Below are 72,089 nucleotides of genomic sequence, written 5' to 3'. Positions count from 1 at the left end.
CGCCGGCGCGAGCAGACGGAAACGCAAACCTTATTAAGGCGTTGGCTGACGCCATAACGAGCAAGGGGATTGATCCTCTACCTGAACGAAATTTGTGGCACAAAAAGTAAGGTTAATTTAAAAATGCGGTTGACTCTAAATATCTAACTGATGATAATAAACTGACCTACCTGAAAATTCTCGTAACTGTTAAAGCTAAAACAGCTATAGCTGAGTTCAACCACTGCGAGACAATGCACAATGACGCACTGAGAACTTTTGAACTTAATTTTGGCCAAAAGTGCCCCTTTGGACATTCTTAACTGCTTTCCACCATTTAAGATGCACAATAGCCATATTAATTTTTTTAATTCAAGGTTCAAGTTTAGTTGAATGTTTCGAATTTCTCTCGTATGATTCGGATCTAAGGAGTTCTGCAAATCTCAACACTGCCGTACAGAAGATACCACCCAATATGACGGAGTCATGGTGACTCTTCAGTGTCAAAAAGCATGGGTTGAAATTACTCTTCGGGATAATAACGACTGATTAAAGGAGAAAACCGAAGCGCATGACTTAAAGATCGATAATTCGAAATCCATTTCGTGTATTGGTAAGACATATACCGGTCAACAGCAACCAAGCAAAACAACCACTTTGTCTTCTGACACAGATGTTTGTGGCCACCGTCAGTTAATGGAGGTGAAGTTGACTAATTCTTCTGGCACTAACACTACTGCCTTGGTTTTATGCGATACGCGCGGAAAATTTGTGGGTGTCCGATAATCTTGCAATTAGAATCGGTTTGCAAGGTACCGTAATTAAAAAGAACGTCAAGGGTACAATTTAGGAAGAACTCACTGACTCAAAAATGATTCAATTGACTGTCACACCTGAGAAAGATCAGAATTTCGAGGCTTTCACTGTACGTCCCTATGTGAGGGAAAAGTAGGTTCCAACATCCTTGACTTTAAGTCCATGCAAGAGACCTGCCCATATCTCGTGGTCACAGATCAGATAAAACAAACATAGCTATGGAGATATTCAGATAATACTTGCACAGAATGTCTAGCATGCCATCTGTCCTTTAAAAATTTTTGCAGCTGACAAAAAAGTGATCACCATTCGCTGTTTTTTCCATAGGGTGGGTTCTAAGTGTCTACTTCCATCAAATTTCAGATTAGTCTCAACATGTTTCAAGGCCAATGTTGAACAAGAATACGTACTGGCTGGTCAGGTTAAGTCATTGTACGATACGGAATCGCACAGCGCGTACAAGCAGGTTGACCAAGGACTTGCAGCAGTTCCTCGCGCATGAAATACTTGAAACAACAGCTTTTATGGCCAAGGATACGTTGTCGTTAATTTGTGGGCTGATGACAACCTCCAGTTCCCAAACAACTACTATTTTTCACTAATACAGCTTGAAACTTTTGAAAAACGCGCGTCACATCTTTAAATAAAAATTTCGCCAAAACCATCAATGAGGAGCCTAAAAATTACCTTTTAACAGTTTCTGATGCTGGCATGGTTTAGCAGTGATCGAATGAAAAGTGGAACCCACCACATCATCCAGTAATCAATCCTAACCAACCGGTGAAAATGCGTAGAGTACTAAATGGGGCAGCAGTGATTCACTGTACTTCTTCGAACAACTCTTCACTCTTACCGGCCACGACTTGATTGAGAATTTACTCCATATACTCTTCAGGTTTCGTCAATATCAATTTGCCGTTCCCGTTGATATCGAAGGTATGTTCCTCCAATTTTGTTTCCCTGAGTGCGACCAGTTGGACCAATTTGCGTGGTTGGAGGACCCCACAGCAACGATTGTATTGTAACAATACACGCGCCGTATATTCGGGGCTAAAGACCCGCCCACTTGCGCTAACTATGCATTGCAACACATGATCCGAGAAAATACACGTCAAAACTCGGAAGCAACCAAAGCCGTCCTAAAAAAATTCTACATGGACATTTTTTTGATTTCGTCGGAGTCTGCTGAGAGATCTCGATAGATCGAAGGAAATGGAGCATCTTCTCCATTTAGGGGAGCTCAAGTTGAATTAGTTTGTAAGCAATCAACCAAATCTGGCTGACCTCAATAATGGGTAACCTCAGTCCAACAAACTAAAAGTAACAGCGTCATCTATGCAGAAGTCTTCGCTTGGGCTTGGATTGAAAGGGGTTCACAACAATGATGACCTAGTTGTGAGTCGAGGTACCTCCAGTACAGTAACTAAGTCTTTAACACAACGCTTGGTACTGAGCCTAGAGTCTCAGGTATTTGATCCCATCGGTCTAGTGGCACCGTTTACTGTTAATGCTCGATTGTTACAAAAGGACATCTGGCGTGTCCGCGGGCAGCATTAGGATGAAAAACTAACAAAAAACACGGTTGATAGGTTCCTCAAATCGAATGTAAAACTACGTGAGCTGGCCAAAATCATTATACCGAGGAGCTACTTTTCGGCAAATTTGGAACACCTGGAACTACATATGTTTAGCGGTAGTTCGTAAGAAGTGTTCAGTGCTGTTGCATTTCTCCTAGCTCAGTTAAATTTACGGTAGGCCTCAAACAGAGCTAGCTTTTTTCCTGGGTATGCTAGCATAGCACCAACAAAAGTGGTGACGGTTCTAAAGCTGGAATTGCAGGCAGCACTACTGGCCACTCGATTGCAACAAGAGCTCTGTCAAGCTCTCACAGTGAAGGTTAACAGGTTTTACACGGACAGCGCTATTGTCTTGCAATGGCCTAACTCTAAAACTAAGCACCCAATGCTTATTGCAAACCGTGCTAGAACACTTCGAAATTACCAGCATTGTCGAACGAAACCACGTTGCGCCATTTGATAGCCCAGCAGACGCTGGTACTCGTGGCATCTCTGCAGAGTTTTTGCAATCAAGTAGGTGGTTGAGGGGACAGGATTCCTAAAAACCAAGCGGTTCCTGTTTGAAACAAACACTGAAGTAGTTGACAACATCAAACTCGGTATAGCAACCAAAGAAAATGATAAAATTAACACACCATTGTCCATATCGGCAACTAAGTCAACTAATCAACCACCGCCCAATAAGACCATTTGATAAGTTCAGCTCGATAAGATCTAAAGTTCCTACGGATAACAACATACGTACTCCGGCTGTAACCTTCTCAAGAACGCTGTCGTAATGTCGATGGTAATTCAACAAATGCCACTCTGCTTGACGAAGCCGAGCGTCATCTTCAGTATACTATTCACGGAGAGTCTTTTAATTCGATGAGAGAAGATCTACTCTGAAAGAAACCCGTTTAATTTAATGGCCGGATTGCTGTTTTATCTCTTTGTCGGACCAAATAGTCTTATCCGAAATAACTTTTGGTCGAAGCAGATTTTAATTTTAAACATATTAACGCAAGATTTCACCATCAAGGCGTTGACTATCAGCGGGCTAAAGTACAGGATCTTTATGCTACCTTCAAGCTAAGATCGTCACTGCGTTCAATGAAATCTAACTGTGTTACATGCAGAATGTACCGCGCTACCACTATTCAACCCGTCATAGCTGACCTCACAGTAGAAAGACTTGTATGTTGATCTCCAAGCCTTGTATATGAAGCCGAGCGTCATCTGCAGTATCTTATTCAAGGAGAGTCTTTTAATTCCGTGATTGAAGATCTCTTCTGATAGAAACCCGTTTAATGGAACAGCAAGATTGCTGTTTTATTTCTTTGCCGGACCAAATAGTCTTATCCGAAGTAACTTTTGGTCGAAGCAGATTTTAATTTTAAACATATTAACGAAAGATTTCACCATCAAGGCGTTGACTATCAGCGGGCTAAAGTACAGGATCTTTATGCTACCTTCAAGCTAAGATCGTCACTGCGTTCAATGAAATCTAACTGTGTTACATGCAGAATGTATCGCGCTACCACTATTCAACCCGTCATAGTTGACCTCACAGTAGAAAGACTTGTAAGTTGATCTCCAAGCCTTGTATATGAAGCCGAGCGTCATCTGCAGTATCTTATTCAAGGAGAGTCTTTTAATTCCGTGATTGAAGATCTCTTCTGATAGAAATCCGTTTAATGGAACAGCAAGATTGCTGTTTTATTTCTTTGCCGGACCAAATAGTCTTATCCGAAGTAACTTTTGGTCGAAGCAGATTTTAATTTTAAACATATTAATGCAAGATTTCACCATCAAGGCGTTGACTATCAGCGGGCTAAAGTACAGGATCTTTATGATATCTTCAAGCTAAGATCGTCACTGCGTTCAATGAAATATAACTGTGTTACGTGCAGAGGGTACTGCGCTACCTCTATTCAACCCGTCAAGGCTGACCTCACGGAAGAAAGACTTGTATATCGATCCCCTCCCTTTACCAACACCTTGATCCACTACTTGGGCTCAGTTTGCGTTACCGTTTGTCGGACTATCAAGAAGAGGTGCTAGCCATGTGGAAATGTCCCGTCCAGAGACACTAAATTGCGTGTAATAGAAATTGAGCGGTATGCCTCTTGTTGAGGAACAATAGCATTATTTGGTCTGATAATGGTACCAACTTTAAAAGTGCGGAGAAAGAGCTCCGCGAGGGTAATGAAAAACGTCAATTTCGCCGCAAAAATGCCCACAAAAGGATTAAATGGACGTTCCTACCGCCCAGTGCGCCACATAAATTTAGCATCTGGGAGAAGCTACGTATTTTCACGCAAATGCTTTACACCGTGCTTGGTACTATCGCCTCACGGGCAAAAAAATAAACACTGCTTTTTTTTCCTGGAATACGCTCTTAGTTAACGCCCGTAAGCGCCGAATCATCCGACCTAGGCGCAATAACACTTGATCATTTTCTCTTTGCTAACCAAGCAACTGTAATTCTGTCTGTCATTGGCGTAGATGAGTTTGAGCACCATAAGCTGTATGCCCGCGCACAGTCATACGTTAACGCTGTTTGGTCAAATTGGATTAGAAGGTACGTCCCGGCAATGAACCAGTGTTCTAAATGGCAGACGCCTGCCGAGCAACACCTAAAGACCGGTGATTTGGTTTGGGTAGTTGAGGAAATCAACCGTAGGGGCTACTACCCTACCGCTGGGATCACTGAATTCCGTTACGGTCCCGATAGCGTCGCATGCTCCGCTGTATTGCGCAAATCTGCTGGATCACTCATCCGCCCGCCCGTATATTTAGTACACATTCTCGCAACATCTTTTTTTTGGACCGGAGGAATTTACCGACTAAAAAAGCGAATGATTATAAAGCGTATGATAATTATACAATCAGTTTCAAGTATTCAAATTGCGTGTAAAATTGCGTCTCATACACGTGGACTGATCAAAGAATGTTATTTCAAAAATACTTTAAGTAATCATAATCATAAAACCTATCAAATAAGACAAAATTAGGCTTTCGGGTTCTTGGATTCATTGGTAACAAATGGTGACCCGCATTGAATTGTTTTTTAATCAGACCAAATACCGGCCATATGAGCCTTAAAAATGAGCATTGCCTCTAAGAAATCACTCTTTGGTCCGATCGTCCATAATACGAATACGTTGCTGTAATTTTTCAATGTTAACTTGTGTTGTTTGATAAATTACATAGACGTTGCTTACAGTGAAAAATTGCGAATTTATGAATATTATCTTTGAAAGAGTGGTTTTACACTCTTATTAGAGATGCTGGTGCAAATCCATTACTGGTCCATTTTCACTGTAGTTGAACCTGCATATACACGTGAACCCTTAACATTCGAACCCCTAACATTCGATTATAAAATTGGTCAGATTTGGTGGTAAAATGCTCAACAAAGGCCATGCAAAAAATTAGTTTCTAATCCACCTTTTATGTCAGTTTGGAGCTCTTGTGCGATCAATCTAAGCAAGTGATCAACACGTTGAACAATAATGGTCACGTTCTTACGAGTTGCCTAACGATGCAAAGAGTACATTTGTATTGAGAAAACGTAGAAGTCAGGGACAAAATATCGTCACTTTTGTGCACGCCGTCAGTTTTTTCAACGGATACAGCACCTAATGTCCACGATAGTTAACAACTAGTCTATTAGACAGGCCGAACGGAATGAAACCCTAAAAGGCGGTTAATTGCAGAAAATTGCGTCACTATACTAATAGTTGATTAAGAAGACAACTGGTCGTTCTGCAACTATATATCTTAGGGCTAACAAGAATATTTAATCAAAGATTAAAAGAAATGCAGTTCCCTGTTTTCATGTGAAAAAAGTCCATGCAATTATCGCCACAGCTCTCCTCGGTTAACGTATCGGTTTTTCTCCGTAAATTTCATCGTCATAAAAAACAAGGGACGAAGTAGCTTCCTGTTGAGAGATGTTTGAAATTGAGTCTGTAAGTATGCCTGGAAAATACAACAGAACTAAGAGCAGCAATTTATTACCTGTTCAACTTCGTAGCAGTTGGTGGAAAACATGTATTCAAATTCAGATGTTTAAAAAACGCCTCAGTAATAAATTTTTGATGTTAGCTGAGCATTGTACAAAAGTCATTTTTATCTTGCAAAAATCTGTATGATCATAATTCGTGGCATGATCAGAAAATAAACAGCTGCAAACACCAAGCAAGTCGAGAGATATTATCTAATATTAGTTCTACTTAAGCAGAAGAGCGTGTTTTTTCTGTTTTCAGTCTCAGCGAAACAACTCACGCCTAAATTGAAACGTCACTGCTCTCAATGCAGCAGATGAGTGCTAATATAACTTTTTATGTTAAGAATATGAGTTTGATATTTTTTGTTTAATTTTGCTCATCTCAACAAAAGCGTTAATTGCTCATTGAATACAAGCAGACATTTCATGCAACTATTTACGGTTTAAAAAACCGATTTCACATAATTTTGACAAAAATATTTGTTTTTATTGACAGGACGAAGTTTGATGATTATTTATCTAACCCTTTATCCATTCGAAAATCTTTAAAAAATTTTAGGCAATCGAGATGCAACTGTCTTTGATTCAAGACTCATGCAACAAAACTTTCAGAAGAAAAGTACTTTACACAATCGGTTGATCAATTGAAAGTTATACCTGAAAAAAACCAAAAAAATAGGGTTCATAGCAACAAAAAATTACTGCTCGAACCTACTAGATTGATGCAGTAGCTATTTGCAGAAACTTTTGATCGTTATAGAATCAATGTGTGCTCCTATTTTTCAGGAGTTTATAAACCTTTGTTGAAAACAATTTTTGGGAAAAAGTAAATACTGAGCTCAAAATATAAGCAGTTCAAAAAAATGATTCGAATCATATAATTGGACTAACTGAATATCAAGTAATGCAATGATAATCTACAGTATAGCCAGTAATACAATTCACAGAAAATAACCGCTAAAAACGTAATATCCGGACATATTTCAAACCTTTTAAAGGAACTGGGCGGTGTAAAGTTTTTCTTGTCTTTGATAGGAGAGTAGCCGTTAGCTTCGGACTATCAACGTGGACAGTTGAAGGCAATTTGTTGTATAATCTGACGCAGAGAGTGCCATAAGCACCAACTAACAACAATCGAACAGTGAAATGTCAGCGAGGTTAATCGAAAATTGAAATTCTATTCAAAAATTGAACTGTAAACCCTGCTTAAAGCAAATTACATAATCAATCAGTACAACAACACGACATAATTAGAGTATCAACCAGCGCAAATCAGTTATGATAAGAAGCATCAAAATTTTGGAAGAGGTAATAACTAAGCAAATGCCTCGCTACAAAATAATCCAAGGTACAGATTAAATAATCAAAGTTTCATCTTAAAAGCTCTCTACCAACAGACAATTCACTTTCTAGAGGAGCAACATCCCAGGTATCTGCAGAGTCGACAGAAGTTTGTATCGTGCCCTTAAAAGTTTCAAGAAGAAAAGTTAATCAAGGGTGTGCATAGCGAATTTGGATATTCATTGGCTTGCATATATAAGCCAAGACACGCAATCATAAATGAATGCAAAAGAAGGCCAGTCGATTCGAACTAGTGAATGAAAACGAGAGTATCAACACAACTCAACGAATAACTTAGTTGCTCAAACGGTGCAAAATGGAGCAACAGCAAGTTGTCAGGATTCGGAAAAATCTTCTGCGAAACAGAGGCGTTAAGGACGGACGAAGAAGTACGATATCAAAATCGAAACAAAGTTGTTGCAACTGGAACAGGTTCGGTTTGAACAAAAAAGCTGGAGCTAGAAAAACAAATGAAAGAATTCGATTTACTGAAAGAAGAGCGCGTGTTAGAGCGCAAAATCAAAAGAAGAACTGCAATAGAAAATGTTGAGGTTCGTTCCCAGTCAACCAGTGCACCAGACAAATTAATCTGACCAACTATACCCGAAACAAGAGAGATGTCTCGGATTGGCCAATTAGAATCGGCAACTTTCTAACGCCAGATCAACCAAAAACTCACTTTGAAGAAACCCCGGATTGGAAAAGGCGGAGTTACTTCTCAAGACATCGAGTTTTATGAGGTTTTTTATCAAGCTTTGAAGATCGAGGCGTTTCCCCCACAATTATCTGTTGATGTAACATTGATTATTTAGGAAGCAGCAACTTACCTAAGCTGAAAATGAATACGTCGATGGAAACCCTCTCGAATGGGGTTTATTGTTACTGTGCATCAATGACCAATGTCAGGTTTGGAGAAAACAAGCCAATCTAAGACACTGACAGGCAAGTTGAAGTCAGCATTTTTATTGAATGGGGTATTTTGGACAGTTCTGTGGTGCTGCCTGGAGCAATCTGGAGAGGAAATTTTGAAGGCCTCTTGTAATCATTTATGCACAACTGAAATGTCTGCGAAAGCCAAGTCAATTGAAGCCTGACGACAAATCAGGTTGAATTAACTGCTCAGTTATTTTCTCTAATTATTTGAACGTGCTCAAAGACTACAAAGAAGTTGTTAATCTGGAATCAAAGTCAACATTGTATATGGTAGTTGAAAAAATGCATTATTTTCTAAAAGGGAAATGGCGGTTCTATATTTATGATAAAGATGAAAACTGGCCTGATATAGTTATGTTAAAAAATCAACCAGATTAACAAAGTTACGAGCTTTGCTCAGATAGTTGCTACCTCAATACAGCTTGGTGGCAACAAGCTGAAAACGTATGTTTTCCTCGATAGTGGATCAATGATTTCATTCAACAATCAAAGTCAGCAGGGGAAGGTGGAAACCCAAGGTACCGATGTTAAGCTCTACATAGCTTGAACAAATGGTATCAAAGATCTGGAGACAGAAAAAGTTGCTCTCAAAACCTAGAGTATACATTCAAAGATGCAATCAACCAAGCTTTTTGCAAACCCGTCAATCTCATTGTGAACAGCAAACTAAGACAATAATAAACTGAAGCAATTTTTCAATCACTTAAGAGTTCTCCCAGACAATGGCTTCAAATTGAAGGAAGTTGGCGTCATCCTTGGTCAGTCTAATTACGAGCTACAACGCCCATTACACTATCAAGTTGGAACAAGAATGAATTTTGGGCCGTTCTAGAAGAGCTGGGATGGGCAGTCAGTGGGCCGATGACGAGCAAAAGAGAACATATGTGTCATTCATAAGATGTAAAGCGGCCGAGATTATGCAAATTCTGACGGAAAGTAGAAACTTATGTTTTCAAAATGAACGTTTTCAGTCAGTCTGGAAAAGAAACTGCAGGCACTGAAGATAATGAAAAGTACGCCAAAAGTTATAGGAGCGGTACGAAGAGGGAATGCTGTGCAGGGATCCTGCGCCAAACCTTCTGAACTTCTATAGCTCAACCGTTGGTCAGATTTATTCATTGGACTAAAATTTCTACAAAAACCCAAACTTGTGAAATTTGTATCGACAGTCAATAGATAGAGAGGTAAAAAAGAGACTCGTAAACAAATCCAAAGTAATTTGAAGTAAAAGGCGCACTTGGGAAAGAATTGTTTTTGCCTCTCACCCAGTGCTGAACCCGCACAAGCCTGTCAGATATGAGATGTGTTAGTAAAGCTGCAGCAACGAATAAATAAGTATGCCTAAACGACAACCTCTCAGGCAAAACTGATCTATTGCATGGGTGGATCGGAACAAATTTCAGATTTTGTGAGGGACCCTAAGATATGACAGCGGACATTGATTTAATAACTCAGCAAGGAAGTGCAATTTTGCAGACAAGGCGGATCCTTTTTGAGGTTTTTATGGCGTCCAAGAACTAACGAAACTGTTCAATTCTACCAATATTGGTGTCATTTATTTGGAACAAAGACTTCTCCAAACAATCGTGAAAACTACTCCAATTATGCTCTCAAGCGAGTGGGACTCAATAACGAGGAAATGCATCCAACCGCAGCACAGACAAAAAACAATTTCCACGTGGACGATTTCATCGAAAAAAGATTAACCCGTGAAGAAGCAGCCGATGTCTTTAATCAGTTGCAGCCTCGTCTTCATAATTTAGGTTTGAACTTGGGTCCGGTCAACAACAATGCAGTTACCGAAGCAATTGCCGAGGAAATGAAACCAATAAGCAACACAACGCAAGTCGCAGTGGAACCTACAACAGAGGGCTCCTGTGTAATTTGACTGCAATGGACTCTTACTGATGATAGCCTTCAAGTTTGCAGAGGTACCAGCAAAAAAGTCAAGCACACATAACTCAGAGGACGATTTTGCTACTTTACTACAGTATTCGACCAGCTTGAATTGTTTACTTCGTTCATGGCTCCCATGAAACGAATTATAAAGGGCACTTGGACTAGCAATGGTCAACATTGGGACAACAAAGTGGAGCTTGTTGAAGCAGCAGAATTCTTGAGTTGGAAGTATTACCTTCCCTATGTAGCTGAAGAGAGCATCGATAGAAGATACCTAGACAAACTGTGTCAAAAAACTGAACTTCAAGTGTTTGCTGACGCATCTGAAGAAACGATTTGTACAGTGGCCTATCTTTGTTCACAGTTAAAAGATTTCTCAGCTGAAAAAGCATTCGTCATTAGAAAATGCAGAGTTGCTCCGATGAGAAATCTTTTCAATACCACCATTGGAATTGCATTCGGCAGTTATGACATGAAAGTTGAAGCAACACATAGTTGAGCAACAAGAAATGCAAAAACATTGTTGCAGTTATTGGTCAGATTCAAATACAGCATTGCCATATATACAATGCTGCCGTTGTCGTAAACAAAAAGTCTTTGTTACAATAGAGAGGCTCAAAAACTGGATAAAACTGATTTTTCAGATTAGAAAAGTCGAGAGGTTTCAGCAATCCACCTGACACTGGCTCTCTAGTGACCAATGTTGAGGAACTAGGGAGAAATTAGAAGACACTGGGCCAACCAGGATGAAAAGACTAGCAAGTAAATGGCCAGAACATGTGAAACTAACCGTTGCTTCAGATGAAGGGAATATAGAAGAAACCTTCATCACTCCTCATTGCAGAAGCTATAGAAAAGACAGCTGAAAGTTGTTATTCAGTGGGAATGACTCTGTAACTTTAACCGACTAGTGCATACATTGGAATATGTACAAGGAGCATTGATCAAACAAAAACCAAAGACTCCAATTGCTACGTTGGAACAATCGTGCAGTTGAATAACTCTTTCGAAACGAACATAAGAACAATCAGCACGAAGGCACTGAACATGTACGAAACAGTGTGCATTAAAAGATGTAAGTCCTGAGCATATGAAATGCTTTGAGATTATTCAACAACTAACAGCAAGTGTGTTACTTGGATAAAGTGGCAGTGCACAAACTATAACACCAGTATTGGTAGCCCTACCCGAGGAGTCGTTAGCTGCTTCAACCACTTCAACAATTGTTGGACTTGACCACTTTGATCCTTTTACTGTGAAGAATTGGCGGAGAAACGAAGAGCAATAGACTTTTCTTTTCATATGTCTAACTATGAGAGCAGTACATATGGAAGCGTTACCCAAATTGGACGCAAATAGTTGCCTCAATGCAGTTATGCAGATTTACTGCACGAAGACGCAATCCACGCATAATAATCATCGCAACAGCAGAGATTTTCTTGGAGCTGAACAAGAAATTGTAGAGTGCGTTGCGGCGTGAAAAAATGAAAGGATCGAAAAACATCTGACTCAACAATGAATCAGTCGAAAGTCCAATTCACCCGAAGCACTGCAATTTGGAGTACTATGAGCACGTTTGATCAGACTTTGCAGGAAAGGAAGGTTTGTAATGTTGGGGAACAGATGGGTCACAGAAGTCATTCAACAAGGATTAATCTTGCTGAGCAAACATTGAACACGAGACCGTTGACTCTAGTCAGTTCAGATGGTGAGAATGATTGTTTAACCTACACACCGTGCGCTAAAGAAGTTGACGATCAGCGAAATCTGTGTCGTCAAGCTCTCGCTTATGCTAATCCCATTGGAGAGATTTTTAGAAGAGTGACTGCCGACTTTGAATAATCTACAAAATGGTGATATACGGCGAGCGAAAACCGTTAATAGGGCAATCTCGTTTGGTTCATTGAAAACAGCAATGAGCAAGGATAATATAAATTGAGTAGTGTTTCTGAGGTCCTCGATGGGTTTGACGATGTGTTTCAGTCAGTGATAAATCGAACGAACGACGGAGTTTAGAAGAGACCAGCAGTGAAGCTCGCTCCTGTAAAAACAGACGGAAAGAGTGTTCATGATGAAAAAAGGGCCGGTGATGTTAAAGCTGAGCTTCAGAAATAAGTAACACAACTCAATGCTCAATCAGGCAGCGAAGATAGAATAGCATGTAGCATGACAATAAAAACTTAAGGCTACCATCGATCAGAGTCAAATTCATTTGTTCACCTTTTGAACGTTTATACATAGTAACTACAATTAGTACGTGATTATCATACGCGAATTGAAACTGAAACTCATGCTCTGACTACCTTGGATCTGATTCCCTACGGGATTGCGGCTCAACATGTTTTTGATACAGAATATAGTACAACATTTCCATATTGTTTAAAAACTTCCTAAGACATCAATTTCACGCTAAAAATTTGACAAAATCATATGAATACAACAGGCCTTAAAATCAGCCAAAACTCAATGTCTATAATTTTTTCTAAAAAAACTTACAATGCAGACAACAAATCAAATAAATGCAACGTGCTTTAATTACCACCATAACTCATTTCCATGTTTTTTCTTTTAAAAAAATACAGAATACAAGACGGACAACAAAATCAAACAAAGGCAACGGGCCTTAAATACAATCAAAACTCCTTGCCTTTTCTATTTTTTTAAAAAAAAATTAGTACTTAAATCAAATAGCATCAAATAAATGAAACCCAAAATATATAAATTGACTTGCAGTCAGGCAGAAATGAAATAGGACCTGGTCTTATTGGGAACAGTTAACATTTAAACAAAAAAAGTTAAGGAAAAGTGCCTCATAAATACCAAAAAGCAAATAGAAACACACAAACTAAAAGTGACCTTTTTGCAAATAAACAGAGTCGAATGATCTAAAATCATTATCAATTAAATAAAAATTTACAGAAATAGAAAAAAATCAAAGAGAAGAAAACCATTATTTATAGTGATAAAATTGCAATAATACTGCAATTTGGACTATAATTTAGCGTGGTATAACTGCAATGTAATAAAACTGCATTTTGTGTGAAAAAACGTTAATTTGGACTATAGTTTATCTACAATGGAGAAGAATGTGATCTCTCGGTTTGCTGGATAAAGCTACCAGGTGACAGAATGGACACAAAAAATGAAAATGTGAAAAACTAATAGTTTTTGAAAACATTTTATATATCATAATTAATAACCGCATGCTTTTAACTAAAATGAATAGGCCAACTTGCTGCTGCTTTTGGACAACAAATACTGAGGCTCATTCAAAATACTGCAAAACAACAAATAAAGTAACAACGCAAAATGTTACGCAAACACAGTTTTGAAGTCCAAAAAAAGTAACGTTTGGCTGAATTTTTTAAAGTATGTTTATTGTCCTTCAATGGTTTGTTCAACAACTTTCAGTTTGCCGATTATTGAGCTGTGATTTGATATTATTCTGGTCTTTAATCTACATAAAAAAGGCGAACATTTTTCTTCAGCGCTAAAAACAGCGCTACATTGCAAAATTTTTGAACTGCAAAATTCAACACTTAGACCAAAACTAGTGTTGCTATTGCTGCCCCTGCGTCAAAGCAGATAAAAGTTCCAAAACTTAACGAAATAGCTAACTTCTCAAAAATTTTTATTATATCAAATGTTGACTAATTTTCAATAATTATCGAGTTATAATAGCCAAAAAACCAATAGGTATCAACTTAAAGCTTTAAATGATTTTTTTGGTATCTCCCGAAATGACAAATAAGACCTTTGAATATTTAGACTCACTCATAAGAATACAAACAAACGACGAATGCTCTTAAAACTCCAGAATTCATTAAAAAATTTACGATCAGGCTTTTGGGAGCTTTATTTTGTCATAAGAACTAGAGGTAAAATATAGTTACCATCTGTGTAAATTATGATCGTGTCAGCGATTTTCATGTCTGCACTACCAGTAAGTTTGGAAAAAGAGGCATATTTGGTGCCATCTTTCATGAAATACAAAAACACTAAAAGTAGGCCAATTTTTCAAAATTTTTAGATGAAAAGGGTTGGTTCAAACAACTTAGCAACTCTCCTTTATGCTGATATTTCAAACGAACAAGACTATTGTTAAGATTTGTAACTTTTTTAGTAAAATACATATCAACTTTCAAGCAGATTAAGAAAAAAATGTGAAAAGTTATGAAAAATGTGAACAAAACAACGTGAGCCTAATGCTCACAATACTTTAAACCTCCAGGTAGAAAGGGAAAAACCAAAAAATCTTTCAATTTTATATGATCTTTCAATAATGATCCCACTCACAACTAGTATGTAGGATAAATATATTGATCGGAGAAAATTGACCGAAAAAAAACCAGTTGAGCATATAGTTCTTCCCCCCACTAAAGGGGGTCGGAACAATTAATCTATGACTGCAGACTTTTGCAACTTTGAGCAAGCAATTGTTTCAAATCGATCACTTTTTTCAGCAGTTTGCTTTGAAGGCGATATGAATAATTCTAAAACCTGACCGCTTCGCTTCAATAGTTTTTTTGCAGTGATGAATCATTTTATCTTTCCTGCACTTCTGCCTCTTCCTAGTTTTTGCTGCCAATTGGTTTCTGTCATTTTTATCAAAAAATTCAAATCCGACCATTAATTTTTTTTTATGAACTCACTTCCCTCAAACGTTACTCTGGAGGAAAAGATCCATTTTAAACCAGAAAAGAAATATCAAGTGCGTCAGCAGCAAGGTTTAGTCAACCTTTCTTTATATCACGTACCTTTTTAATCTCGATTACTCATATCATAAAAAAAATTAATTGGACAATTTTCTTGAGAAAAATAGACCAGAGTTAATTAATGGTTGAACTTTTGTTTTTTTAAGTCGTGAATAGTTAGCTTTTCTTGTTAAATGTTGGTTTATTGTAAGATTTGCGAAAGGTGAAACATCGCTACTTTCGATTGTCTTGAAGTTCGTACATAAATTGGTGTTCATTTGCGACTTGCTCTCCTCATAACATTTGAGTAAGTTTTGTGCTGATTTTACAGATAAATTTGACCATTTAATTATAAAACTATTTTAAGCAGAATCTATTTTATGGTAAAGATTAGTTCTTTTAACAGGAATTGCTGATAATTCCTAGCTCATCACACGCTCGGCGTCGCTGTAGCATGCCTAATTTTAATCTTTTATGATTTCTGTTCTTGTCTTTCCGTTACAACCTAAGAACTCATTCAATGCTAAACACATGCCCCCTATCTTGAAACTTTATTGTTCTCGAAATCTTGCTCGGACTATCGAAGTTAATTATACCAAAACTGACCTGCACCGTTGGCACGAAGACATAAATGCTGCCATACTATGTTTGTTCTTAATTCAAATTGCGGAATTAATCAAACACTTAACTGTTGACCTTTCGCTGTCCCGGCAGGATAGCTGGCCCCTTCAATCTATGTTTGCATTGCTCCTGGTCGCCAATTTGAGTGAACAAAAAGCCAACTTCAATGTGCGCCAACCCCCAAAGGTGTGATTAATAAGTTATGATAACTACAGTTAAAACAAACCTGCGCTATCATGTGAATAAAGGCCTGTGGGTTTACAACTACTTATCGGTTAATTGTAATAACAAGTTAAGTCGTTAAGTTGACATTGTTATTTGCTGACAAAACACTGATAACAAGTTTGAACTACCTCGTGCCTCCATTTATTTCCGCCCTCCCCGATATTTCGAGTTTCTTTCAAGTTTGAGAATAAATTTGAAGTTACCAGAATGTTCACCCGTTTTTTGGTAGTGGCCTTAGCGTGTGTTGTTGTGGCTGTGAGTGGAAAAGCCTCGAATAAAAACCACTGGAAGCAAATAGCCAAGGATGTCAAGTGCAAGGAAGGCTTGAACAACTTAGATTTGGTTAGTAATTGATTCGAAAAAAAAAACTAAATGGCTGGAAAGCGCCCGAAACTTACAGTTTAACGGAGTAAAAAAAGGTAAACTTATAGTTCGATGTTATGAACTTAAAGAAAAATTTACGTTGATTAATGTTTGGATTACATAATTTTTCGTCGCAAATTGATGAAACAGTAATGAGAATCGAAACTACTGTTTTTTTTTAAAATCAAAATTTTTCAGCCAGCAGTCATCCAAAACAGGTCTGCGTTGGTAAAAACAATGCGCGAATTGTTTCGCATTATATGTCTGCAATTTATTTTTTTGGAAAACTTCAGTAGTTTTGACGACAAAATAGAATTTAATACCGAAGCGAACAAAATTTCTACAGAAAAATGTAAAATAGAAATTTGAAACATCATCTCTGAAACGCAGCTTTGGCTGCACAAAAAGTTTTTAGAGAAAAACGAGAAAATTTAAATTAAAATTTTCCGCTCTTTGGAAACTAATGGAAGAAAAATTTGTTGCTTAACAAATGGGCGGATTTAATTTAAGTTTTCTGGTTTGTTTCTGAATACTTGTTTGTTAAGTCAAAGCTGACTTGATTAACATTTCCGGGCGGCTTTAATTCTTTTTTGTAATTAACATTTTCCCGCAAGGCTTTTATGCTTCCATTTTATATTCCATTTTGTCCTCAAGGGCGCAGAAGTTTTTGTTTTTACAATTCTTGTTGTTGCAAACAGAGACTTATTTTGGATGACAGCTAACTTTTCAAAAAACAGAAAATTTTGAAAAAAGAACGGTTTTTTGTTTTAACTTCTCATGCATCTTCTTACTTTGTGAAAACAAACCAGAACTCTACTGATCTGTGCGAGGTTGGGGCTTATTTTTACAGAATTTTTTAATGTGCTGAACTTTATTGTTACAACTGTCTGGGTCTATGGCAATGGACCCTTTTACTATGTTTTATTTCAGCAATAAAAATTATTGCTGTTGATCCGTTATTTTAGTTTAGCTCTATTGTTCGTTAATTCTTGAAGTATTCAAGCTTAAGTATTTGTATTTTTCTACTCTACTGTTTGCTTCTTACAATTTTATTTAAAAAATGTTAATTGAAAATAACCACTGGATGAACAATTACATCTTAGTTGATTATTTATCAAGGTTCAAATAGACTCGATTTTGCGACGCTGAAAAGCTGTCCTCTACATCACTGCAGTTTAAAAAGGGTATCAAAATTGTCCATATGAGCAAACAAAATCTTCTTTTTTAGTCGCTTTGATGATGAAAACTTTGAATTTGTCAATTTTCAACTAAATTTTGTAAACGCATACAAATTTTGAATTTCAAAAACGGATTGCCAAAGGATAGAAATTTGAGTGAACGAATCCAAAAATATTTGTTAATGGAGAAGAAAAAAGTGTTTCACTATAACTATAAAAGACCAAACTGAATATACATTTTGATATGTTTTCATCTTCGATTGTGTTGATTTATCATTCTCTTTAACACTCCTTTTTTCCTATAAAAATTCCTTATTTTTCAAAATAGGAAATATTCCAATTTTTGGGACAGCATTTAATTTAGAATAGTTACGATCGTAATCAGATAGATGCGCTTTTGTAATTTTTGCAAAGATGCAGTATTTTGTTGTATTTTTGTTGTATTTTTGTTGCGCAACTAGTTAGGCACTATTTGGTTTTTAAGCACCCTCAACCAAAATCGAACAGCTGTCTTGCAAAATATTGCAAGATTCTTGCAAGAAACTTGCAAGATAACCAATCGACTTGCAATATAACATTTTAGCATTAAAAAGTCCTACGTCCTAGTGACACAGTCTTAGACTGAAAAAACTCTTAAAAGGTTTTTAAACTCTTAAAAGGTTGCAATATTTGAGCGTATACATGATCTGGGCATCGACAAAATTAATAGGAATAACATCAGAAAATTATAATTATAAGGCATCCGACAGAAAAGGGTCCTACCAACTTTGATCTTTGTTTTTCTGAAGACTTTTTCTCTAATATTTTCCTGATTTTGCTGTCTTGACTTTTCTGTCTTGACTTTTCTGTCTAGACTTTTCTGTTTTGACTTTTCAGTCTTGACGTTTTCTCGATTTTCATTTCTTGAGTTTCTTTTCCTGTTGGTCAGATGTTGTTGAACATCTGACCAACATATATGGAGGTCTTTGTTCAACCATTCATCTTGTAAAATCTTGCAAAATAGCCATCGTCTTGCAAGATTCATCCAAGATCTTGCAAGATAGACATCCGGTTTAAACTGGGTACTCCAAGAATGTATTCTCAAAAAATTATCACTATCAAGTTAACAAACGTTTCATCTGAACTGTCGAGTTTCGCTGTATGAAAAAATACCAACTTGAAGCGCCTAGGTGAAATTTCGCTGAAGTTTTTTCTTTGGAAAACAATACTTGCCGAATGTTAAGAGTGTGAACAAACACGTTGAAGTAATTAAAATCATTGCTTGGTATTTGGAATTGATATTATTGGCTAAACATTCTTCAGATTTTACCAGTTGTACCACTTTTGTACATCTAGTGGCTTTAGAACGGTTTTTTCCCACTCTAAATGTACTAAATAAGTTTAATGCTGTAAAAATAAAAACAGCCATAGTTTGGAGTTTCTGACCACATGTTTTCATAGGAATTTACACTTATCACTTTCGTAATAATTGAAAAAATAATACCTATGTAATCTATGTAAGCTATGAGTTATCGCTGCCATGCCATTCTGGAGAAATGAATTCCTCGTGTATTTGGCTCAATTAATTCCTCGATTCTTTTTTTTCAGGCGCAATCTCTGCTGGATCTGTTGGACAGTAAGAAGTGTCCTATAATTGACATGCAGTGCATTGCTGCCTACCAGAACCCATTCATTGATCTGGCCTTGTTCCAAATGGAGACAGCCAAAGAGGAGGATGACACCTTCGTCATAGAGGTCAGTCAATCTTCAATCTCTACATAAGATACAGTCTTTGCGGCCCAAACTTGACAATTTTTTGTTTTGTTGTCTTATAGGATTCTGCTTAGCAAAATTTATTTTAATTTTAGTGGTTGCCTTTATTCTTATTTCTCTTATATGGCAATTACCGCTAAAATGATGCAAAGATAAAAGCGCGAGCGAAATCAGTTTTTAAAACGCTGTCATCCATCTATTAAGTTTATAAAACATAATTCACTCCATTTTTTCGCCTCTTAAATGTGCCATAACTTCATGGCAACAAACAACAATACCAATCCAAACCTCTCATTTATGATTTAGTTTTATTTTATAAAAATCGAGGTTGCACGACAATTTACACAATTATATTTTTATCCACTACCAATATATCCCTGCCATTATGCCCCCTGCTAAATTACCCAAAGCAATTTGATCTTCTTGTTCAATAGTTTGATTGCAAATTAGCAGTCGCTATTACAATGATGTTATAATTAGGCTGATAATTGTAATCCCATGTTCGGCTGTGATAGTTTTGGTCCTTAGAAATTTATAAGTTAATCATTAGTTCTGGTAAATTTAACACTAAGGTGAAAACGAAATTGGTTTTGGACAAGTGGCATTGGGAAAAATGGTAGAGTGGATGTAATGATATTGATAATAAGGTGTCAGGACAATTTACCAAATTCCATTTTCCCTAGGCCATTTTACCCAATGCCATTATAACCAACCTACTGTTTTAATCAATGATAGGAATTGATATGAAACTATCTCAACCCAAGATCGGATATTGTTTCGAACCACTGTCGTGAGGGGGGAGGAACTATAAATTCAAACGGATTTTTTTTGTTCAGTCAATTTTCGCCGACCTTTATATTCATCGTAGAGGGTCGTGAGTGGTAGCATTAGAAAGTCCGTCCAGCGTAGGTTAAATAACTAAAAAGTTTTTTTTATTTTTGTTTTTTATCGTGGTGTTATCGAGGTTTAAGCTTTTGTGAACAATTGGCTGATTTTCGCTGTTTCTGTTCTCATTTTCCGTATTTATATGCAATTTTTGCCGATTTTGCTTAAGAAAAATATGTTAAATTTGGTAACTTTTGTATTGTTGGTTTTGACTATAAAAAGACTGTTTTCAAACTGTTTGATCCCATTCTTAACAAAAGCGTTTGCTAAAGTTTTAAAATTTCAGTTTTTTCCATCAAAACTGGCACGCAATATGCTTCTGTAGTCCCCTTTATTTAATATTACCTCAACTAAAAAACACAACTAAAAACAGCTGATACAATCTTTGCTAAATCCAAAACAAGCTGGTTTTAATTGCGGCTCCTTTGGGAGTGTTTTTTAATTAAACGGTTGCCGGTATTTTTTCTAATTTATCTCAAAAATTATGCAAAATGCATCATTTATGTTTGATATATTGATATTTTTGTCAAATAATCCATGCCTCTAAGGATGGGAACAAAAGATTGTTTCCAATAGATGAGCGACAATACAAAAAACAGTTTGGATTTAATCGTTGTTTCTTTAAATCCAAAAAAAACGGATTGCAATCATTCGACGTTTTTTGAAAATAATTTCGCATTCTCTCGTCTTTTCGTTAGTTACAGAAAAGAACATTTATCAAAAAAAACGTTCTAATGACAGATGCAGTTGACTTTCGGTTTTCAGTTGAAAGCTTATTATCTTTTTGACATTAAAAAATACATATTTTGAAAAATAACAACGTGTTACTCAGATTTGCCGCTTTCTCTCTTTTTTTGGTCAACTTCTAGCTCAAGGTCAGCAAAAAATGTTCCCTTGGAGCTTCCAATAGATTGAAATCTAATTGTTTTGCGGGTCTTACGTTTTAAGTAACGGTTTCTCTACTACAAGCTTTTGTAAAAGTTTTTGGAAATTTTCTCATCACTGAGGTTCTTTTTAGGCTCTTGTCACATTACTGACAGGTTAGAAGTCAATTTATTGGCGATTAAAAGGAAAACACAATTCTACACATCAGCTTTTCTGTCAATAGAATATCTTTTTAACGGCTTCGACACCGTCTTCCAGAAGAATTTAATTGAATTTTTTATGTTTTTGTCGTTATTTGTTTTTTGTTGTCGTTTGACACAGTCTGAGTCTGGATAATTTCAGGTTTTAGCGTCTTTTTTATTGATGAACAAAGGAACGAGTGTACTAATTCCGGTTAATAGCTACAGTTTTTCATAACTTTGTAATCAAATGTTTTAAAAAGTACATAGATTTATATTTTTAAATTTACCATTCGCTGTTCTTTATTGTCTACCTGTTACTACCTCTCAATAAAAACAGGTTGGATATCTTTTTTATCTTTCTTGAAGAAAAGCACAATTGTTTGTATGGACAAATTCTGGTGCATCAATTATTGTTTTAACGGCCTTGTTACCGGTTTCTCTCAGAGTATATTGTGATTGCAAGTGATAGCTAAATTTCTTCCTGACTTAGGAATCAAATGTTTTAAAAAATATATGGGGATGTTTTTTTTAATTTGCACTGTTTTTTTGGTTACTTGTCCCTGGTATTATTAACCACAATTCGAATATTCAATTATTGTTGTTGAAAAGAGGCAAAATTTAACATATATAAAGTTTTTAGAGCGTTAATTATTGTTTTTACGCCTTCAATACCTGTTTTCTGCAAAACATGGTTTTAGTTTTTCATTTTGGTCTATTTACCGTTATTTTTGTAGGTTTATGGCATAATCTGTAGACTTAAAGAATGATCTCAATTGCGGCTTTTTTAAGATAATTCATTTGCTATCTGGTGTTTCGATGTCTTTGAAATTAATTGTTTTCGAAAAAAAACTATATGTATTTTTTTAATTTTTAAAACTTGTTACCTAGTCTGATTATTCAGCGGTCTAATGTTTCATTATTGGTTTTCAATGAAGGCGCAGTTGATGTCTAAATTTTTACTGATTAGATTATGTTTTTAATGGCTCAATGTCTTTATATTAAAGTAAGAATGAACATAAAACTATTTAGAGATTTCAATTGATATCTAATCGTTTTGATGGAAACTATTTGTTTTCGAGAAAACGTAAACGTTCCACTCAGTTTTTCAAATTGTTTTTTAAATGTATCAGATAATGAACCCTTAAAAATTTGGAGAATGGGGTACTACTTATGGTAATACGAATGTCATTGTGAGCTGATGATAACATCAATTATTATTATTAATTAATACCAAACAAATTAAAACGCCGCTAATAGCTTTCACTATTATCAACTAAACACTATACATGTTAACAGTGCAAAATTGTAAAAGAGTTTGAGCTACATTTCTGACATTTTAGATGTTAACGGCAAATTTTAATTCTGCCGGGCGCAAAAATCTCTTATTATTGGTTTCTCTAAAAAACTTTTAGTATGGTTCAATTGAGGAGCAAAACTCTGATATCTAAAAATATTCATTTGATATTTTGTTAAGTCGTCATGACCTCAAAAATCTACTCTGCGCGATGGTTAAACAATTGCCAATTAATTTTAACCATGTTCATTTTTGAGTAGCAGTTGAAGAACACCTGAGTGGTAACTTAATCAGGAATAGAGCTTTGTTTATCAAATCAAAAGTACCGAAAGTAAGAGTAATCAATTTAAGAGACAAACAAGTTAGCAATTGAACACCCAAATCTAGACTATAGTTAGATAATTTATATAAGAAACATTTAAAAAAATATATATTTTTTTCAAATTGACTCAAAGAAAATACAGAATGCGTATTTAGATTCAAAAAATTTTGAAAATATTCTATGTAAAACGTTTAAGAGTGTAAGTTATATAGCATTTTTGTTTGAAATTTAGAGATAAATAAAGAAAAATAAGCGATAATTGATTGTTCCATAAACTGTCCCCAACATAAGAAGATGCTTGTTTTAAACTGCTTTGAGCGCCTTATGTTCTTCATGAATTTTGAGCTATCACATAAAAGATTTGATATATGGGCTTTTCCTGAATTCATGTCTAATAACACTGTCGGAGAACAGGGACCTTAAGACAGCGCTGAATTTGTAAGACATGCACACACATTTTAATCAACATAAAGCAAGCCACCTATTTTTGCTTTATGTTGATTAGATGTGTGTGCTATTTAGAGTAAAATTGATAATACATACTTCTCATTATAATAAAACTATGCTACGCGTTTTAAAACAATGATATCAAATTTTCTTCGCATAATAGGAAAACTCTTTTATTGACGGAATGTTTTTTATTTATGAACTATATCGTGCATATGGTTTAATATATATATATATATATATATATATATATATATATATAAATATATATATATATATATATATATATACGCTATATATATGCTTTAAAAAATATTGCTTACACCAAATTATACAAGGAGGTTCGGTAATGTGCTATTGCTCATAAAGTTCCTATCCCGCTCATCCACATGAGAATAAAGAGAAAACTCCAAAAACTCAAGTATTTTTCAAAAAAATTGTATATAAACAAAAATATCGTCTCCAAATACTTCAGTGGAGTAAAAAATGCCGCATTAGAAAATGCCGCATTAGAAAATAGAAAAAAAAACAGCAAATTCGCTAATATTTTTTTTTTGAAAAATAATTTAATTTCAAAGTAAGGACAATCATTAGACATCAATTAAAATTATCCAAACGTGTTACTATCACCGATGCCTATATTGGAGGGCATTAGGACCTGTCGTTGTCCAGTTTTTCTTGCGGTTACAAAAAAAAACACAACAATCAGAATCTCAAATGTAATTTGAGAAGAAACGCTATCGAGGCCGTTAAACCATTTCCGCCCCTACAAATACGTTCGGTGGCGCCATCTTTGAATGCCAATAATGTGTTATGTGACCTCTCATTAATGACACTAGGTAAAAAAACGACAAAAAGCGAAAAAGAGGTGAAATTAAAAAAACTTTAATGTTTTTCGAAAACATTTCTTTCAATGTAATAAAAGCCACTAGCTACAAAATAAAATAATTAAGTAGGTTCTGATGAAATTCCTTGAGATTTTTATTTAATCAGAATAGTTCCTATGTTCACAAAACAACGTCAAAAAGACAAAAAAATTTAAAAGTCTTTTTCCAGAAACCAGCGTTGAAGCCAGTACTGTCATCACAAATTCTCTGAAAAAATCTTTGAGAATTGGTACACTCAAGCCTTCTCTCGACGCCAAAAATGTCATATTTGATCTCTAATTAACGAGAATAGTCATGAAAGCCATTGGCTGTTTACTCAAATGAGAAAATATAGGCTCATCTAATACTCCAGAAAAAACCTTTGAGACCTCTCATTCTCCAAGAAACTTCATATGACTAAACGACAAAAGTAAAATGACTATTGAAGACAAAAGCAAAAAAGAACTCAATTAAATTCTTCCAGAAAGTGGTGTCGAAGCCGTTGAAACCATAATCTGTACCTTTGAAAAGTTTAAATATTTCATTTGTGCTTTTGTGTACGCCGTTAATGTGTTATGCGAATTGTCAATAATGTCACAATGTGAAAAAACGAGAAAGGCGTGAATAAAGAGCAAACGCCTAAAAGTCACAAAAAATGTTGTTTAATCTGCTAATAACAAGGCCAAAAAATTTTAGCTTAACACGTAAAGCTGCAATGAAGGTTAGATTTTGATTCGGCAGAAAGAAGAAGCATTCTTTCTGTGCTGGCACTAAGATACTCATGGAGATAAGACAGCAAAAAACGGCCGAACGTTAATTCCAGATCAATCTTAAAGGAAGTGGAAGTACGACTAGTCCTTTGAGGTTTACAAAGACCTTGTAAGTGGTTTTTTGGTGTATATTTCTGGCAAATTTAATCAAAGTGGATCAAAGAAGCTTATTTTCTGCAATTTTTGATGAAAAGCGCCGAATTTTGAAAAAATTACCAAACTTAGCTATTGAAATAAACCAAAAAATTCAACAATACCTTTTTGTCGTTGAAAATCAAATTAACAACACAATTATTAACAATTTTAACCTACATTAAAAAAATTGACAACATTTTTGCGGTACAACTTCCGGAAAGTCTGAATAAAAATAACGCAAATCGATCTTAATGTTCTATATCGCCCTGGATGGAAACCGAAATTCTAAAGAATCTTTTTAATTCCATATTCTACGTTGAATGAGCTTTTTAATGATACCACTCACAAGTATCTACGATGAATATATCGGTCGGCAAAAATTGTCAGAACAAAAAACCCCCCAAAAACCCAATTGAGTTTATAGTTCCTTCCCCCCCAAGAGGTTTTGGAACAAAAAATTGAGCAGAAATGGTTTTGAAAATTTTAATGCAAATAGGCATTCGATTGCGGACGAAATTTATTCTGGAAAATAAATACATGCCCATTTTGATTGCCAATTAAAGGGAAGTTCTCGACTTTTGTGAGCTGACTTCTTCTTTTGTAAAATTTACTAGTTCGTTTTCCACCTTGGTTATAGTTCGCCTTACTTACGAGGGGAGGAGCTATATACTCAAATGGGTTTTTTGTTCAGTTAGTTTTAGCCGATTGATATAATCATCATAGAGAGCTGTGAGTAGTAATATTAGAAAGCCGAGAAAGCCCGTAATTTTACAATATTCAATCAGAAATAGCTCAAAACAGGTTTTGTATCACTTTTGTTTGAATAGTTTAAATATGCCGGAAGTAGAAACATGATATCTGCTGTTACCAAATCTCCAATAAAGGCTGGTTGTACTTTCGCTTTCTATAGGCGTATACTCAAATTTAAATTTGCAGGTTTTTTTTAAAAAAATGACTCATTATTTAATGCATTATTTATTTTTGGTTTATTGACGTTAAAAGTCACAAAAGTTTTGTTAAATCTGCTAATAACAAGGCAAGAAAATTATAGCTTAACACATAAAGCTGCAATGAAGATTATATTTTAATTCGGCAGAAAGAAGAAGCATTCTTTCTGTGCTGGCACTAAGATACAAGTTGACCAAACTAAGTGAAAAATACACGTTGACCAAATTAAGAGAAAAATAGTGGCAAAATTCAAAAAGCCCTTGCTCCATTAAAAACAAATAACTTTGAAGGTCAAAACGACCACAAGCCTTCGAGAAAAAAACTATTAACATTTATTTGCAACTGCTTAGGAAAATAATTGGACCTATGACCAATTTTCTTTGATTTGAAATCTTTTGTTCCTGTTCATTAACTAACATAAATAAGATTGATTTTTTTTACAAAAACGAATTATTGCAATCTGAATTATTTTTGGATTGTAATAGTCCAGAATTGGACAAAAACGAGCCTTGTCATTGCTGTTATTGCACTATGAACACATTATTGTTTCGAAAATTATAGTTATAGAAAAATTTTGATTAAAATATCATGAATAAATGCTGCGTTTCTGATAATCATGGAGATAAGAGAGCAAAAAACGGCCGAACGTTAATTCCGGAGAACTTTAAAAAGAAATGGAAGTACGACTAGTCCCCTGAGGTTTACAAAATCCTTGTAAGTGGTTTTTTGGTGTATTTAACTCTGGCAAATTTAATCAAAGTGGATCAAAGAAGCTTATTTTCTTCAATGTTTGATGAAAAGCGGCGAATTTTGAAATTATTACCAAATTTAGCTATTGAAATAAATCAAAATAGTCAACAATACCTTTTTGTCACTGAAAATCAAATCAACAACACAATTTTTAACCATTTTAACTTGCATTAACAAAATTGACAACATTTTTGCGGTAAAATTTCCGGAAAGTTTTGTATAAAAATAACGCAAATCAATCTTAATGTTCTATATCGCTCTGGAAAACGAAGTTCTAAAGAATCTTTTTTATTCCATATTCTACGTTGAGTGGGCTATTTAATGATACCAGTCACAAAACTCTACGATGAATATATCGGTCGGCGAAAATTGTCAGAACAAAAAAACCCCAAAAAAACCCAATTGAGTTTATAGTTCCTTCCCCCCAAGAGGTTTTGGAACAAAAAATTGAGCAGAAATGGTTTTGAAAATCTTAATACGAATAGGTATTCATTTTCGGATGAAATTTATTCTGGAAAATAAATACATGTCCTTTTTGATTGCCAATTCAAGGGCAGTTCTCGACTTTTGTGAGCCGACTTCTTCTTTCTAAACTTTACTAGTTTGTTTTTCCACCTTTGTTATAGTTCGCCTTACTTACGAGGGGAGGAGCTATATACTCGAATGGTTTTTTTGTTCAGTTAGTTTTAGCCGATTGACATAATCATCATAGAGAGCTGTGAGTAGTATTATTATAAAGCCGGGAAAGCCCGTAATTTTACAATATTCAATCAAATATAGCTCCAAACAGGTTTTGTATCACTTTTGTTTGAATATTTTAATTATGCCGGAAGTTGAAACATAATATCTGCTGTTACCAAATCTGCAATAAAGGGTGGTTGTACTTTCGCTTTCTATAGGCGTCTACTCAAATTTGAGTTAGCTGGTTTTTTTAAAAAACATAACTCATCAATTAATGCATTATTCTTTTTTGGTTTGCTGACATTTTCCATTTACTAATTGATCTATTTTACATCTATAGGGAATAACTAAACGTTATTGTTGGACGCGCAAATTTAAGACCTAATTTGGAATCATCTTGAATTTTTACAATCAATAAATATTCAGATTATAATGGGGCTCGGTCTTTCTAAAAAACAAGTTTTGCTTTTGTTCTTTATGATGATTTCTGCGAAAAATATTTGAATCCAGTACAATTAATGACAGATCTTTTTCATAAAAAAGCGATCTGAATATCTATTCTATCTTCAGAGAAGAGCTAAGAAATTTAAGGTCTTGACAGGTTGTTTTCGTAAACATTAGTTGGCTTCTTCGTCTGTTGGAAAAATGATCTAATTGAGTTCCTTAGGAGCCGTCTGTGAACCTATACAAGGCCTTAAAGTGTTATCTATCGCTTCTTATGATTTTGGATACGTCCGTTTTAGGATAATGTCCATAAACTTTTTAAGTCTGTCAATTTTTATCTTGTTTCTTTGTGCATGTAGCTAAATCTCAAAGTGTACAACGCAAAAAGAACCCTAGGTGAGAGACAAAAACTTTTTATATAGTATTTTTATTTTCAACCAATGGTTTCTTGGCTTTCTTACCACAAAATTCATAAAAATTTTTGTTTTTTTTGGAAATTTTCCCACATTTGAGGTTGTTATTTGCTCCTTTTGAAAATTATCAGAAAAAGAAGAACTCCAATTGGCGTTGAAAGAATGCACAAGAAAAAAATTTTTAAAGATTTTTAGGAATAGCCATGTTATAAACGGCTGCGAAATCTCGCAAATTGTTGTTAAAAAATTTTGCTTTATAGCTTCTTTGGATGCATAAATGAATCGTTTTCCTTTTTTCAGTTTGTAGCTAACGGTTTTAATGGCTTTTCATTTGGTTTCTTCGATTTTTGTTCTCAGTGTCGTCAAAAAATAAGTTAGTGTCATGATTGACATGGCTCATCAATTGTGGCCCCAAACAATTTTTTTGCTCCTTTTTATGCTTTGAGTGATGTCTATAGAGCTTAGAATTGTGTTCTCATAAAATCATCGTGAGTTTTTGATACTTTTTGTTATTTCTGGTTGTTCTGTGTCTTTTTCACAAAAACTTTCTTATAAAAAAGACCCAGTTAAAGATCAAATAAGACCCAAGCAACAACCTCAAAACTTTTTGTCAATTAAAAGTATAATGGTTTCCAAGACCTCATATTTTTAGTCACTTCAACACTGTTGTTTTCTTTGTCGTCTTATGATTCTGTCTCGCTCATAACAATCACAACTGGTTTTCCCAGCAGTTGCAACCTAATCTGGTTTTGTTCTAAATTGAATTTTTACGGTATGTTTGATTTTTTGATCATTATCACGAAAATCGGGTTAACCAATTTGAGTTGAAAAAATTCAAATCTGAAATTATGCAGTGTTCTTGACGAATAGTCTATGATTTTTGTGGTTGCGTCTCAGCTTTCTTTTTATTTTTTAATATTTTTTGTGTTTGCCTTTCTCTTCGTTTTCGTCTGTTATTATGGATAATGACAGGTCTCAATTGCTTCCGATGAGGTATAATTTAACCTTATTTTTGATCTGAGTTGATAGGTATTGGTTTTAAATAATTTCAAATTTGTTGTCAAAAATAGACACGTAATTTTGAAATTTGCTCTTTTGCTCTTCTTTGTCGGCCTGTTACCGAGTTTCATTATTGAGAGTTCTCAAATTTTATCTAGTGAAGATCTAACGAAGTAAAGGTTAATGAGATCAGTTCTTGCATTTTCTGACTCTACTCTCAATTTGTTGTTAGTTGTGTGTTTTTTTAATATAGAGACATCGAGTTTTGGTCGTAATCAATGTTTGTTATAATATGATTTTGATGTTAGTCTTGTCATGTGTTCTAACTAATGGCAAGTCTCATCGGCCCTCTAATCCAGCATTATTGTTTTCACATAGTTGTCTTTTAAACGTTATTTAAATTTTTATCCCTTACTAATTTGGTGAACAATTAAATCAAAATGTGGATGATCGTGGCCGGATCATTATGTGCAAACGCAGATTACAGAGCCTCCTTGCTAATCCAAAATATGTAATTTTATACTATGACTACACAGTTTTCGAAGCTAACAGGCCAAGTACTGGTTGTTCAAATTAAGACAACAGAGAATTTTTTCAAGCAAAATTGGGGGACAATATGCTCACCAGAACGACAAATTATTGGAAATGATTTCCCAACTCTAACGTAAGGAGTACTTTGATTACGGCATAATGCTTTTTGTCATATTCTAATTTTGGTGTAGATATATGATTCATCTGGATGTTGACTGAAAACGAATCAACTTCTCCACGTCTCTGCAACTTGGTTTTTTATTTTTTGGAATAATAATTTGGAATTTTTGGTATTACCAAAAGTTGTTAGTAGTGGATAAAACAAGGATTCCAACCACCAGTAAAATTTGTCCCTTTCTCCTAACGCTAATCGCGCATGTCGAATCGGGCCAAATTTTACTGTTTGTTGGAATCCTTGTTTTATCCACTACTATATTCACCACTATAAATACATATTACATGCACAATTTTGTGTACAAAATGTATATAGCTAGTATAATTTATGCGTTTCATAAACTAATATACAAAAGTTCTCAAGCTAGTTTTAAGCCTAATTTCATATCTAATATGCCAAACTATATTGAAATAAATCAGGTTAATCATCTCACAAAGTTTTTTTCAATAGAATCGGATGGACTGAAAATAACTCAAAATTGCTTAGAAATTGATAATAAGATACATCTTTCTTTAAAATTTTGACTTTACCCTTGGAGACGATTGATCTATGATGTTTAACTGAGTGATTCTATGTACCAGGGTACATTTTCTTTGAGCCGAGTGTTGAGAGGTCTTGTTAAAAGGTTGACTCGCCTTTACCACGCTACGGCAGTGCTGCTCGACCTTTCTTAATGGCAACTGTTGGGGAGGGTGCAACTACAGAATGCTTGAACACTTTTAATTTTAATTATTAGGCTGACTGAACTCTTAACAATCAGGTGAATATATTAATGTTTTAACACTAAGGATATCAATATTAATATTAAATATATTTCTCAATAACCAATCACTTGTTTATCATTTATGAAAATTGTAGTTCTGGCATGCACCTAGATTGTAGCTAGCTATCCTTCTGAACTTCTGCCAAAAACATTGTAAGGAACTTTTTCCATTCTGAGTAGTAGTCTGCTGAGACTAGGATCCTGGGATAGCTTTCACACGCTTGAGAGAAGTTGATATAACTCTGGATAGTAGAGTAGGAATATCTTTTATCGTTCAGTAGTTTTTTCCAGGGAATATCCTTATTGTTTTCTTGATGATTTTGTTTCACTTTCCACCATATGTATCCTCTGTCAGAAATTGTCAGTAGATATAAACGATTCAGCTTTCCCTCCATTTTATTGACTGTGGTGAGATAAGACTCAAATTCACCAACATTGAATGAATTCCTGAGTTTATTGTGGAAAGATAAATGTTCCGGCACATTCACTTCAAACTTGTCCAGTGTTTCCTGATGCTCGTAACTTAGTAGGTCCTTCTTGAACTTGGAGAGGAATAACTGGAAGAGTTCTGTTTTAGTTCGTTTTCCAGTCTCACTTTCAAGTTCGGCGGTGTTGTCGGGTATGCATTTGTTCTCCTTACAAAATGTAATCATTAGAGTTGTTAAATTAGTCAACTCGTTTATATTTTCTTCAGATAAAGAAGTGCATGATAAAGCTCCAATTATTAAAGTCTCGTCAAATGACGAAAATTGTTTAAAATTTTCGCTAGTTTTTGTAGTGAAGTGAAACTCATGATGAATGGCCAAAAAGTGCCGTGGAGAATAAAGGTCCCCTCATGGAGAATTATTCTACAACATTCTTTTTTCTAAAAAATTCTGACATGATTTTTAACTTAAAATTAGTTATCTTTTCCCAAGTAATCCCCTGTTTGAAAGTAAAGTAATATTTAAATCCTTCTTTTAAATTGAAATCTTTGTATAATTTATTAAAAACTAAATAAAAATTTTAATAAATACTCACCAAACTAGCTAAATTTTAAGGGCATCATAAATTCGAAATTTTCACTTAATTGATTTCATTCTGTTAGTGGTGGTGGCATTCTTTGTCAATGGTGGCGGCCATTTTAGCATGACATGCACTTTTCACTCGATCTGTGAAGCAGTTTCACTGATATGTAATGCGATGTTAAACCAAGCTTGTTGACTTCTTATACTATTAGTGGTTGCTAAATATGAAAGAAAGCGAACGAAAAGAGCACAGTCAAAAACAATGAGATCGGTGGAAACACAGTGATTAGTGTTTTTCTATGTCTTCTTGAATATTATAATTATAAACATGCTCTCTGAATTGATTTCTAGTATGACCATATCTATATCTATGAAGATTAATACATAGTCTACATTTTCTATTTCTAAATCTATATAAGGATATATGTTTATAAACATTACACATACTACATGTTAGATTTTGATCAGGATCAAAATAATGATATTCCAAATGTTCTATATAATCTTTCACTTTAACCATATTTTTACATACATAACAAGAATATTCTAATTTTTTACAATTATTACAACATTCTTTCCGAGGTTTATTTATACACTTTTTGCATTTCATTTTCTTTTTTCGAAAAAATTTTATTTGATTATTACCCTAAATAAATACATCATGTCCCAATCAACTAAAACTAATGTCATAAACTTCTGCGTTGTCTGTAATCTATCCGTTGAATCAGGGAAGGGTTTATACAGGCATCAATCGTACGATCTCAAACATAAGGAACTATTGGAGAAAATGTTTGAGTCTGAAGAAGAAGAAATCTCTGAGAGGGTGTATAATTTGGATGAAGGTGATTATATTATTAAAACTAAACCAGCCACCAAATTTTAAACTGAAACTGAAGAGGATATCTCCACCAGATTTAAGTATGAATGTAAAGAATGTCATGAAGAATTTAGCTCTAACTACTCACTCATATAGTCATAATCGTAAGTATCTAGAAAACACAGAAGACTTCAATATAAACTCCAGTCAGAACATGAGAGAGTTTTATATTTCATATAAAGGTGGGAATTACATTGAAGATATAGATGAAGCAACTAATTACTCTTTAGAAGAAATTAAAAACTGTTACCAGTTTTGTAAAGTTAAGAGTTTTAAATATAAGATCACGGCTGAATGTGATTATAAGAAGAGAACCAAAGAAGAAGTTAAAACTACTAAAATATTCTCCAAAACTGATTATATTAATAATAATGCAATATATGAATATGTTGACTTCAATCGGTGGCTAGATTTCGAAAAGGAAATATCTGAAGGTTATGGTTATGATTTTGAGTTTCTTGGAATAAGAAGTATTCAGTTAAACATTGAACCAACTGAAGCATCTATTGGTAGTTACTATATAGATTTACCTCCTGATCTCAAAAACTCTAAATCGATATTAAATATACGTAGTTATAATTACAATTGCTTACAACTAACTATAACTGCTTGGCTACATCCCGCACCACACCATGCAACTCGAGAAAGTAAATATGTAGATAAATTAATTGAACCAAGGCAACAACATGAAGATGATTTTGCTTATATAATAAGAATACAGAAATTGTATATCATTAATATTTGGGTATACACACCTTGTGGTGGGGGCAAAAAAGAATTGTTCAAACAAGTGGATAATTTTAAGAAAGATAGAAAAGATGTAAGAATACTAGTTTGAAGTAATGGTCAAATAGAATACTGTGCCCTAATAAAAAATATAGAAACTCTGTTAGAACAACCAAATAAAGACAACATTAAATATTATTATTGTGATAGGTGTACCTATTGGTTTAACTCACAAATTAAATATGATAAACACGAATTCAACAACTCATTCAAACCAAAGATCGTTTGTCCTAAGAAAAAACATATTACTTTTATTAATGCACACAAACGTCAGAATATAAAGAATATTAAAACTGCCGATGTAGAATGTTGCATTGTTGAAGTCACAACTAATGACTGTAAATATGTAATAGCTGAACATATGCCAATAGCTGTGGGTTACACATGGCAAGGTAATTTCAAACATAACTTCGGTCTAGGCTGCATCAAAAGATTTGTTAGAGATCTATTAGAATTAGAAACTTGGAATAATTTCAAGCGCAACAAACAAATGATATTTACAGAAGATAAATTATATTAGGAAACTGAAAACACTTGTCATGTCTGCAGCAAAACATGTATTAATAAAGTAAGAGATCACTGTCATGAAACTGGTAAACATAGAGGACCAGCATGTAAAATATGTAATCTAAGATACATAAGATACAAAGAACAAAACTTCATTCGAGTAATATTCCATATTGGCTCTGGCTATGACTTCAACCTACTATAAAGTGAACTCTTTAAACAGAATAATGATAAAAGAAAAGTAGATAACATTACACTAGCTGCTGGTAAGTCTAAGATGTTTAACATTGGTTGTCTCAATTTCTTGGATAGTTATAACTTCTTAGCTATGCCTCTAGATCAAATGGCAAATATATATGGATGTTAAAACTAAAACATTATATCCATATGAATACTTTGGTTTACAGTCGTATAGTAGCAAAGCTACCTGAGGAACCACGACAAAGTTGTATGATGAAGCTATAGGTAATCTAAAAATAGAAGACTTCAAATACTCTCTACATATTAAATTACCAACACAAGAAGAAGTCGATAACTTTAATAAAGACAACAGTCACAAAACTGGTAAAGATCTAACTATAGCGTATTTACAAAATGATGTGGAAATATTAGACTACTGCATGAATGAATATGTTAAACTAAGCTTGAAAGAATTCAAGCTCAACCCACTGCATTATGTAAGTCTCCCAGGTTATAGCTTTGATTGTTGGTTATGTCAAGTGGTGTTACATTAGATACATTGCAAGATAAACAAATGCTAGATGATTTTGTTGAGCAAAGAGAGGTTGATATATGTGGAATAATGGGTGATAGATATATAGATAACAGTGATGGTAAGACCATATGGTATATTGATGCAAACAACCTATACTGCTATGCAATGATGCAAAAGCTACCTTATAAGGACTTCCACTTTACTACTACTACTACTACTACTACTACTACTACTACTACTACTACTCTTGATACTATATTAAATACTCCAGATGATAGTGATCATGGTTACTATATAGTTTGTGATATTGATTATACTAATGAATGTAAAGAGAGAACAGAACAGTTAGCACTAATGCCTAATAAGAGAAAGATAAATGATAATGAATTAGGTTACAGAGAAAGAAATGGAGACAAGGCAAGATCAGAGAAATTAAACTTAGACCAAAACAACAAAACAGAATATATGGTTCATTATAGGATGTTTAAGTTCTATGTTAAGATGGGAGTAAAAGTAACAAAAATACATAGAGTAATTAAATTTAAACAAGACTATATATGTAGAGGTTATGTTCAAAATAATACAAATAAAAGAACAACAGCCAAAAATGAAGCAGAAAAGGATGTAAGGAATTTAATGAACAACTCATTATATGGAAGAATGTGCATGAATCCTGTACACTTCTTTCAAAGCAAGTTCTTGCATGATGAAGAAAAGCTAATGAAAAGTGTAAGTAAACCAACATTTAAGAATATAACTAGATATAGAAATCATAGCCGAATAGAATATATAAAGAAAAAAATAGAATATAGCTCACCTGTATATGTAGGAGTAACAATACTCGAACTTAGCAAATTACATATGTTTGATGTATTCTATAATATTCTACAACCATCCCTCAAAGATCTAACACTTCACTATATGGATACGGACAGTTTCGTATTAAGTTATAGTGAAGATAAAGTTAGTGATGAGCATATGGACTTAAGTAATCTAGACATACCTATAAAAACTAATAATAAAGTCCCAATCAAGTTTAATTACGAGCTGGGGAGTAGGATTATTGAGGAATTTATAGCATTATCCCCCAAACATATAGCTTCAAAAAATATCCTAAAAACACTAAAGAAAAAGGAATAAAGAAGCATAATAATGCTAGGCATATAGATTATTATGATGCATTAATGAATAATACACAAAGAACAGTAGATGAATGTAGAATACAAAAAGTTGGCGATAACATGACAACAACAAAAACAAGTAAGATTAGTTTGAATATATTTGATGATAAAAGGTTTTATGCAAACAGTATTAAAAGCTATCCCCATGATGAGAATCTATATCTATTCAAAAGAGGTTTAATAAAAAAGATCTGCGAACGGACTTCGTCCGTGGTTACCCAACAGACTTCATTTGTGGCAAGCCAAGCAGGTTCCCTGATTAAAACTACTTCAAAAGAATTAGATAATAAAGATATTAATGATAATAAATATAATAAAGACTTGTTAATAAATAAAATTTTAGAATTAACCACTAATGATGATAGAAAGTCAATTAAAGCCTCTATTAGATTATATAATGATCTAAGAATAGACTTCATCTATGGTAAACCAAGCAGGTTGGGGGTACCAAGGACTTCGTCCCTTTCCTGATCTATGAACAGACTCCATCTATGGTTTATAGATTTATAAATCTAAATGAAAAACAAAAAACTGGTTAATAATATTCTATACTTCCTTTTATAAAATGATCAATTGCATCTCCTGGTTTAGTAGTTAGTACATTATAGATCATTATCCCTCCCAAAGTTTTTTTCCAAATTACTATTTCCTCTAGTTTATTTGTTTTTGTTATATTCTATAAATTTTGTTATTTTACTGGTTTCCCTTTCATCTAAATATTTAGAATAACTTGAAATTATTAATTCATCATGCCAGGGATCCTTAGCATGGTTTATAAACTCTTCCATCTGCGAAGCAGGTTCCCTGATAGCGCGAAATTGTTTTCCACAAGCTAAACATTTTTTGAACTCAGAGTAGTTTTCATCAATAGAATTTTCATTATCCATTTTTTCCCTTTATTATAATTTTTCAATATATAAAAAATGACTAAACTAGAAACACCTATAGTATTAAATAATCTAGAAGAACTAAACAGAAAGAATAGATTAGAAGATAAATTAAAACAACAAGAATATTATGGAGAAATAGAAGAGTTATTTGATCCTTTAACTAAAACACTAAATACAAACAATGAACACAATCTAGCATTAAGTGAACAAACATTAAGGGCAATAGATTGGCAAAATCAAGAGTTAGATAAACAAACTAAGATGATCCAGCAAGCTGGCCTCCAGTTAAATGAAGCTTTAATGAAGTCCAATGGCAAAGCTGTAGAGGAAGCTCGAGATAAACCAGGACTTTTAGTAGATAAAGACACAGCTCAAATTATTAACTTATTGTCAGTTCAATCTAACCCTCAATTAAAATTAAATTTCGGAAATTTAGATATTGGTGAATTTGAAATGAACGGTGTTAAACTAATTTACCAAGAAAATGCATTTATTGTTAAGGATAATATACATTATTTGTCAGATGAGGTTATAAACTTTCTTACTAACCCTAATATAAAACATGGTGAAAACAAAATTAAAAGGTTTTTAAAGGATATTGGATATAATTTAGGAAAGGGGGATAAGAAAAGTGGTAGATATAGAGCAATAAAAAGTATAATAGGGGCAAAAGATGATGTATATGGTAGGGGATTTAATAGCAACCCAGACCCAAACAGTTTAATAGAAAGACTAGAATTATTAATACTAGAAACAAAAGCTGGTCATTATGGATTGTATGATGAAATGCTAGATATATCTAAGCAACTATTATCTATGGATATTATTAAGCAAAAGGAACAAGATAATTTTGTTTTTAACTATGGTAAATGAGCAAGCTCACATTTTCGTTGATCAGGGAACCTGCTTCGCAGATAGGTGAAACCATGACTACGTCCATAAAAAATGTGGAAAAACAACAACAACAACACTTATTAGCTAAAGAAGTATTCAGTCCTCAAATAACAAAGTTTAGAAGACACAGAATAATACCATTATGTAAACATGAAACATGGTCAGCTGATTTAATTGATAAGTCATCTCTAAGCAAATTCAATAATAATTATAAGTTTATTTTAATTGTTATAGATATATTCACAAAATATGCTTGGGCTATTCCATTAAAGAATAAATTTGGTTTATCTATAATTAATGGTTTTAAAGTATTATTAGGCGAAAGTCCACAGGGTGGCTCTGAAAGTAGAAAACCAGAAAAGTTATGGGTAGATAGAGGTAGTGAGTTTTACAATAAAACACTTAAATCTTTACTTAAAGAATATAAAACAAAACTATATTCTAATTATAGTGATTTAAGGGCTGTGTTTATAGAGAGATTCAATAGAACATTATTACATATAATAAATAAACCAATGTTCATCAATGGTGATGGTAATTGGGTAAATAAATTAAATGATGCAATCATAACATATAACAATAACATTCACTCAACAATTATTATGACACCAGTTGGCGCTTCTAATAATCCTGATGAAGTTTCATACACTTTTAGTTTTAAGAATATTAAGGGTAAACCTGGCTACGCCCAACCTAAACTTAAAGTTGGTGATTATGTTAGAAATGCAGATAAACGTAATATCTTCTCTTAGGGATACACTTCTAATTGGAACAGAAAATTGTTTAAAATTAATGAAGTTCCAAAAACACAACCACTAACATATAAAATAGAAGATATTAATGATGAGATAATAGAAGATAAATATTACGAACAGGAATTATTAAAATCCGAGTTTGACTTTGAATCTAATAATAAAGTTTTAGAATCATTAAATATTGACCTGCGGTCCTAAGTCTAATTATAATTCTAAGTCTAAATCTAATTGTAAGACTAATTATAAGTCTAATTACAAGACTAATTATTATTCTAATTATAAGTAAATAAATACAAAGATGACAAGAGATAGATTCAACCAAGCTAAACATAAATCAACATCAACATCAACAAACAACTTAAAACTAAGTAAGGCTCGTGGGTTATTCCTAGAAGATAATGATAATACTGATCTGAAGGATACCTATAAAATTACAAATGTACATCCTCCGATAGTGAAAAAGATGTTGTTAATAAAGAGTGTTGTGACAATAACTTATTATCCTCTTCTAATAAAATAGACATTTTAAGTAAAAACTTAACTGAACTAAGAAAAGGTGAATTTGATAAAGTCACAACTAAAACATTACAACTAAATGAAACACAAGTTAATGAGGAACTAATTAATGAGTTTATTGAATCAACAAATGAAATCAGAAATACTGTTAAGTTTTGTAATAAAGTTGCTGCAGATACTATCTCTAAGTATAAGCAATTAAAACAAGAATTTGATAATAATAAGTTTAATCAGAATATCACTAACAAACAACTAGATGAAATGTTTACTACTGGGCTAAAAGAATTTAAAGAAGTTAATAAAAAGACTAACTCTTTCATAGATGAAGCCCTTTGAAAGAAAAAAAGGACAATAGTACAATATATAATTGCCATACTTTTACGAAGTACATTAGTTGATAATAAGGAATAAGCAAGACTTGAGATGCATTATGATTTTGAACAAGAAGATATAACGATAGAAATAGAAAGAATTTTTACTAATTAAAATAACCCAAACTATGACTAACCCAACAGCACCGAGTGAGAGATTACTATATCCAGATTTGTCATCAGTATCAGAAAGGTTGATAAACGAAAAGATTTAAGCTAATAATGAATTTAATAATAATATTAACATTATAAAAGATATTAGAAATTATTATGAAACTGAAACTAATAACTATAATAAGAAGTTAAGTAGATATAAGAAATATATTAACGTAGCTGAGATAACAGAAATAGTATTATCATCTATAGCAACAACTGCAACATCAACATCAGTTGCATTAACAGGTATAGGATTAGATTATTCTATACCAACAGCTTTTGCTACAGCTACTGTTTGTGGTTCATTGTCAAAAACAATTAATACTAAAATTAGAAATAAAATTATAAAGTATTCAACATAAATCAACATCAACATCAACAAACAACTTAAAACTAAGTAAGGCTCGTGGGTTATTCCTAGAAGATAATGATAATACTGATATGAATGATTTCTATAAAATTACAAATGTACATCCTCCGATAGATGAAAAAGATGTTGTTAATAAAGAGTGCTGTGACAATAACTTAGTATCCTCTTCTAATAAAATAGACATTTTAAGTAAAACCATAACTGAACTAAGAAAAGGTGAATTTGATAAAGTCACAAGTATCAGAAAGGTTGATAAACGAAAATATTCAAGCTAATAAAGAATTTAATAATAATAATAACATTATAAAAGATATTAGAAATTATTATGAAACTGAAACTAATAACTATAATAAGAAGTTAAGTAGATATAAGAAATATATTAACGTAGCTGAGATAACAGAAATAGTATTATCATCTATAGCAACAACTGCAACATCAACATCAGTTGCATTAACAGGTATAGGATTAGCTTATTCTATACCAACAGCTTTTGCTACAGCAACTGTTTGTGGTTCATTGTCAAAAACAATTAATACTAAAATTAGAAATAAAATTATAAAGTAATCACAAATGTATATTTTAAGTAAACAGTTTAGCGACAAGTTTAATAGACTATATAGTAAATCAATGAATGATAATAAAATAGATAATGATGAGTATAATGAATTAGTTAAGGTATATGAGGATTATAAGAAGAACAAGAAAAACAAGCTGAGTATTTTTTTAAACTAAAGTTAATAGTGTTTAGCAATAATAGTATGTTTAGTAATAATAATATTAGTATTAATATTTATTGATAATCATAAACATAATATAAATATAATCATAATCATAATCATTATCATAAATATAATAGAATCATAATCATAATCATAAACATAAACATAAACATAAACATAATATAATCATAATCATAATCAAATAATTATCTCTTCTTAGTACCTAAGCATAACCCTCTTCCTTTTTGTATTACCTTTATACCTTCACCAGTAGTTGCAAATTTAATTAAATCAGGTATGGCTGATAATTCAGCTCTAGGGTTTCTAGATGCAGCTGCACTTCTTATTTTACTTGCTATTTCTAATGCTCCTACTGGATTATTGGCAACCTTCTTTCCAAAGTAAACTGTAGCCCTACCAACACTTTTATAGAAATCTTTCAATCCCTCTGCTTCCATCGTTGCATCACTAACAGTCATTGACTTATTTCTCTTACAATTAACACAATTACCCTTTAACATTTTAGAACCTTTTGAAGCAATCCGCGAAGCGGGTTTCCCGATAAAACCTCTTATGTTATTATTACCACTATAATGTCTACCTCCAACACAATATGAATTAGTTTTGAACTTATTTAAAAGACTCATTTCTATATATAAAAGATAATGGAAGTTAAAAAGTATAATCCTTTTGTTGTTATTAAGCCTAAGCCTAAGCCTAAGCTCAAGCCCAAGGTTAGGCCCAAGGCTAAGATTAGGCTTGAAGCTAAGGGTCTATCTCTAGAGAATAAAAAGAAATCAGATATTATTTATGCTAAGGGTTTTGTTAGGACTAGTAGGAAATAATGACAAGGACTATAGTTATAATTATAACTATGACTTAATTATAACTATGGCTTAAATATAATTAAGACTATGTCTATGATATAATATCAACCATCTTATTACCATCACTATTCACACTAATAACCTTTCTTGTTAATACTAATGCATGACATATAAAATCTGCAACTGCAGCACTAAATTTAAAATTAAGTTGTATTGGTTGTGGACCTATATGATCACTTTAATATCTAGTATCAAATACATATATTCTTTAACTACTTTTGAATGTTCTATGATTTATATATGGTTTTATATTATGTGGTAACCCATTGTAATCTTTATTAAAGCTAACAATCTCTTTAAAAGCCTCATTATAATTTTTGGTACCATAATTTATATTCATTCTATCCTCAGGATAAAACTCACTACCAATCTTACAATAACATTCAGTAACATTCATTATATCAAAAGTACTTGCATCATGAGTTTGTTCATTAACATTATTATTTTCAAAACCAACTATTATATATTGTGGTCTTTCCATACCACTTTCCATACCAAGATCAAACATGAGGTAAGTAGCATTGGGCACATTCTTATAAAATGTCTTTCTTTCATAATAACTAAAGTCTACATTATTCTTTTTGCTTAAAACCTTTTGCACAATAAACCTATTATCATTACTAGGGTCAATACTAGGTACACACCATGATATATCTCTAATTTATATATTACCATCATTAGCAACTGCACCAGGATTAGCATTAACTCTATATAGAGCTCTATCATTATTATTTCTTTTTAATATTAGTTTAAATCCTAAATCATATATAATCTTTTCTAAATCATTTACGAAACCAAATAGATCACTCATCTTAATAATCATATACATGTGACCTCGCTGTGCAGCAATATGGTCACTTTTAAGTTGACTATCTCTATTGCCTTGATTTTTAACAAAACCACTCTCCTATTCATCATCAGTACTAGTTAATAACTTATACATCAATAGATTAGGATGGCAATGATCTATATATTCAATAGTCCTACCACCACTAGCTTCAAGCTTTATTGAACTAAACAATGCCATCATACCATAATTAACTAATGTGATATTAGCATCATTAGCAAATACACCACCCTCATCATCTGATACAACAAACTCTATCTCTAGATAGGAATCACGTAAATTTAAATGATTCTCTTCTCTATTGAGAATGATATTAATGTTAGTATTGACTGTATTCATTGTTGCTAGATTATTAGGTTTATATTTGATAATCTTACTTTTGTGTATAACATTATTATAACTATAAGTTGTGTCCAAATTAAAGTCCATTTTTATTAGATAAAAAATGACAGACAATTTAATCTTAAGGGAACTACAAAATATACATGAAGTTTTAACTAAAACTAAAGAAGAGAATACACTTAACTTTAGAATGTTAAAACCAACAGAAAAGTTTAACTTTAGTTAACCTATACTTAACTCATCAAAATTAGGTTTAATTAGATTATCTGTTTATAATTCGGTGTTTAATGTGAATAGAGGGAATACTCAATTCTTATAAGCTAGTACTGTTATAAGAGACGATGAAGCTCTACCTCAGGCTCTTAGTTCTGACCCTAATATTACCCATAACCCTAACCCTGTCTCTACCTCAAGCCCAATCATTACATCTATCCTTAATTATAATTATAAAGAGTCCCGTTGCTATTTTCAACTATTACACCGGAAGCATATGAGTTAACTGACATAGCAGAATTAAAAAAAAGAAACTGATGGTAATGTTATAATAGAACCTGATAAGAATACGATGAAATGTTTAATGGAAATAAAACAAGGAGCACTCAGCTTTGATATAGAGAACTCAATAGCCTCATTACTAGGATTTAGAAAAATAGTATATAAAAAAGGTAAATATAAATCTCAGAAAATTATTGATATTATGGGTTTCAACAATATTAACATTCATTGTAATTTTATATCTGGAGCTAAAGATAATGGTAAAGATACAGATATATTATATACTTTTAATCTAACAGAACCACCATGTTACTTGATAAATATTATACCAACTAATATCTTGTATCAAAATGTAACTAAAGATAGAATAGAATATATAGAATTTCATATTAAAGATGAGCATGGAAGACCTATAGATTTTAATGGTGATGCAATAAGTTTTACTTTACGTCTAACATAGTTAGCAGACGAAGGTCTGTTTGTGTTAACAACTTCGTTGATCTAGTTTAACTAGCAACTTTGTTGATTTGACGTAGTCAGCTGGGCGAAGCCCCATCAGTAAAACTGCTTCGCAGATCTGGTGTAGATATAGATATAGATGAAGATAAAAACTTAAACTCAGACTAAACTATAAAACTCTCCGATCCCAATTAATTCTTAGTTTACCATTAATATTTTTATTTTTAGTTATATCAATGACAATATAATTATAAGGCTCTTTCCATACCTTATTACATATTTCAGCAAAATCATTCTAACTAACTTCAACATTATTAAAGAAACCTTGATATATCGATGCTAGGACTTTACCTCTCTTTTCAAATAAAATAAATAGATTACAGTTCTCTCTAACACTCTGCCTATCTAGAGAGAACAGGTTTTGATTAAAATATATCATATTACAATTATTATGTCTACCTCTACAAAAGTATTCATTAATCACTGGTTCTTTGGCTGTAACATCATCGAATATCATTAGTTTCTTTAAATCTTTGGGTAGTTTATCAGGAGATGGTAAGTCTTTTATATCTTTAATAAATTCTATAATTGCTTTTGGGTTTATTCTCTCTAAAGCTTCATATTGATCACCAGTAGGTCCAATGATGTATAGCTTACCAAAATATATACTAGCTAGAATTAGTTTTTTTAATAAGAATGTCTTACCACATTCACTAGGACCAGATATTATACATCTAAAGATATTTGGGAATGTGGCTTCAGTAATTATATCATAATTATTTAGCCATGATTGTAGATCATCATTTGTGTTTATAGAGATACTGTTATTAGAAATATTGCTATTAGGTTTACTCTTTTGATGTTTTTCAACAAATAGATCTGCGAAGCAGGTTCCCTGATATATAAAATTATCATTAACATTATCACTAATATTATTATTATTAACATTATCATTTACATTATCATTATCAATGTCATTATCATTATCAATTTCATTATCATTATCATTATCATTAACATAATCATTAACATTATCATTAACATTATCATTATCATTAACATTATCATTAACATTATCATTATCATTAACATTATCATTATCATTATCAATGTCATTATCATTATCATTATCATTATCATTATCATTATCATTATCATTATCATTATCATTATCATTATCATTATCATTATCATTATCATTATCATTATCATTATCATTATCATTATCATTATCATTATCATTATCATTATCATTAACATTATCATTATTAGCAAAGCTACTTCGTGGATCATTATCAATATCAATATCATTATCACTATCATTAGCATTATCCTTATCATTATCATTATCAATGACATTATCATTATCATTAACATTAACATTATCTTTATCATTACCATTATCATCAGCATTATCATTAAAATTACAACCTAAACAAAAACACCCATTATATATTCCTGGATATATACATTGATTAACTAGAATATTCAAAGCACTTTTAATTCTAAATCCTCTATCAGTAAGATAGATCATATATAAACAATAATCCCCACAATAGGATTCATCATATTGTTGTGTTCTCTCATTAGAGCCTAGATCAACATATTCTTCTAAAAATAATGGTGGGGTTTCTACACCAAAAATATCAAAGTAATACACAGGACCACCTTCTCTTCTTATAACTAAAACCCAATGTGTACCATCAGTTGGATGTAGATTCACAATAAGGTTGGCGTTGGGTTCACGGATGGGTGAAGCCGTTTCACGGCTACTATCTGGAGTCTCATCTCTCATTACAATTTCAATTGGTGTTAGACTTATATCTTTGACTATATCTTTTATTCTGATATCAATCATAGCATTATTATCAATATTAAATTTATTATTGAATTCCTCAATAGTTAGGATGGGCATTTTTATATAATAAAAATAATATATAAAAATGGATAAAGGCCGTATACTTTTTTTCTTATTATTATAATTGGAATTAGTTATATAATTAATGATTCAAAACCGAGTAAATACACAAAACTAGAAGAAAGCTTTGGTGGATTTATGAATAGGAGTCCAGATAGATTTGAATATGAAAAGTCACCATTACATACTATTGTTTATGGTGGAACTGGAACAGGTAAAACATATTTTATTAGACAATACTTAAAGTTATACTCAGTCCATAATCAAAACCAAGACCAAAACCAAAACCAAAACCAAAACCAAAACCAAAACCAAAACCAAGACCAAAATCAAAACAAAGATCAAAACCAAAACCAAGACCAAGCTAAAAATATAGTTAAAGTGTGTAAAGATGACAGAGACTGGATAGATCCTGAGTCTAATAAGTTTAATACCGGGTTTAAAAAATGTGATATAAATATGATCACAAAAAATAATATGCATAAATTTCAAAATTGTGTAATAGTACTTGATGATATGGGTGATAGGTTAAATAAGGATATAGGTTATTATTTTACTGAAGGTAGACATTATAATATTCAAATGATTGTAATGTGTCATAAACCATCTCAAATAATTAATACAGCAAGAATGAGTTGTCATACTATTTATTTAACAACATATAATGGACCTGATCTATTTAAAAACTTTAATGAGATATATAAATGTGTACATGACTTCAATAAAATAATCAATGAGTTAAATAGTAACCATTATAATCGTACAGATGGAATGTCAGATGAACTTCGTTCGGGTATAATTAAATATAATAAAAAGGAAAATACTTCTAATAGTAATTGAACAATGATATATGATTCAAGAGTTGGATTCCTTAATTTAAAAGCTCTTAGTTTAAAAGATGATTTAGAAAGAAAAGATATAAATAAACTTATAGCATTTATGAAACCACTAATGATTAATGCAACAGATAGAAATGTTATTAATCATGATAATTATCAGTTTTATTTTAATAAACTTCTTACTTTAAATAATATTAAAACACAGAATGATGTTCTAACTAAAGAAATGATTATGGGAAAGGGTATAAAAAGTTTATCAACTATTGGTGGAATTATAAGCTTAGGTTTAATTATATTTAGTTATATTTATCCTGATATAAAATCAAGAAATGCTGGGAGTGTAGCAATGGGAGCAAGCACAATGTTGAGTAGAGTAAATACATTAGTTAACGTTGGATATGGAGACAAGTTGGATAATGATCCACGAAGTAGCTTTGCCAATAGTGAAACATGGGCGAAGCCCAATTCACGAAATACAATGCAAGAGGAATATATAAATCAGTGTAACTGTGACTTCGTCAATAAAGAGATGGGAATTTTGAATAGAAAGGGAGGAAAGTTTTTAACCAGACTATATGGAAATAATGAAGAATTTAGAGAAGAGATTATAAATTTTGTTAAAGATAAAAAAGAATTAGACCTTGATTTGATTTTAGATAAGAGATGTAAAACTAGTACACTCAATACGTTAGGAAATAAATATTTAGCAGAGTGTATCACATCTAATGATAATACTAAAGATTTAATTGAAATCGTGGTTAAATATTATCTGCGAAGCAGTTCAACTGATGGACAAAGTCCTATGATTAGGTAAATATTATAGTTTACCCTATTAAAAATGCTTTTAAAATGTTTAGAGTGTAACTATTAATATGGAAACATTGCTGTTTTAAAGTATCATTATGATTCATGTCAAAAAGATAAAACTGATAAATGTATGTGTGGTAATATAATATTAAGTGGTATATGTGGTAATGATTTTTCTCCATGGGGTTGTTCTTTAAAAAATGAATCTAGTTCTAGTTCTAGCTCTAGCTCTAGTTCTGGTTCTAGTTCTAGTTCTAGTTCTGGTTCTGGTTCTGGTTCTGGTTCTAGTTCTGGTTCTGGTTCTGGTCCTAGTTCTGGTTCTATCTATGACCCTAACTGTAACTCAGATCCTAACCTAAACCCTAACCTTAACCCTAACCCTAACCCTAACATTAACCCTAACCCTAACCCTAACCTTAACCCTAACCATAACTCTAACCTTTGCCCAGAAGTCTTAATTAGAAGTTGTAATAAATGTAATTATGTAAAACCACTAACTGATTTTGATGAGAGTAAGTATACATGTAGAAGTTGTACTTCAGCTAAAGTTAATTGTCCATATTGTACTTCTGTTGTGAGATATGATGGGATACGGGCTCATGTAAAGAAACAACATCCAGATGTAGAATTAACTAGAGGATTTAGTAGAAGCTTATTAGATAAAAGACAAAGTCCTAGAGCTGTAAGTCCTTTAGTTATTGTCCAAACAGAGGATCTGCGAAGCAGTTTTACTGATAGTTGTTCATGTAAATACTATAATTTTGTATCATTTCTTATTAATAATGGAATAAATATAGAAAAAGTAAAAGAAAATATAAATTTATTGAAGAGTATAGATAATTTGAAATAAAAAGTATAAAAAAAAATAAAAAAATATCAAAAAAGAGGGAATCACTCTTTAAGAGCGAAAAAGAGCGATCTTTCTACTGGGGGATCACCCCGAATAAGAGTGAATCACTCTTAAAGAGTGAAATGTAAATTTTGCTTTGATTTTTTGATTTTTTGTTTTATTTTTGATTTTTAATTGATTTTTTTATTGAATTTAGAGCTAATATATAGTAGTGGATAAAACAAGGATTCCAACAAACATTAAAATTTGGCCCGATTCGACATGCGAGATTAGCGTTAGGAGAAAGGGACAAATTTTACTGGTGGTTGGAATCCTTGTTTTATCCACTACTGTTGTTTGTGGATATTAATTGTTCAAATCTGTGTTATTTTCAGGTGTTGTGCTACAGCGCCCCTGGCAAGTTCACGTTCGGGACAGCGAATGCGAGTTTCATTGAATTCGTGGCAGACACCAATCTGAAGAAGGTCACCGAGACACAGATCGACACCTTCACCTTCTACGACAACATCGAACAACTTGAGAGGAGTGACGAGGTACGCCAATGTTTAGCTTTCCTTTTTACAGCAGTTTGACTTAATTCCTTGGTCAATTTAGAAAAATGTTTTTCTAAAGTCAACCAATTTTCGATTCTTTATCTGATCCAATCGCCTTCTATATAGTTTTGCATCAGTTTTAGCGCTGTTATTGGGTTATAAAGTCAATTATTATAAGAAATTTGCTGGTAAGAATAGCAAAAATGTTGGAAATAACTTTACATAAAATGAAAATCAAACTAGGAAAATACAAGATGAAAAGAGAGTTTTTCAATCTAGGAAAGTGCGTTTGATCAAAAACATTTGCATCTAACCCTGAAAGGTCTGAAATATGGATAGATGGAACAATTTCATGGCCTCTAATTACTCTGGAAAGTTGTATGCCATGTTGGTTTCAGTCGTTCGCTGCCTACTACAATGCAGGTATCCACCTTCAGCCAGCATTCGGATTGGCTGTCATCGTTGCCACCCTGGCACCCTTCGTTCTCCAGAGCCTCATGTGAATAAACCAGTAGACAACAACACCAACACCACATGTAATGCAGATTGACAATGTAGCATGCGATTAATAACTTATCAATAAAATTTAAATTTTGTTTTCAAGCAGTTTTTACATCAACTGGAACCTCTGAAAAATAGATTCAGATTCAACCTCGGTTTGCATGTCATGGCAAACATATCCAAGACCATAAATGGCTCCCCAAACAGGCCAACTTTCATTCGTATGCTCTTGTTATGGTTGCCAAGAATTGCACATATTGTATCAATGATTCCGATTTAACATTAGTATCTTTTCATACCTTGCAAAAATTTTTTGAGGGGCATTTTATCCATAATTCTTTGATGCACAACATATGATTTTTACATGCACAATCCTGTATGATTCTTATATGAGACGCACGACAACCAAGTGCTGAAAAGTATTTTGCAATGAACAACTCCGACCTTCCAGACATTAGCACTTACTCACTCATTACCTGTAAAGTCATACAAGGAGGCTCGGTAATGTACGTTTGCTCATAATGTTCCAACCCCGCTCATCCACAAGTTTGGCTTAATTGCCCACCAAATGAGGCAGAGATAGAAAATTTTCAAAAAGTCTCATATATTGATCAAAAATAATTGGTGTATGAATAAAAAAATTGTTTCCAACTCAAATCACTTAGTAAAGTAAATAATACAACATTAGCGGGCCCATGAGACCGCCCATTATCAAAAAACTACGAGATAAGACAAATAAAAAGAATCAAATAACAACAAATAATAATTACAGTCGAAACTCAATGTCTAATTTTTTTTAAAAAAACTAAATAATAACAAATTAAAAAGAACAAGTGTAAAACAATTATTTGAGAAAAATATCGGTTTTCTGTGAAAACAATGAGTTTCAAGGACATGCAAACAAAAGCTAGCAACTGAACTCCAGAAACAGGTTCCTTTTGTTCCCAATAAAGTCATTGAGGTCGTTTTTCAAAATATGTCATACGACTACAAAAAGAACGATTAATAGAAGAAAAAATCAAATATTAAATAATTGTTTTGCGAAAAACTTGATAAAAGTGGTTAGAACTATAAGCAGAACACGCAGTGAACTGAGACTTTTTTCATCACCGATTATTTGATATGCAGCCTTTAGATAATGAGATTATTCAACAATTAGACAAAAAAACAGCAAAGATCAAATTTAAAAAAACAGTTTTTTTGGAAAATTTATTTGATTCCGTTATAACATCTGAGCTCAAATGTTTAAAATATGAGTTGAAGTCACTAAATGAAAAACCGCTAGTTCCTACATTTATCCAGAAATTTTTTGACTTCAGAAAGAACGACAAACGAAAACAAAATTTTAAAGTTAAATTAAGCTTATACGAAAATCCAATATCGAGGCCGTTAAAACAAAAAGCAATGCACTAAAAACATTCAATGTGTTCAAATGTGCCCTTCTGGTTCCAACTGTTTTATATGCAGCCTGTAATTTTTCAGACTAAGTAACAAGTAGACAAAAAGTACAGTAAATTGCAAAATTAAAAAAAAACACGTCTATGTTTATTTTAGGTCATTTGGCTTCAAAGTCAAAAAAAGCTTCACGTATCTAGTGAAATCCGTAATTGCGTTCCCTTGTTCATCCATTGGGAGCCTTTTGGACCAAAAATTATCCATGATACGTCAAACGAAGTCAAGAACGACAAAAAATGACAAAAAAATTGCAAATTTCTTATTGAAGACGGTTTCATAGCAGATAAAAACATTTTCTGTTCACTCAAAAACTGCCGTGCTCAATTTTTTTTCTGCGAATACACAAAATATGATATAAAATTTTTCAAAGATTTGACAAGAGAAGATAATGAACTTTAATGATGGGAAAGAGTTCAAGAATCAAAAATTTTTCGTGAAAACTCGTTGTATCGAAGCAGAAAAACAATTACTTAAAACGTAAACCCACATTAAACAATAAATTTTAATTCATTAGCGACGCGGCCTGATTTTGCCAAATTTAATCTCCAAGAGGGCCAAAATTGAAAAAAAGTTGCACAGATTAATAAATCACTGTTTATTTTGAAAATAATTGTTTTTAAGAGGGAAAAGGACTATGGTTTTTTTGACTAAGAAACCAGATAAGTTTACTTGAGACTCCATAGGAAGCCAATTGGATCTGTCATTTAAACTTAGGATTGGTTTTTTTCTGTAATTAAAAGAATGTAATTAGCTAGAAAACGCAAAAAATGTAAAACTGATTAAGAAAAAAACGTCGACTGAATACAATCCATTTTTTTGGACTTTTAAAAACAACTATGAGATCGGAACTAGCCTTGCTATTGCAGTCTTTATTAAATAGATGGATATAGATGGATATAGATGATTTGCCAAAATTAATGAACATATCTAAAAAAGTTATATATTTTTGCATAATTATCGAGTTAAATTATCAAAAAAACCGGCATATTTTTAATTGAAGAACAGTCTCAAAGGATCCACAAGTCAAACGAACTATGTTTGTAATTAACAAAGATCGAGTCAGCAGTTTTTAAGAGTTATAACCCGGTAAATGTAGTTCAAAAGGACTAGAGCGTCTTTTTTCGTGCCGAAAAACAAGGCTGAAATTTGGAAAAAATTACCAAAAATTTGGAAAAAATAGCAAAAATTTGCAATAAAAAATTGAACCAAATAGTTCAACAATTCTCTTTTGTTTTAGAGTTAAACCCAAAAATGCTATAGTTACCAATTTCAACATATTTTTCAGCAAAATTGGCAAAAATTGCATAAAACTACTGAAAATGTGAACAATGATAACGGAAATCAGTCCACTATTAACAAAAATTCAAACCGAGATATCTCTTTGCAAAAAATGAATTCGAATCACACAATCCTCTACGATTAATAAATGGATCGGCGAAAATTCACTGAACAAAAAAAAACCGTTTGAGTATAAAGTTCCTCCCCCCACCAAAGTGCTTCGGAACAATAAGGCGACATCAGGCATCAAAAAAGTTTCTTAAAAGGCACTGAAGACATAAGGCACTCAATAAGACTTGACTTTTTCATCAAAGTTTTCATTTTGCTCTATCTGTAATAACAAACTTGAGAAAATAAGTTTGTTGAACCTGATTATATAAAGCAAAGAAAATACCCTTCTTCTTCATTATATCATAGCTGTTTTTTAACCATGAAGTTGACTTACTTCTTTAATAAACGATGTTTTACGCTTGGTTCAAATCTGATATTAGCGATTGTAAGGGATTGTTTAGGATCGCTTAGAAGTTAGAAATGCTAAAGAAATGACACAAAAATATAAACCTAAATACTGTGGTACAATCAAAAGCATCGTTTGCCCCTCCAGCTGACAAGCAATGAAAGAGATCAATTTTTGTTACTGATTTTCTAATAAATCGAATTCTGCATCAAAGACAGTATCTGTCCAATTTATCAAGCTCAGTCCGCAAAGCATCAATTTTCTGAGATTTACCCAAATTTTAAAACATTTAAGGTCAAACAAGGAGGCTCAGTAATGTGCGTTCGCATATAATTTTCCAAACCTGCTCATCCAAATTTTTGATTAAAGTGGGTAACAAATGAGGAAGAGAGTAATGTGTATATGTATGATTCAGCGGTAAGGGAGGAGAGAGGATGTGCCATTTAAAAATGTTGTTCTTTTTTAATACAATTTGACACATTTTTCATACTCAAAATTAAACCTCGCTTTTAAATAACACATCCTCTATCCTCCCTTACCGCTGCATTATACATATACACAATACGGAAAAGATCGAAAGTTTTCCAAAAATTCATGTTTTGCTCAACAAGCAACTAAGTAAAAAAAATACTGAATTAGAGGTCCGATGAGACTTGCCATTTATGAGAGCAGTTACTCGAGAAGATGGTCATAAAAATCAAATAATAGCAACAGATAGTTACAACCAAAACTAGATGTCTATATTGAAAAAACACGTAATAACAAAAAAAATGGAAGCGGATGAAACCTGAAATAAGCAAATTAAACTGTACTTCATTAGAGAAGATATGAGACCTGTCAATGATGAGACTCCGTAACAAGTAGACAAACAAGAGAAAAAAGGCAAAGTTCTAAAATACATTTCCATATTTGAAAACAACCAAATTCAAATCGATTAATGTAAATACGTTTCAAGTCGAAGCAATTGAGACCTGTCATTATCCAAAACATGTCTGATGACTACAAAGAGAACAGTAAATTTATCACGAAATTGGTGTCGCAACTCTTAAAAACAAGAGTTATTCAACGGAATTATTAAAAATCTACAACAAGTCTATATTTTAGGTTTTGATAACAAATAAACAAATAAGAGTGAAACCTTCCGACCAAAAATGGCAATGAAAAAGCCTATGAAAATTAATGAAATACCACGTTGAAAACATTCAGACGCCGGGCAAGCTAACAATTACTTAATAAAAGGGGAAAATCTAGAGCACATAGTTTTACGAATGATTCAGTAAGCCTTCTGGGAAGTTTCGATTAAAGCCAAAATTCAAAAATGAGCAAAATGAAATGTTTCCATTTTATAGTAAAAGAATTACGAAGAATGCAAAATTTAGAGGAATTCAATAGTCACTGAGTTTCAACGAGCGTTCTTCTTTTGGGATTTTTTGACAATTTTTGAGATATGTGTATCACATAACCTAGCTATCTTACTCTGGGTGGTGTGGTTGTTTTATGATGTTTATATTTTCCAAACCAGAAATCAATTCGCAGGACTGGCCTCAGACTCATTGGTTCAACACTTAAAGACAAAAGGCATTTGGTGAAATGCTTAAACCAACTGTTAAGCTAAATTTTCGATAATTTGGTCGCTTTATCTGTCTTTTTTTGCATAAAAAATGGCATCAATTATGCCTATTTGCCCCCTTGTTGTCCAATTTGACCAGTAATGCACGCATAAAAACAGCTGACATAATATTTGTTTGCTCAGATATGGGTTTTTTACCTCCGGTTCATCGGAAACTTTTCTGGAAGTAGCTTTTTTGCTGTTCTTCGCTAATTTAAACCGATGTTTTTAGAAAAGTCGTAATTTTCTTGATATTAGATGATTATCGTTTTTCAAAAAAACTTCTACTCAACGTTTTAGATCAATAGCGTTTTTCAACAGCTACGCTGTGATAGAAGGACGGGTTTCGGTATCACCGTTGACTTTGGCAATGGGAAAGGATTCGGAATGAATTAGGATTCTGAATTTGGGGTCTGTCATTTTTAAAATTTTGCAAATTTTTTTCATCCTATTTACACGCAAGTTTGTTTTGTTCAATAATTCGGTTTGAAATAGGTCCAATTTACCTTTAATTAAGGTTTAAACGAATAAATATTGCCTTTTTTGGTAAAGCCCACGGTTTTTAAGGCTTCGACAAATTGCTTTCGTAAATTTTTTGTGAAGTTTTGAGTTTTAGAAGCTTTTGAAGTTTTTTATGCAGTCTTATCAGTAAAGCTAAAAAAATCTAACTCGGTGTTGAAGAATTTACTTCAGAGAACAGAATGACTTCGAATCAAAGCTCAGTTTTTAGCAGGTCAAAATACTTGCAAATGAAGTCCAATGAAAATACATGACAATCTTATTGGAGAGAAGATGGTTTTTGATTTCAAGAAACGGGTTGCTTTAAATTCTTTGTAAAATTTCGATTTCTGCCTTTATCCGTTGTTATTTTGTAGTCTTTTGACTTTGTCTCACTAATGACATGTTCAATGAACCTCCTCAGCTGTGAAAATTGCTCAATTTTTTCGAAAGCTCACGGTTGTTATCTCTTACAGTTTTAAAACTTTTGTTACCAAAAAGTTTTTTGAGATTTTCCACTTTCAATCTGATTTTTAATCTAATTTCAGCGTAGTCTCAGCAAAAAGAGGTCTCAAGCTTTGTCAAGTGAACTTTAATTTAGCCTTCATTGATCTTTTGCGAATTAAAGAATGGCTTTGACGTTGATAATACAATTTTCCATTCAACATTTTTTTTACAAATTCCAATTTTTGAAGTTCTCTTTTGCTGTTCTCTTCGATCATCACAAAAATGGCGCTTCAATGACAAGCCTCATATCACAATATTGGCCTTGAATTGAATATTCAAATGAATTTTTTGTGAATAATTTGTGACTTTATAGGCTTCGGCACCGTTTTCACGCAAAATTCAATTGACTTTTTGATTTTTACCTGTGTTTGTTATTTTTGCAGTCGTGTGACATTCTGGAAAACGACAGTTTTCAGTGGTTTTGCTTGAAGGTATAAATGAAACCATTGAATTCTGTTAGCTGATAGCTAATGGCTTTCATGTCTTTGCATTTATTTATTTTCAAAAATTGTAAACGTGTTCTAAGTGTGCCCTTTTTGTTTTCTGTCTACTTGCTGTTTACTGTCAATAAATACACTCACATTTTTTCTGGGAAATTGCAAGTCATTCAATTTTGGATTCGTTTCGTTTTGATCGGATGGTATTTTGTCTTTTTCATTATTTCTTTTTTTAAAAACGATGGACAATGAGGTTTGGTTGTATGTAATGATTGTAGTTATTATAGGGTTGTTGTTTGTCTTGTATCGTACTCTCCTTAATGTTAGCTATCATAGGCCCTCTAATGTGTTTTTGGTTAATTTGTATATTGGTTTCAGATTAAAATGATTTTTTAAATGGAGACACCAAAAGCTTTCTATTTCTTCCTCATTTGGTGTACGATTAAGTCAAAAACGTAATTGAGCGGGGTCGGAACATTATGTGCAAACGCACATTTCCGAACTTCTATGTTTATTTTATAATTTTCAATTATATTCTGTTTTAAATCAAAACACAATTTACGTTGTCGTTATATATCACAAGGAGCATTTCAATTGAGACGAGTAAAGTTTGACATTTTGACATCTTTGTAAGATCTTTAATAAAGTTTTGTTCCTGTTTTACAGTTTTGAAATGTATAGTAACGAAGTTATGTCGCTCTATTGTACTGTACCATCATCTGGCTAGGTGGCACGCTAGAAAATTCCATATCTTCTCGATAGAGATTTTAAGAATATCTATTATATGATGTTGACAGGTATTTGACAATTGAAAGGTTTGAAATTTTTGTGATCGTTTTAGAGAAGGTTGTATGATTAAGCGAGGTGTGGCAAGTTCCTTTTCAACATAAATGGACAACTTTTAAGTCAATTGAGCAAATTATACAAATCGTGACCATTAAACATCTTTAATATCAACAACCTCAGATTTGACCTGATGACGTCTTCATTAATACCATTGCGTAGTTTATTGTTTTTCTTCGGGCTTAAATTCCGCTAGTTTAAAGTTATGAGAAGAATTTATCAAACAAACAAGTTGTATCCGCTCGAATCAGTAACCTACCATTCTTCAGTATTTTTGCAGTTTGAGCAATAAATAGCTCTAATTGGTTACCAGAGAAACAACAACATTTCATATCCTGACAAACTGAACTACTGTTGTTTTGATTAGATCATGTAAGTATTATCAGCTTGAATTTGAGTTTGAGTATATTTATTGCTGTTCGTTTCGACAAAACTCAATTTTGAGAGCATTTACACCTTAAAAATGTAAAATGTTTTGAAAAAACGTGGTGGGTAAAATTTTATTTCCGGTTGTCAAAAAATATAAAATCCGAGTTTATTTCACTAAAAGTTACTTAACTACTAGGCGATAGTACCCGTTGTCTAGAATTACTAAACAAAAAGGGGAATCGGTTATTTGTGCTCGAAAATCTAAAAAAAAAAAATTGGAAAAATAAAATTTGTCTATAAAAAACGTACTTTAATTAAGCATTGAACAAAAAAAATTAATTATAAAAGACTGAGCAATGAAATTAACGATCATCAAAATCCAATAAAATTCTGGCTGTTTTTTTTGAAAAGATATAAAACTAGAATGTAACACTTTTGAAAATGCGGTTTACATTTCCTGCAAATAACTAGAGTTCATAGACACCGGGAGCAAAAATTGCAAAAATTTTGTTAGAATTAGGCAAGATTTGAGCATTTTGTTCGATCAACCAGTTTCGTAGGTTTAACAAAAAGAAAAAAGAAGTGGAAGAAGTTGCTATATAATTTTGTAGAACTTAGTAGATGTACTGAAAAATTAGAGAAATCAGGCCTCCATTCAACCTAAGCTTTCAAGTTGCCAGCCAGAACAAAATTTCTTTACCTTTTCTTTAGAACACGTTGCTTGATCTAAAACGACTGCTATATGTTGTCTTGTCAATTTCGCTAGATTAATGCTAAGAGTAGTCAAAAATAGTTTGAATAATTGTAATAAAAGACCTAATATTTTATTACTAATATGTTTATAATTTCTGAGTCGCAATAGCCTTTACCTCCTTCGTTTTATTTGAGCCTATTTTTTCGCATAATTATTACAGATAGCATTAAGAAGAAAAACATTTTTTGGCCAAACAATTTATGAAGTTCTAGCTTATACATAGTCATTATAAAACTACTTTATAAGCCAAATAGACATACAAAAAATGCTTCCGACTGAAATGAACTGATATCTTGTATTCCTAAATTCTATACTTCTATGTGTTTCATCTCAGTGCCCGGGTCGAAACTGGATGGTTAACTTGTAAGAACTTGCAAATTTCTTACAAGTTTTTATAAGTTTATGCATCGCCATATAATTTTAACTTACAAGTTCTTGTAAGTTTACCAAAGAACTTATGAGCTCTTTCAAGTTTACTAACTAAAACTTACAAGTTCATACAAGTCAAACATCCAAAACATAGGTTCTAAGAAGTTTTCTATTCGATCTTAAAAGGCTCTTACAAGTTATCCCTGCTTCTTGCCTAATATCGGGAAAAACATGAGAAGCTTGAACTTGAATGTACACATGTTTTTGCATCGACACAAATTTTGGCATAAATAGAAAATATCGGGAGCATCAAAAAAATTCTTCCTTTTTCAATCTTCTTTTTTTGAAAAATTTCAACTTGATCTTCATTTCTTCAAAATTTCTTGATTCCTTTCTTGATCTTCAAAATTCTTTTCTTTTTCACACATACACGCACACACACACACGCACGCACAAGTTTTATGAACTTATAGTCGGATCTCTTCCGTATGTTCCCCCCGAACGTTATGCGCCCCCAGTTACAGAGCACGTGCCCGTACACAATAAATCATTAAATAAAAATATGGCACGTGCGTCTGGGGGTGCATACACTAAGCTGGGGGCACAAACGGAAAAGATCCAAATGTTCATGTCTTCTTGATGCTTTTATCATCCGAATCAATGACTTAATAAGATTTGAAAATGTAAATGCAAAATATCACTATTTCTACCCTTCTAGGGAAGTTTGGAAGATAGCCATCAGATTTGTAAGTTCTTACAAGTTAGAAATCTGACCTGTAAGTTCTTACAAGTTAACCATCCTTCATAAGAAACCTGTAAGTTCTTGTAAGTTAGCCCCTCGACCGGGGTGTATTCAGTGCAGCAAGAAAAAAATTGAAAGTCTATAGTGATGAGGAGAAAATTGAATTTTTGATTTTAAAAATATAAGAACTTTGTAAGGAAGTTTTTCTGCCCAAATGTTCCAGGCGTTTTAAAGAGGTTTTTTTAAATAAAAAAAATATGTTTTGTTCAACCTGAGTGGTTGCTTAAAGAAAACAATAAATCATTTTTTATCCAATTTAGATTTTTTCTCTAAATTAAATTTTACTTATTTTAAGTGGTTCATCAATTTTAAAACGTGGTAAAACCAGAAAACTACAAAACTGAAAAATCTTGACTGAAACTTTTCGTTCAGAATTTTTTCAAAAAAATTAAAAATTTGTGTACTTTTTTATCGCTCTGACAAGATACACATTGGCCAAAGATGACGGAGCAAAAATTGAGCTGGTATAAATTTCCTAAAATACAAATGTGTTTTAAGGAATGGTATAAAGAATTTTGGGAACAAAAACTTGCTAAAAAATATCATTTATTGTTAATTCTGAAAGCATTAATTTCTGCCTCCTGTAAATCTCGTACAATTTTTGCAATACGACCAGTGTAATCCTACTTTTGTTTTCACGTGATTTTTTCCAGTAATTTGTAATCTGTTTTTGAATTTATTACTTCCACATTTATCAATTTCCCATTACACTTCCTTGCCCCAAAATTTTGACCCGAACATATGTAGGGATACAAAGATGATAAAATCTTCTTTTTGGACAAGATGTGAGAGTTACCGACCTTCTCTTCTTGAATGCTTCAAAATAGAGAGTTAATGTGTGTAATAAATCTGATTCAATCTGGAAAACCACAAAAAAATTATGCAGACGTAAAATGGCAGAGTGAGGTTTATTTTTCTCAAAGACCTACTCTGCTGATATTTCAAGTGGTGCAACATGTTTTAGAAAGAAATGTCAGCATAAGCAAGATTGGTTCTTTCATCGCTTTAGTAGCAAACTATGTATTTGTTGTTGATGATCTGAGATCATAAGCTTAGAAACTTGAAATGTACTAAAAGACTACCCAATATACAGAATCAAATCAGAGTAAAAGTTTTCAAATATGTTAGCAGGAAGCTTTGTTATTTTTTAGAATCTGTTGCTGATTTACTGAACAGAAAAAAACATGACCTCAATTAAAGTTCTCCTGGCCGTCCTTGCACTTGTGCAGTTGAGTTGGGTAGTGGTGAGGGCAAATGATAAATGGGAGTCTTCGAGCAATCAACTTAGCTACTGCCAGAACGATTTAAATGCCTGGGACAAGGTCAGTTACCAAATATTCACTTGATATACAATAGTAACTATAATTAAAAATTGTCGTTTCCGAGTAATCGCAGCGGAACAGCATTAAGCCACAACAACCTGTTCTCTGCTGGCATTTTTCATATTAATCTCTCAACATTTCAGACTGATCTTTTCATTACCAGCATTACTCTTTTTTGGTAACTATGGCCACTTTTCCGCGTCTGAAACTTTCACATCGTGTCAGTATGGATGTCATGGTTACTCAGGCTATAGTCAATCTAAAGCTATGGTTAATTGAGAGCTCATGCTTATACAGAAAACTTCATGGAGGCAGGGGATTGATGTCTCAAGCATTGCCGTATGAAGCTATACCTAAACTCCTAGCTATCATTTTGCTTTCCTAAACCTAGAAAATAACCTCTCACCAGTCTATATACAGATAAACTGATATTGATTAAATAACACCTTAAGTATGATCAAATTTTTCCCATTGCCGTATACGGCAAGTATTAGTACAGTTTCTTTCACTTAAAACCTTGTTCTCCTATTCTGAAAACGTGTCATTGGTATATACAGGGAGGACCATCGAGTTGGTTTATGGTAATAACTGACGGTGGGGAAGGTCGAACTAATCGCTCAAATTTATGGTTTATGTACACTGAGGTAAACTTGTGGTATTAACAAAATTGAAGCAACGATTCGGTTCAATTTAGTAACCGTTATTCAATACTAGTTCCACAGGAGTTTTTCCAGTTAGCTTTGTCCATCGCCACATGTTTTAATTTGGTTCGAATAAAAGGCTCAACTCCTCAAAATTTAATTCTGTTGAAGATAGTTAAGGCGTCTTTCTGTTGTTTAAAACCTTTCTCTGCTTCTGGGCACTGTTTCCAGTTTGTGCTTTTTATTCTTTTGATGACATCTTGGATTCGAACCCAGTTCAGTTTTGATGTCTGACTGGTTCACCAGGTCGGATTGAACAAAATAGATGTTGTCAAGAGGAAAACGGACTCGATCATTGTCGTAGTCGTCATCAAAATCCAGTCTGATCAAAGCATCAGCGTGGGTGATTTGCTTTCCGTGTGTGTATTTCAATCTGAAGTCGAATCCTAACAGCACTATAGTTCGTCTCGCTGATTCTCGCTGATGATTTTTTTAGGAATTTCTTCGTATGGTGCAAAGAGATATTTGAGAAGTTTGGGGTCAGTTTGTAGAGTGAACCTCCCGAGCAGAAATTGTTTCAATCTTGTGACCACAAAGAGGATTTCAAGTGCCTCTCGATCAATATTTGAGAATTTTTGCTCGGCTTGTGACAACTTCTTTGAGACATAGATCACAGGATGTCCCTCCTGTGAGAGAACCCCGTTGTTACAGTTGCTTCTTTCGACAAGGTATAAGACTGATCAAGTGCATTAGCACACAACTCATTTTTTTTATTTTTTTGAAACGTCTGTTTTTTTTCCATTTGAAATAATCTCTTCGAATTTTGATCAAAAGTAACATTTTTGTGCAACAAACTGGTATCATTCGTCCATAAGAAATTGCTAGGGTGAAAAAAAAGACTCTAGTTATTTCATATATGATGGTGGGTTTTTTATTTTTGATTTTCTCATCATGTTTGAGATTGTGTGCTATTCCTTCGTTGTAGACTGAGTAACCAAGAAAATTAAAGCCTGAGACTGGTTGAGAATTTGATTTCTCTCTTTGATGGTGAAATTTCTCTCACGTAGTCGACCTTTGGCCGCAAGCACTTTTTCCTCGTATTGCTTCTTTGTTGTTCCATATACCAGTACGTTATCTTGAAAAATGACCACACCCTTGATTTCTTTTAGAGTTGACTGGAAACAATTGTGGAAGATAGATGAAAATTTTTTAAGCCCTGAGGAAGCCTGCACATCTTGAACAATCCATGGGATTTGTCCAGTGTACATTTTTTTTGCATCATCGTCCAATTCACTTTGATAATAGTCGTCACATAAGTCAATTTTGCCTAAGCAAGAGGCCCCATGGATATTATGGAATCTGGTCTCCATGTCTGGGATCGGATAATCCTCGTCCATAACTTTGCCGTTAATGTTAACTTTCAGGTCCACGCATAGTCTTAGAGCTCTATTTATCTTCCGCTGCCAAACTACGGAAATTGTATTTGTGACTCCACTCAGTTGCACTGGCTCCAGGATGCCCTGTCTAACCATGGTCTCAAATTTTTCTTTGACCCTATCTTGTAGAGGTAGAGGTATCTTTCTAGCCTTGCAGAACATCGGCCGTGATCACGGTATGAGTTTCATATGCGCTTTGTTTTCCTTGACTGCACATAATTTTTTTCACATACACTTCTTTGATGCCTTCCTGGGATAGTATGTCTCTCCCAAGTAGTTCAAATTCTTTGTCGGGTTAAATAACTGCAAGTTCTTGTTGCCTATGCTTACTTCCGTTCCCCTCAATATCACATGTTGGCGATCTCAGAATCGTCAAATTATGACCATCATAGACCTCAAGACGAGTGATTTTCACATCTAATGTTTAGCAAGCTCAGTCCAGATGAATTATAATATCCCAGTACTATCACCACTGGGATCAACCGGCATTTTTACTCTATGGTTTTTTACTGTAATGTACTCCCACGTTGCTGACGTGTTAAACATGTTTTCCCGTGTATAGTACTTTTTTCCCGTGTATGTTAAACATTTTTTCCCGTGTATAGTACCCATCTCCATTTCGGAAGATGTCTGACAAGATAACTTACCCTCTTCCTCGCAGAAGCTGTTGCGACATAACTGATCTAGGCTCGGTTTTACTTTTGCAAATTTTCGCAAATTGCCCCACTTTCTCAGAGGTGTTACATTTCTTGTTCGAAGCCGGACACGGCTTGCTACTGTTTGGCTTACTTCTACATCTATTACATAACTGGCCATTGTTTTTACTACCAGTGAAGTTATCACTTGGTTTTCTGAAGTTTTTTTTGGAGTTTTATTGCACATTTATTACCTATTGAAGAACTCGCAAACACCATTGCTTGATTTCTAAGCTGTAGTTTTTCTGTCATTTCAGGAAGAGTCATCGTGGGTTTAGTTTTAGTGCAGCCTAATAGTATGAATTTTGCCTCAGGTTTTCTCAAACCTGAGATAAACTTAATTTTCACCAACTCCTACTCGGGGTTGGTCACTGTTTTTAGTGTCTAGAAGTCACAATAGCAAGCTTCTTCTCTTAGGCGCGTCAGAAATTCGTCGGAATTTTCAAATGCTTTGGAGAACAGACAGACATTTAGATCTTTCTGCCAAAATAACTCTTTTTTTGGAGAAGTATAGTTTTGAATTACTGCTATGATCTCTTTAAAAGGATTGTCTAGAAGTTTTTTTTAGGACTCATAAAACTCCTAAATTTCAGAAGTGGGTCTTGTCCGCACATTTTAAGAAAGAAATTTGTTACCTGTGGGTCCGAAATTGTATAGTCGGCCCTGAGTTTGTCTTCATTTTCGCTGCGCAAATTTTCTTCTCAAAAAACACAATCCACGCAGTACAGGATTCAGCATTCTGCAGATCCCAAATTTTTTGTTCGGTCGGTGATCTGCACACCATTGTCGTGATCTCGAGCACTAGTAATAAGAGCTTTATTATTTTAATAACTGAATTCGAAATGGCCCCCCCCAAACAAAATCATAGGTATTTATGGTCGCTATCAGTATAAAAAATTACAGAACCGTCTAGATATAGATAAACTGAATTTGCTTAATTCACACCTTCAGTATGAACACATTTTTCCCGTTGCCGTATATGGTTCACTTCTATTTAGTAACCATTATTCAATAAATTTACTTCACCAACATCAAGTAAGAAAGTTTTGTTTATATCGAAGTTTTAACACTAAGTTCTGATCTTCGTGATATATCACACCAAGATCAGTTCCCGGACTGAATTGACCTCTAATCAGACCATCGCAGACTATCGTTCATATTTTGTGGTGATCAGAAGTGGTGTCTGGGACATCTGGTAGGTTTAGGCTCTCCTGAATAAAATTGGATCGTTTTTAAATGAAAAACTTTCCTTCATTCAGTTATTTTGGTTACTCATCTGCATTACTTCTAATATATAGTTCTTCATTTATAGATAGACTTCATTAGACAAAACTCATTACACGCATAGACACCAATTAAAAGGCGTGGCCAAGTCGTGTCGTAGAAGATGTTAAACGACTTAGTCTCATCATAATATTCAAAAACTAATTACCACCCAGGCAACAGTTTGTTACAAATGTAGTTAAACTAGTCTAGGTTTTGTCACAAATCACATTTGTTCGTTAATTAACAGAACTGATAAAGTTTTGAAATTCCACTGCTGCCCACTCGCATCTCGTTATTATTTCCAAATATTTGCATAAGTCTATTATGCAAGAGACCAACTGAAATGAAAGTTAAAATCATTTACATAAACAGGCTCAAGTGCGAGAATTTTCAATTTGCGCAAAATGTCAGTGTGCACGTAAAGTTCACTTGAAGTTTTAATTTTGATTTATCACAATGTTTGAACGAATCTAGAAACTGAAGCTTATGTATTTGTGTTATTTGCTTAGGCTACAAAAGACTACAGACGGGAAAAGTTATATGAAAAGAATAAAAAAAATTACAGCATTTCTGCCTCTTTGTATTAAAATGGCTAGCTTTCTATTGAACTTAAGCGAGCGAAAAACGCCCAATTAAAGCAGAGTAGTCGGTACATGGCTGTGACAGTATAGTAATTTGGATAGTAATTTTGAAGGGATTTTTAATTGTACTTTTCTGGATAATTATTATTAAAAAATGTGATTGCTGGGAAAACATTAGTCGGTTGTGATAAATTTGTGGTTATGACAGATTCGTATCAAGTCCCACGGGCCGTTAGCTAAACTCATATCGATCAATTATGAAAAAACGTAGTACCAGTTGTCAATTGAAATAATTTATGCGGCTTCTGTTCAATTTCTGCCCCCTGTACCAATTGATTGAAAAAAACCTTCGATCTAATGTTTTTCGGTTTAATTTTTGGTCCTCGAATTTCAAACTTTTTTTTGCGACCACCTATAAACCAGCGCTAAGCTTTTTTTTGCATTTTTCGCACATAAAAGTGCCTCGAAATTAGATTTTCAAGATCGACAATAAGAGCGCGGTAAAAGTTGGGTTTCAAACATCATTTTATTATATTATTGCACTCTGTTGAAAGCCAGTTTGGTTTGAGCCTGCAAACTCATTCTACGTTGTATATAGGAAAACCACAAGTGTTAATTGCGTAATATACTACAAGCTCGTTTCAGATTACAGCTCGAAATCTACTTTACCAGCTGAGAGTTCGCTTTCTGGCATCACTTCTCACAATTTTTTAAGCTATAAATCAATGAACACTCGTACCAAATCAGTTTAAGAATATTAAAAATTCATATGCGCAATGAATTTGTACTTCACGAGAGTGTTTTCATAATAATGGATTTTTGTTACAACTCGATCGAAGTTCATTGAATTCTATTTTTTTCATGTTGTGGAAAAATAACGTTTTTAATGCTCGGGATATTTATCAGGTAGGAGAAACATCAAATTCATATAAGCACCATTTAATTAAAAAATCAAAACTATGTAACACTTTTAAAGCTGATCATTTCTATCCATTTTTTAAAAAAAATTTCATGAAAAAGCAAAGTTTAGGTACGAATTTCTCGGTTTTAAACCTAACATGAATTAAGGTTAAAAAGTCAGCATAATTTTGGAACTGTAAACTTTACCTTTATTTTTTGCGTGTTTTTTTTCTGTACGAAAAAGTAATCTTTCAGTAGCATTCCGTATACTTTTGAGGTTCCTATCTGATATAGTTTGATAATACGGGATCTAATATTTAGCAAAATGGCCACTGGACATCAGTTAATTATGTTAAACCTTCTTCGGGTCTTAAAACATACCCCTTCTGTAGTGTTAAGCTCCTATAATTTTTGCCGATATTTAAAAAAAATAATAATAATTGTGGTATTAGGCCTAAAGTAGCCTGTTCTCAGCTGCCCTTTTTCTTATTATTCCCAACATTTCAGTCTGATCTTTTTATGAGCAGCATTGCTCTTTTTTGGTGACTATAGCCACTTTTTTTTGTGTCTGAAACTTTCACGTGGTACCATTATTGCGGGCAACATTGGTCAGGCTATGGTCAACCTGAAGCCATGGTTAAGCAAGAGCTCATCCTCACACAGACAACTTCACGACTTTTCACACAGATATTTTGCTCATAATAGTAAACTTTTAGAGGAATTTTATAACCAGCTGTTTCTAGAGATTTTGCTAATATTTTCAGTGATGTGCCACGAACCCAGCTACCTATAGTTCAAAAATAACTTGGTTATAAAACTCATGGCTATTGATAACTGAATCAGTTTGTGGAATCACTCAACAGCCGTTCATCTCGCGGGAGGATTCAACTAATAACGACGTATAGCTGAAGATGCACCTCAACAATTAGGTCTTCAATTTGAGCCAACGAACCCACACTATCGTGTTTTCAAATTATGGGTGACACTGTGTTATTCCTCTGATTGAATGCAATTTGAATGTAGCCGCAAATAAATTTGTCTAATTCTCACCAGTTGCTCTTGAAGGTGCCTCGCGCATTAGCCATAGAAAAATAGCTTTGCTTTTTCAGGACGAGCAAATCAAGCGGTTGTTTGATGGGAAGAAATGCGCACTGTTGGACAGCCAATGCATAACGGTGTTCGCGAACGACTTCCCAAATCTGCAGGTGTTCGAGATGGAAGCAGTGGAACCGAGTGTTAACACCTACATTTATGAGGTATGTTTACAGACAAATGCTTCTCTCATTTACTAGTTATTTATGGATGCTGAAAACAAAATTGATGCGGGGAACAGAGACCGCACGCAAGGGAAAAAAACAAACGCACACATACACACAAACATATACACACATACGCACACACAAATACGCAAACACGCACACACATAAACACAAATACACTCGTAATCAAACGCACACACACACACGCACACACACACACACACACACACACAAGCGCTGAACACACATATTCACAAACACACATGTACACATATACACCCACACAGATACACGTACTCACACATACGCGCACTCACACAAACACACACACACACACACACACACACACACACACACGCACACAGACACACACAAGCACTCACACGCACATACGCCAGGCAGACACATAAGCCCCACACTCACATACGCACACATCTACACGTACACCCGCACACGTATACACAGATATACACAATAACGCGCGCACACATACCCACATTCACACACACCCACACATGCACACATACACACACGCACATACACAAATACACACACACACGCACACAAACACATACACACGTACGCCGCACAGACACATACGCTGAACACATACACACACACACACACACACACACACACACACACACACACACAAATATCCATACGCACATAAACAAATACACGAAACATGCACACACTTTCACACACATTCTCACACACACACACAAACAACTTTTTATGTTAATTTTAATCATATTTTTTCATAAAATTTTATAATAATATATTATCATAAAATTATATATTCCTATTGATGAAAAAAAGATTAAAATTAACATAATACTTTTTAAGTGAATTTTGTCTGTAAAATGGTAACACGCACACGCACGCACACACACACACAAACACACACACACACACACACACACTCACACATACGCACGCACACACTAACACACACACACAACACACAAAAAACACACACAATCACACACACACACACACACACACACACACACAAACACACACTCACACAAACACCACAAAATAACACACACACACTCACACAAACACCACAAACACACACACACATACGCACGCACACACTAACACACACACAAATACACAAAACACACACACACATACGCACGCACACACTAACACACACATAAACACACACAATCACACACACACACACACACAAACTCACACACACTCACACAAACAGCACAAACACACACACACATACGCACGCACACACTAACACACACAAACACACAAAAAACCCACAATCACACACACACACACACACGCACACAAACACGCACTCACACACTCGCACAAACACCACAAACACACACACACAAAAACACACACACACACACAAACACACACACAAAAACACACACGCAAACTTTTGACCGGGAGAAATAAATCTCATTATTTTCTATTGTCTGCAGGACAAATGATTTCCGTTTTTTCAAAATTAGTAAAAAATCAAGTTGTTCGCAAATATATTTCAAAATACGTAGTAAAAGTTTTCAGTAATGCAATTGAAGGATAGCCATTGAAGGATAGCGATAAGCGGACCTATTGTGAGGTAACGTTTCAAAGGCATTAAAAACTTAGCAAAAAATGTGACGGCTTCTTTGCTCGAAATTTAAAATTATTAAAAATGTGGTGTCCTTAAGCGTGTTCAGAAAAATTGAAAAATTGTCAAAAAAGAAAAAAAATTGTTTTTTAAGAGTGTTCACGAAAAAAAATAATTTAAAAAATTAATTAATTAAAATCAACTAAATTAAAAAAGAAAAAAGTAAGTAGAAAAAATGTCGTGTCATTAAGCATGCTCAGAAATTGTTTTTAACTAGATGTACTGCTTCGAAAGAGTTGGAGTGTATACCTTCGGATCTGATGTGTCAAGCTTCGTGGCATTCTTGAGTGACCAGGATAGCTCCAATGGCATTGCAGAAGAGAGAGACACCATCAAGTTCTACAAGGACATCGACGCCATCGAGGACGACTTCCCCGTAAGCAACCATTTCTTCTATCACATTTACTTCCTGATGTATATTTCCTTTCTACGGATGTAAGCCTGAAATGGTTGCTTCTATGGTGAGTAACAGGTATGTAAATTTGTCCGCAAAGGACCTTAAAGGTAAGTAATATCCACACCATATCTTAATACACGGGAGAAATCAGATATTTTAATCATATGTAGTTATAATCTGCAATTACGCCAAAATCAAATATCGAGAGTATTGCTTCCCAGGATTGCCTTCATATTCGGAATTTCGCCTCTTTGAGTAAGTAATAATCGCAGGTCTCAAAATCACTGTTTTTGCTATTTGGTACCAGTTCTGCTATGATATGTAAGTTGGACCCGGCCAATCACTCCGCCCACTAGTTCGATAAATGATAAATTTATAATAATAAATAATAAATCTGTTCTCGAATTGTTTACATGGATTCTATACAGCTTTACACGCAACGTAAAAACTCGAAAGGTCGCCGAAAGGTCTTAGGAACTGTCAAATGATACCTCCACAACCTAGTCTAGACCTGGTCTTTTTAAAGCGACTGTCTTTGACCAATTTAAGGCATGAAAATACTGTCTTCGACAGATTTTTAGTATGAAAAGTGTTTGTCTGGAGTTAGCGCGATGTCTTGGACTTTAGCCGGAACTAAAGCAACCGTCTTCGAATTTGGCTGGACAATGAAACGTGTCCTGAACAATAAATACTTTACGTTCAATTTTATTGCCAACTAATGCTTATTGCGTAGTCAGCATGCATGCTCCGTCATCTTTTGCGATTTAGAAGAAAGAACAATCTATCAAAAATCAGCATCATTTTTCGACAGAATGATAATTTATAAATTTGAATGGGAACAGATGAACAGAAGCCATTTTTTCGTCCTTGCTAATGGGAAGAAAACCACTACGATTAAACTAATTAAGTTCATTCAATCAACTATTGTGCCAATGTAATCCCAGCTGCAATAACTCCTTTCTCTTAAGAATCGCAAAAATTCAATTCTTCAAGTCTTACGACTTCGTAAAAAGTCTTTTGACAGTTTTTCAACCGTATTTCAAGTTGGACTGCTCTGGTTCAATTTTGTTTAGTCTGCAACATGTGCTGCTTCAGTGTGTACAGAATCAGAAAAAAGATTTAAAAAGTAATTCCAAATTTGTTTAAAACATATTTATGAAAAGAATTTTGCTAGAACCATAAAAAGACCAAGCTCGACCCAAGCTAACTATGAAAAACCCTGTTCGACCCGTAATGCAAATGAAACGACTTTTACATGACCTATGAAAAAATTATGTTTGGACTTTTGGAAAGAATTACTCTCAACTTTAACTAGGGTCGTCGACAGTGTAATTTAATTCCATATTTACCCCCCCCCCCCCCTCGAATTTATAGGTCTTTTTACAATTCCAGGTCTAGACTAGGGCATTGTTTATAATGTTACCTTATTGTCGTACCAGCCTTGGAAAAATAAATTTGGTTCTTCTAGAAAAAGAGACGATGCAGTTTCCTTTTGCGCCACATACACGGGGACAGCAAGTTGCTTTCACGCAAAATCTTTCAAAAATGTTTTGAAAAATTTATAATTGTGAAAAAATTAAGAGTCCAGTTTGGTTTTAATAACTGGCTGCAATAACCTCGTCTTTTAAATTGATAAAGTTACTTTTATCAACCAATAATCGAAATTTATTTCGTAGAGATACCTCAACTTTTGAGTATAAATTATCTTTCAGTATAAAGTTTTATTTTCTACCCCACTATCCATAGAAAAAAAAACATTGCATAATTGCCAATTCGGGTGCAGCCAAATGCGACAGTTTACGCGGTAGATTGGATTCTATGATTGTTTCAGAAATTCGCCGATTACTACAAAAACTTCTCAGGAACGATCGCTGCTAACGTCGGACTCATCGCATCTATGGCTATGGCTCTCATTTTCAAGCATCTCTTTTAAACTCATTTTAAAGAACTGCATCTCAACTAAAGTTAATACTACCTCTTAAACATACACAGCCTTGAGTTGCTTAAATGTATGATATAAAACTGGATTCAATTGCGGATTGTTGTAATTTGGAGTAAATTGTCTTATAGAATGAAAGTGTAGTTAGTTGATGAAAACATCTCATGATTAAACAGATTTCATCTAATGAAAGTTTCCAAAAAAATCTTTTAATCCTCGTATATGTAACATAACAATCCAAAACATAGCTGGATGCAAAGCCGCTGGAAATAATTGTTATGGAGTTTTGACTGATGCCAACTTCCAGTTCAGAAAGGATAATAGGAAGTTTAACTAAAAGATGTGGGAACATCTCATATTTGGATAAATTGATGTAAGCAAGCATTTCTCAAAAGTCGGTTTTCTGTCGATGGAGATGGAGTGGAAACTTAAAAAAAATGATTCTTTTATCCACGCTAAAAGCATTTCTAACTTCAATGGTAGGAAGGGTTTAAATATTCTCACAAACTGGAAAAGAACATCAAAATTTTTGTAAACGTTTCAAACGTTGGATCTTTGAATCGGCAACGGCGATAATCAATTCTTGGACAATTGCCGTTTCTATAGTTATTTAGACAGAACAATCGGGAACCTTTCGTTTTATAATTTGTGAAATCAGATTCACTTTAATTCAGAAATTGCAATTTCAGTCGTTGCTCTTAGTTTTAATATCAGTGCGACAATCTCCATTTTTTAAAATTGTAGAGATAATTTTTTCAAACACATATTAAGCAAAGAAAATTTCGTGCAAAAACTTCTGTTAAGTTCAAACCAGATCTTGGAATAATGCAAAACCGTTTGCCCAACTATATAACATTTCGGAATTTTTCAAGACTTAACCGTGTCTAAGACCATGGAAAGATCTTGCGTGGTATTCCATGTCACTGAAAGGTTAAAAATTAATAGACAATAAATCGAATCTTGATGGAATGCGAAGTAATGAGATGAAATGTGTTTTTAAAAAAAAATTACAATGCAGTAGTTCAATGCAAAAGGTTTTTGATGGGAGAACAACAAGAAAAAATCGTATCTAGCCAATCAATAACTTTTTTCATGTTTATGACCTTACACAGGAGTTTTGCTGAGCTCAAGCATTGCCTTTTGAGTTTGTTGTGCTATGGTTGAATAGAAAAAAATGTGGTTTTCAAGATTTCTGGTCACCCGGTCTTCAAATTTTGCAATTTTTCCCGCTCTGATCATCTGGCTGTCCTTTTAAAATGAAAAAACATAACTGGTTTTTCGAGGGCAACGCTTGCAGAATTGTCATTTTTAATTTTTCCTCTCGGACATTTTAGTAAACGCATTATGTTTGTGTTGAAGAAGTTGTCATTTGAAATAATCCCCTGTGAAAAAAAATATGCTTCTCTGTCTTGTTTTCAAAAGTTTCTATAAACGATACCAACTACTTGGCGGAGAGTTGCAAAGAAGTTTTCGGAGTTCAGAATCTTTTCACCCTAATTGTTACTTAAAATTTGGATTTTTTTACTGTAGAAAAGAACCAGTT

The 72,089-nt window shown here is 33.4% G+C and overlaps 2 protein-coding genes across 2 annotated transcripts; both read left to right on the top strand.

The window, feature by feature from the left end:
* Positions 1-16,170: 16,170 nt before the first annotated feature.
* On the top strand, positions 16,171-49,186 carry LOC142349363 (uncharacterized). The gene is made up of 4 exons (XM_075400852.1): positions 16,171-16,421; positions 19,208-19,354; positions 48,425-48,583; positions 48,982-49,186. Exons 1-4 carry the CDS (start codon positions 16,287-16,289, stop codon positions 49,084-49,086), a joined length of 546 nt encoding a protein of 181 aa, XP_075256967.1. The 5' UTR covers positions 16,171-16,286; the 3' UTR covers positions 49,087-49,186.
* A 7,194-nt stretch (positions 49,187-56,380) lies between these two features.
* LOC142349355 (uncharacterized) lies at positions 56,381-70,761 on the top strand. The gene is made up of 5 exons (XM_075400840.1): positions 56,381-56,540; positions 59,614-59,784; positions 66,413-66,559; positions 68,428-68,586; positions 70,439-70,761. The coding sequence occupies exons 2-5, from the start codon at positions 59,647-59,649 to the stop codon at positions 70,538-70,540; spliced, it is 546 nt and encodes a 181-aa protein (XP_075256955.1). The 5' UTR covers positions 56,381-56,540; positions 59,614-59,646; the 3' UTR covers positions 70,541-70,761.
* Positions 70,762-72,089: the final 1,328 nt, after the last annotated feature.

Source organism: Convolutriloba macropyga, chromosome 1 (genome assembly GCF_964194025.1).
Source record: "Convolutriloba macropyga chromosome 1, txConMacr16.3, whole genome shotgun sequence".
Taxonomy (NCBI): domain Eukaryota; kingdom Metazoa; phylum Xenacoelomorpha; order Acoela; family Convolutidae; genus Convolutriloba; species Convolutriloba macropyga.
This window is presented reverse-complemented; position numbering and strand designations above follow the sequence as displayed.

Excerpts from the sequence above, each read along its gene's own strand:
- LOC142349363 (XM_075400852.1), top strand. The coding sequence starts at position 16,287 with ATGTTCACCCGTTTTTTGGTAGTGGCCTTAGCGTGTGTTGTTGTGGCT. Across the intron at positions 16,422-19,207 it reads GCTTGAACAACTTAGATTTG|GCGCAATCTCTGCTGGATCT; the intron begins GTTAGTAATTGA and ends CTTTTTTTTCAG. Across the intron at positions 19,355-48,424 it reads ATGACACCTTCGTCATAGAG|GTGTTGTGCTACAGCGCCCC; the intron begins GTCAGTCAATCT and ends TGTTATTTTCAG.
- LOC142349355 (XM_075400840.1), top strand. The coding sequence starts at position 59,647 with ATGACCTCAATTAAAGTTCTCCTGGCCGTCCTTGCACTTGTGCAGTTG. Across the intron at positions 59,785-66,412 it reads ATTTAAATGCCTGGGACAAG|GACGAGCAAATCAAGCGGTT; the intron begins GTCAGTTACCAA and ends TTGCTTTTTCAG. Across the intron at positions 66,560-68,427 it reads TTAACACCTACATTTATGAG|ATGTACTGCTTCGAAAGAGT; the intron begins GTATGTTTACAG and ends GTTTTTAACTAG.